The sequence below is a fragment of the Labrus bergylta genome, chromosome 2, assembly GCF_963930695.1.
Source record: "Labrus bergylta chromosome 2, fLabBer1.1, whole genome shotgun sequence".
NCBI classification, from domain to species: domain Eukaryota; kingdom Metazoa; phylum Chordata; class Actinopteri; order Labriformes; family Labridae; genus Labrus; species Labrus bergylta.
This window is the reverse complement of record NC_089196.1, coordinates 2,302,601-2,374,689: the sequence shown is the minus strand read 5'-3', so window position 1 is coordinate 2,374,689 and position 72,089 is coordinate 2,302,601. Positions and strand designations below refer to the sequence as shown.

At 42.6% G+C, this 72,089-nt stretch overlaps 1 protein-coding gene and 1 long non-coding RNA gene across 3 annotated transcripts; both read left to right on the top strand.

Annotated features, from left to right (window-relative positions):
* The first annotated feature begins 42,156 nt into the window (after positions 1 to 42,156).
* Positions 42,157 to 71,711, top strand: npffr1l2 (neuropeptide FF receptor 1 like 2). The gene is made up of 3 exons (XM_020636374.2): positions 42,157 to 42,590; positions 68,424 to 68,523; positions 70,709 to 71,711. Exons 1-3 carry the CDS (start codon positions 42,248 to 42,250, stop codon positions 71,709 to 71,711), a joined length of 1,446 nt encoding a protein of 481 aa, XP_020492030.1. The 5' UTR covers positions 42,157 to 42,247.
* Positions 51,353 to 54,406, top strand: LOC109985946 (uncharacterized). 2 transcript variants are annotated; one of them, XR_002278045.2, is made up of 5 exons: positions 51,353 to 51,487; positions 51,978 to 52,125; positions 52,869 to 52,943; positions 53,172 to 53,247; positions 53,762 to 54,406. It is a non-coding gene; the product is annotated as an uncharacterized lncRNA (long non-coding RNA). The 2 variants fall into 2 exon arrangements; XR_010667620.1 differs by lacking the exon at positions 51,353 to 51,487 and adding an exon at positions 51,820 to 51,841.
* Positions 71,712 to 72,089: the final 378 nt, after the last annotated feature.

Sequence of the window (72,089 nt, the reverse complement as noted above, 5' to 3'; positions counted from 1 at the left end):
GAAAAACTCATTCAGCCGAGTTTATTCAACATAGAGCACGAGTCTTCTGGACTCCACTTCCACCTATTGCGGAGAGTTGTTGGGAGTTGACCAAATGCGAGTGCACCCAGGCATGTACTGGAAGGTGTAAGTGCTTCAGATATGGACTCAGTTTCACATGCCTATGTAGTTGCCCCTGCTAGAACCTATTTGCATGTTTCTTTTGCCAGAGTTATTCCCCGTTGTCCTCTGTGTTTTCAGGTGTAGGACTGTGCCTCAGCTTCCCCTCGCCACATCATGTTTTACTTTGACACCAGGCTATTACTGTGAAATTTTCAGCTGTTACTTTGTAACATTGCTTCCACTGCCTATATCTAACAGGGAAGCACATTTTCAGTTTAGTTCCTTAGTATTGTTTGAGATACTTTCTGTTTGTCATGGTTCCGTGGCTGTGTCAGCCAGAGCTGCTGTTGCCTCTGGATCTGTACTTATTGTCATTCAGTATTAGCCATTGCTCAATTAATATTTTGGAGCACTGTCCGTTCAGCAACACAACTGTGCTAATTGATGAGTAATGCAGACGTACTGGGAGGCAAATGGAAAAGCCTTTCTCAGAAAGTGTGCTTGTATTCCTTTGCATTATTATTTAGCGGTGGCAGTGGCTTGGTCTGTAGTACTGAAGTTTGTCTGGTTGTCCCAGTGCTGCAGAGGAGCCCTTGAGTAGCAGTGTGTAATAGCCCCACTCTGACATGTCTCCATTAATGCATGACCACGGCTCCTGTTTGTGCAGCTGTGTGTAATTCAGGCCGATGTATGGGAAGCATCTCTCTCAATGGCATTCACGCTAAATGTGGCTAGCTGTTAGCTGCTACATCCATTAAGGTTAACATTTTGATTGCCTTCATGGCACGGAGTTCAGCGGTGGACCAGGGGGCTGGACAGGTGAAGGAGACAGTCCGGGTTTTGAGGGGGGCGAGTGAGTCGAGAGTGAGGGACAGAGCAGCGTGGGCTACCCAGCCATTAACTGTGCTGTCAGGGGGATCAGAGGTCAGGTGGGCAGCTACTAGGTCTGTCAGGGCTGGGGCGCTCACTGATTTTGAGTTCCTGAAAGTGATGGTACGTTTTTTAGGCTGTCTGGGAGGGGGATGGGAACAGTGAAGAAGATGGCATGGTGGTCGGAGATAGCCAGGTCAAGACACTGCAGCAGGGAGGGGGTTGTGCCAGTTGAGCAGACCAAGTCCAGTGTGTGACCTTTGGCATGGGTGGGACCTTGAACAAGTTGAGTTATATTGAAGCAGTCCAGTACTGACAAGAAATCGGAGGGAAACGTGCAGCTTGGAGTGTCCACATGAATATTAAAATCTCCAAGGAGGAGCGTAGCAGGAGACATGCAGCAGATGTAGGTCAGAAGTCAGAAGTCAGGAAGTCCTGCTGGTTTTGCCAAGGTTCAGTCAGACACAGAACATCTATTTTCCTGTTAGTGATGATGTCTTGGATGAACAGTGCTTTGTTATTAAGGGAGCGAGCATTCTGCAGCATAAATGAGGTGGTGGTGGATTCCGAAGCAGAAGGGATGAGAGAGGAGTGGTCCTGTCAACACACACAACAACAGGTATCAGGTTTCTGGTGTACACGTGTGATTTCTTGTGATGACGTCGTAGTGGCGCGCCGGACAGACACTACAGTGGGGGTAGCATGGTCAGTGTAAACAGACTTGCATCGGGCAGCCCTATGCACGTAGCGAGGATGGCGCAGGAGTCCGAAGGATTTAATGGTAGCAAGGTCGTCCGGAGAGAAGTGGCAGCCGAGATTCTGGAGTTGCAGAGCAGAGTATGTTAGGAGTAGCATGTCCGCAGCAGGGAGAGCAGCGGCTAGCTGCAGGCTGAAAGCCGCAAGCAACCGGGCGCCAGCCGGTCAAAACAGGATTAGGAAAGGACCAATTTTGTAGCAGACGGGGGACCCGTCTGGACACAATCCAGGCAGGAGAGCAGCAGCTGGCCGTCGGGTTGTCAGGCAGGCCTCTTCGCCGCCAGCAGCCAAGCCAGAGTATGGGGGAAGCGGTAGCCAGCGGCAGCCAGCGGCAGCCAACAGCTGGCAGGTCGCAGGGTGACGGGTCCAGGCCAGGTAGGGAGCCGACGTAGCCGACGTGGTCGACGAAGAAGGATGGTCCATCGAGGCGAGGGTCCAGTGATCACAGATAGCTGAGGATATCCTGAAAGCTGTGCAAGAAGCTAACAGCTGATTGGCGGCTAGCAGCTAACAGCTGATCGTCAGAGATGGTGAGTAGGTGTCAGTTTACACAAACGGAAAGCAGCAGTAAAGTCGATCTGTTTGCAGACTGTTAGTAGAGGATAAGTAGGAGGGAGAAGCATAAATAGCACAAAAGAAACATGATTTTGTCACGGATCGCGAAGCAGCGACATACACGCCAGCGTCCTCGCTCAACTGGATAAGAATAAGAAAGATACAACAAGCAGCTCTCAATTGCCATATTCTTTAATTTAAGATGAGAGATTTTAAGTAAAATAAGGAGACAAAGGTGTCAATTTAGTGGTTATTAAATACATTTAGTCAATACATGAGTAAAGACACAGCTTTAAATATTTTTGTCTTTTAAAGCCTATTTTTTACAATATGAAGTTTGAATATTTCCTGCATTAAGTAATTGGCAAATGGACTTGAGCTTACACCACATGTCACACCCACCCCCACACACTGATGGTAGTGGTCGCTATGTAGTATCATCCATCAGCAGCGTGAGCAATTCAGGGTTAAGTGTCTTGCCCAAGGTCACATCGGACATGTTGCCCAGCTGGGGATTGAACCCTTGACCTTCTGGTTGAGAGGTGACGACTCTACCAACTGAGCCACAGCTGCCCAAAAAGTTAAAAGGGTTTGTGTTTACATTTTCCTGTCCTTCATTTCTGAGTATGCATGGTCTCTCGCAGAGTAGGAACAAACTCACGTTATGCTGGCCATACACCTACCGACTTCTCAGGCGATTTCAGAGTCCCAGACACATTGCTAAAATAAAGAATAAAATCCTGAGAGTTTTGCTGGAGTTGGGGGTCACTCCTGTGATCGTGGTCGTTTGGTGTAAGGCGATCTTTAAACTAGATCTGAACTGTTTTAACGCAGTTCTTTTTCCCGTCTTGGCTTTGTGATAAATGTTTGATATCATCTCATGAACATCTTGATCAGGTGCACTGTTTGTGAACGAGGCTCTCTCAGCGTTCATCACTCTGTCGGGAGCCTGATAAACATCTCCCTCTCTACCTCCAGTCATCTTTGGAGCACACATATGACCCCGACACAAAGACATACATTTTCTTCAGAAGAGAAAGGAAAGACTCAGCTTCAGGGAGGCATCTCGGGCTGCCATCTGATACCAAACAGAAGCAAAGCACAATGCAGTGAACATAAAAAGCTGATTAATTATTTTCCGTGTTTTCTCACCTCATGACGGAGAAGCCATCATATGCTTGCCCCACAGCGTGTTTCTTTGTAGTCGAGGCCATACTTCAGTAAGATCTGTACAATCTCCTGTGAAAGTGCTGCAGCCTCCGGGTCCTGGTATAACAGTATAACATGTGTTCCTTCTTACTGATGTCTTTAGTTTAATGCTGAGAGCCTTACTGATTATTTCATATTGAACCGTTTCAGCGAGACAATCCCTCGTCTTGTGTACTATGTTCCAGGTGTGTTTGCATCTGTCCACAATAGAGAGGACATTTCCTTAATTCTTGCACCGCTGTTTCTCCAGAAGGAAACAGACAATACAATAACGGAACAGCGTGTGCTTTCACTAGTTCCTTTCATTTGACATCCTACGTGGGATGGCTTTTGTTCACCGGCAGACTTAAAATATTTAAATTTGACTCACGCACCAAAGAGAAGTTATGCTGCTTTTGTGGTGCCCAAATTAGATGGTGTAGACTCATACATCTATTTTTACATCCCTGTGACATTAAATGCAGGGTCGGTCATTTTCTAAAACTAGCATGATTTTGAAAGTAGCATTCCCTCAGTGTTACGTCTGCACCCCTCCCCTCTGTGCTCCCTCTAAAGCCACGCCCCCTCACTTACATACACGAGCGCCGACCAGCATCTGGTCAAATATATCTAGTTTGTTTGTTGAGGAATTTCAAAACTGGATGTTGGGTAATAATATGGCCACCATTGTTTGCCTTTATTGGATCAGAGAGCAGATGAGAGACAGGAAATGTTGGGAGGAGAGAGAGGGCGGGCAGCATGCAGCAAAGGGCTGAGGTTGGATTGAACTCACAGCCACAGCGCTGAGGACTATAGCCTCCTTGCATGGGGCGTATGACATAACTGAGAGACAGACAGACAGACAGAGAAAGAGAGAGAGACAGACAGACAGACAGACAGACAGACAATTGCTGCTGTTAGAACTAGAGATGTCGGGGATCACGCTTCCTAGCCTTGGTATACTCACCGGGGAGTTCAAGGGCTGCAGCAATTTCTGACCCCCATTTTTCTTTCTCCTCTGACTAATAACCTGACTAATAATAAGACATCCTATTTTACTCCTGTGAGGGGAAATTCAATCTTACCCTCTGTTGTTGAACATGCTACACACACAAAGGCTGACATACTGCACTGATGGAGAGATGTCAGAGTGAGGGGGGGCTTCCCACAACGAGCAATGCTGATCTGTCATCATGTCATCGTCAGCAACAACGATGACACGGCCTACAGGGAGGAGGTACAGCATCTGGCCGCCTGGTGTGCCGACAACAACCTGCTCCTCAACACCAGCAAGACGAAGGAGATCATCGTGGACTTCAGGAGAGAAAGAGGAAGCACGCACAACCCCATTCACATCAACGGGATGGCTGTTGAACGTGTCTCCAGCTTCAAGTTCCTGGGGACCCACATCACAGAGGACCTCTCCTGGTCCACTAACACCTCCAGTCTGGTTAAGAAGGCTCATCAACACCTCTTTTTCCTGAGGACACTGAAGAGACACCACCTGTCTTCAGCTGTACTGATGAACTTCTACGGCTGTGTGATCGAGAGCATCCTGACCAGCAGTGTCTCAGTCTGGTACGGAAACTGCTCTGTCGCAGACCGTAAGGCGCTACAGCGGATGGTAAAAACCGCCCAGCGCATCACAAGGTGTCCACTTCCTGCCATTGAGGATGTCCAAAGAAAACGCTGTCTGCGGCGAGCTCACGGCATCCTTAAAGACTCCTCCCACCCTGCCCACAGACTGTTTACCCTCCTGCCCTCCGGCAGGCGCTTCAGAAGCAAGGACAAGAACCAGCAGACTGAGGAACAGCTTTTTCCCCAGAGCTGTTTCTCTACTGAACTCTACCCCCCGAACTCTGAACTCTGTCTCTCTCTCTCTCTCTCCGCCCCCTGCTGACACCCCCCTTTCCCCTGCATATCACCTCACACCCATCATCCCCCCACCACTCCTCCTGGTCACACACACACATCTCTCATCCACCTGTATTATTGTATTATAGTATGTTCATATTATGTCCATATTCTTTATATTATCTGTAAACTAGTATAACATGCTCACTGCATCTTAATCTGTATATTATTAGTATAGCATGCTCACTGCACCTTAATCTGTATATTATAATCCTAAAAATACACTTATATTTATAGCATTTATTTATATTTATAGCATCCCATTAATCCAGCCATCCATATATACCTAATAATTCACTTTTTTTAGTCTACATCTGTAAATTTTGTAATTACTGTACATAGCACAGACTCTTGCACTTTCTGCTTATTTGCACTTCTGGTGAGATGCCAAACCTCATTTCGTTACTCTATACTTGTATATGTGTAATGACAATAAAGTTGAATCTCATCTCATCTCATCTGATGGGGGATCGGTGCCTTTCTCAAGCCCACCTGGGCAGTATACTGAGGAAGTGAACTGGCCTCTTCTAGATTCCAGATCGTGGAAGGCTCCGACACCACACACTTGAGGATTATTTAGACAAATGAACGATTAGTGACGAGCCTGAAATCGAGGCCAAGCACAAGAGAAAACAGGTCAAAGTTTCTCTAAACACATTGAAGTAAACCGTACAGAAGATGATGTTTCCTGCCATCACCTGCACCAGGAAATGAGGACTTACAGCGCTGGCGCCCACGCTTGTATGTTCAAATACATGACAACTACCGCTCAACATGACACTATTCAAACGGAGGCTCACTGACTCCTCCCCGTTGACTCACATGTCACTAAACCGTGAGCACGCTATAGGTGAAGCTGCCGAACAGCAAGCAGCTCTTGGCACATCTGCCTCGTTAATAGCGCTCATTATGAAGCCTCAGTTTAACAAGCACCGCGTTGACAGGCCAGTAATCACAGGAACACACTCACTTAACAGCTGCCCCATGTAACTGCTGCAAACAGCCCTCAAACATTCTCGGTGCCAGCAGCAGCATAATGTGTTTCTTTACATTTCCCAGATATGTGACAGCGTGCAGAAGCAGCAGCAGCTTGTAAGTGTTGCAGTGTGTTTGCCTCACATATCGCAAAATGCAGCTCTCCTGGATCAGACTGTTCTATTTTCATATTACGATTAAAAATGATTACAGAGGACAGGTGGTTTGGAGCATATATTAATATGAATGTGCCACCTTTGCCTTTGACTGAGCCCAAAGGACAAGGACGCTGGAGGGTCAGTTTCAGTTGGGTGGATGCAGAGAGAAGTTATCCTATATGCAGAAAGAAAAAAAGAAAAAGTTTGCCATCTCTCTTCCAGAGCCAAACATATTGATCTGGAGAATCTCACCATGACTGCTGAAGGCTGCACCAATATTAGAAAGACATGACCTTATCAGATTTGACAATCAAATTTAATGAGGCCAATGTCAAGGTAAAAATGAAAATGTCTAATTGTAGTTGTAGTGTAGTGCCCACTGTATTACATATTGAAAGGCTACAACCTAACTTTTGATCAATCTAGAGAGAGGCAAAGATGTGGAGCTGAGGCGGTCAGTCGACTGTAAATGTATGCCTTCTGTAAGCATAAGGCCTAACGAGTTTACATCCAAACAGGCGTTTGGATGTGGGCTCTAACAGGGATTTCTTGGCTTTTGCTGCCATCCTCAATTGGACGCTCGAGAAACTGCAGTTTTGTACTGTAGCGCCTGCAGAGGCACACCCCTTTGTACCTACCTCCATTCATGGCTTCCTCCGTCATCCACCCACATAAATCGCACCCGCCAATGAAAAACAGCCACAGTGCCGCGAGGTCTGGATCCGTCCTCCAGGAAGGGCATTTGTATGGGTGCAAGTCACCGGTGATGGGTGGACAGTCATTGGAAAAGTCAGGGAAGGAGAAGGATACCTCGGCAGAGAGCGTTTGTTTAAAGTTTGTGTATAGCCGTTGTTTAAGTCTTCGTTGCTGGAGGTCCGTAGCTGGCAGGCCTGGCTACCTGTGGATTTGTTTATTTCCCGGTTCCTGGTGGGTCAGCTGTTCCCTGGAGTCAGGAGATGCCGGTGGAGCAAAGCCAACTCTGACTCTTGACTACGGACTGACTGACAAACTTCGGTACCGTGAGTGCCTGATGTGTCTTTGGTTTCTTTGTGTTTGATTTTGCACCGCGAAGAGAGACGCTGGTTTTCCTTTCAGTTTTTTTTCCTTATTTGTTTTCGAGGCCGCGGTAAAACCCGGAGCGGAGTTTTTGTTTTATATTTCAACATTGAATTGAAAAGGACTGAACTGTGGGTTGTGGGTTACCAGCGCAGACTTTTTTTTGCCGGAAGGGACTGAACTTTAAGTTACCCACAGAGACTGTGAACCACGCACACACAGTGCTCCCATTCATGTTGTTGCAGGTGGTTGATGCCGGTGCTAATATATATGTGAAATTCCATTGTTGATTTGTTTGACTGTTTTTTTGCTCTTGCTTGGCTCCTATTTTGTGCAGGTTGGCTATTTTTTTGTTTGCATTTAGTTTCTGTTTGTCAGACTTGACTCTGACTGGCACCCCAAAATTAAAACCTTATCCAACCCGCTACAGTACATATGGTATCGGCTTTGTGTTTCATGTTGGACGTAAATAAATTAACTTGTCTTTCTCTGATGCTGTATCTTCTTAATGAGACATGGCTGCAGCCATAACACGTGTTAGGTTGTCTGTCATGGACTTTAATAAAACCTAGAGGATTTTAAAAAGATATTTCTACTTGTTAGTGAATGAGCCACTTGACAATTTAAAGGTCACATATCCTCCTCCTCTTCAGTGTAAATAAGTCTCAGAGCTCCTCAAAACATGTGTGTGACGTTTCTTGTTCTAAATTCACTCTGATCCTGTATTTGATCATGTCTATAAACCCCTCTATTTCAGCCCTGCTCAAACCAGGCTGTTTCTGTGTCTGTACCTTTAAATATGTAAATGAGCTGTGTCTGACCACGCCCCCTCTCTGGAAGGGCTTGGATGGTCTCAGGCTTGGGGGAGGGGCTACTCTTCGTGATGTCATAAAGGGAGAATCTCCAAATGGCCTGTTTGAGCACACATTTTCTGAAAAGTGGAGCAGGGAAAAGACAGAGAGGATGGACTTTTCTCATCATTGGGGGGTTTGTAGACAGACTAGAGACACATATGAGTGTTAGAGGAACATGGTGAAGTGTGTTTTGCGTAACCTTTTTTCAAATAGCTTGTGAATCAAAAGAGTTAAAATTATCAAAGTGTTTGTTGACCCTACTAACAAACAGGTTTGCAAAATGTTGGAATTCTCTCATCCATCCATTATCTACATCGCTTCACCAGTTAACCTAACAAGCATGTCTTTGGACTGTGGGAGGAAGCCGGAGTACCTGGAGAGAACCCACACATGCAAACTCCACACAGAGGAAGATCCTGCAGTGAGAACTACAGACTAATTGCCCTCCAAACTAATTCTCTTGGATCGACTCGAGGAATATATTACAACAACAGACCACCAATTTTTAAAAGAATAAACACAGTACGAGAGATATGTATATATATGCTCTGAGGGAAGTTGTTAACATGTCCAGGCGTGTTGTCTGGATCCTTCCAAAGCCTCTGATAGAATAAATCATGGTAAACTGTTTATGACATTACATAACAGAGGGGTCCCCCCTTATTTGAGAAGAATATTGCATTTCTGGTATTTGCATCAATCCATATGTGCCCGATGGGGCAGGAGTATATCGACACCCTTTACAGAGACCAATGGGGTCCAACAAGGTGGGATTCTGTCCCCTCTTCTTTTTAAATTGTACATCTCTGTGGACAGCTTACGAATTATAAGACTGAATGTATAGTGGTAGGTAGACTTGTTAACTGTCTGATGTATGCTGATGATTTAGTAATCCTGTCAACTTTTAGTGCTGGTCTACAGCAACTTCTAAAGTCTAAAATCCACCAGATGCGTGTTTGGTCCATCTGTCTTTATTCAGTGTGTGCGCCTCCACTGGGTCTCAGCTCCGACAGTGTGGAGTCAATTTAGCACAGAAAAGAACAAGCAGGACGGGAAGTCAGACACCAAGGCAACATGAAGGTTAAAACATTTTCAGAATAAAACACTCTGGCCATATATGTGTATGTGCTGGTCTGTGCAATTCTGTCTGCAATTCGGTCTGTGCAATTTCCAGAGGAATTCAAGCAGCCTGTGGGCTATAATTTAAATAAATCTTTTAAAAAGTCAAATATCTGGGTCATTTTATCAGGAAGGACTTGAGTGATGATGATGATGATGTGCTGCAAACTGTACGCTCAAGCTAACATGTTGGCACACACATTCCTAATGGGTACTGACAATGTTAAAACAGAGCTTATTAGAGCTAACTGTACTCCGCTGTACACTGCTCACTTTTAGTGCAATTACAGTCAAGCTCAAATGAGGAAGGACCCTTTGCTGCGTGCTGTCCCCCGCTCTCTGCTTCCTGTCTCTCCTCCTGTCTCTCCTCTCCAATGATGGCAAAAAATAACTTTAAAAATATCTCTCTGATTTTACTGTAATGAACTTGACGAGAGGAGAGGTCGATCTCTTGTAAATATCTCTTGGATAACAATGCAGTCAGGTTCTGATACATGATTCTTGTAAGCAGCTGCTTACAAGAACTCAAACCGTACCACATTCAAAATGTTTTGCAGACTCTTATTCGTTGTCAGGTGGATCGCTCACGACTCTGAGTGTACTGCTCTGATCAGATCGATGCCCATACCCCTGCTTGTACACAATTATTATTATTATTTGTCTCAACAAAAGGCGCTGTAAGCTCTCCTCAAAAAACGACAGTCCTGAAAGGTTTTTGTTTACTTCCTCTTCATGACACAGAACTGGAAACTGGAGACTGATCGCAGCCGGAGAAACAAGTCCTGATGGAAATTTGATGAGCGGTTCAATGGACCTCTTAGGTTTGTAATTCAAAGACTCAACTGAAAGAAATCCTTGAGGGAGAAAAACAAACTTGAAGGGCTCCCGCCTCTATACATTAGCTGGGTATGAATGGGAGAAACTGCCTTCCTATGCACTCATAATAAACAGAAAAAAACAACAACAACCTTGTCCTGATGTTTTGGAAAAGAGTAGAAGCTCCACCTGTTAAATTATGGCTGGAAGAAATGGTGAAAGTCTCTCATTTGGAGAGAAACCGACTCTCGCTGTCAAACATTGACAATGAGCCTGGGGCTGAGAGGGCCGAGCTAGGTGAAGACCTCAAGCAACCAGTTGTTACCTTCACAGCTTCCACGCTCCAAACCGTAGTTGGGAGCGAGCTGGTCTCATGCTAATAACTTGGCTCGTAGCAGGTAACTTGCATCTAGTGGTCCGGGTTAACAGCGCCGAAGAACTAAACAGCGAGGCGGTGGTTGCAGCAATGAACTCGGGCTTTATTACTTCACAGTGGTACACATTCACGGGCATAAAAGGCACTTTGCTTGCTAGCGTTCGGCTGGAGAATGGACTGCACTACCATCACGTTCACACCGTAGACTCAGACAGATTACCATTGCTACACTTTTGTTTACACTACCCAGAACACACCTGTCCCACTACGTCACACATACGCATTTTCCAATAAGCCGCCAGGGGAGGCTGAGATTGCAACACTACCCCCACTCTGGAGGATGATTAAACCTTTAACATATCTCCAGCATCATTACACCGTACACAGGAAAATATTAATTAGACAGTCATTATGCAAACATCCCCAACCATAACCCATGTTTCCCATAGTCCTTGAAGGGATCCTCCTCCAGTGGAAAATCAAGGTGAAAAGGCAATGCCCATAAAACGTCAATTAAAGCATATTGCATATTCCTTCTTTTGTACGTGTAAGCAAATGTCCCAAACATGACACTTGTACATTCAATGAGAAAAATGTGACTATTACTTTAACCCCTCAACACAACGTTAGCGTAAAAGCACTCCAAGGTACAGGATTTTAAGTGCAAAAATAGGGCAATATATTCTGTTAAACAAATACATTTTTATCTTTTACATTATGCGTTTCACACCAACACTCAATAAAGTTCTTAGCAGTAAACATACCTAGGATGCTATAACAAAACTATGCAGCCCATTAGTATTCAAATTTCTAACTGTTGATAGTAAACAATTATATTGCGCCCATACAGTATAAAACTTCACATTTTAACCTCAACACAGTCAAGTTACATTCGTAATGATACAATACTGGAACTCTATTGTTTTTGACAATACTGGAACTCTTTTTTTTTTTTTTTTTCACAACACTGAAACTCTTTTGTTGTTGTCCTTAATTTCTTTTTACTGGAACTCTTTTCTTCTGAGGAGGGCAGCGATCCGCCTACACCCAACCTCAGGCAAATACGCTCAGTGATCAATCCAGTCACCAAACATGTCAGGAGCTCTGCGGACCCTCCGGGGTCAACGCCGAGGGGTGGAGCTCAAAAGAGGACGAGCAGCTTGTCCCCCGGCCTCATGCTGGGTTCCAGCTTCGTCCAGTGAAGGCTCAGCAGGCTGGCAAGGGAGCTGACTGCCGCTCGGTGAAGCTACCAATGATGGTGGTGGAGAGAAGAGACCTGGGAGGGCCTCCACAGCAGGGTCCTCCGTCTCTGGTGATGTGCCCCAAATGTCGAGGGGGCTGATGTCGATTTCTGATGCGCTGGGGTCTGACGACGGGGGTGGCGCCTCCACCGGTGCCCACATTTCAGCCTCTTTAAAGACCCAGCCGTTGTCAAGTGTTGTCCTGGAATGGTAAGCTTTGAGCTTGTCATGATGAACGACTTTCATCTTCATCCTCGGACCCCTTTTAATCCGGTAGACCAAGTCGTCCAGTACACCCACAACAAAGTACGGACCCTCGCAGGAAGGCAGGAACTTTCGTACTTTATTTTTTACTCTCTTGGTGCCTTTGACCAGGAACCATACAGCATCACCGACTTGGTATTGGACTCTGCAAACATTTTTGTCATACTGTCGTTTGGCACGCTCGACAGATTTTCCCAGCGCCTCCCGGGCCAACTGGTGAGATAGCTCAAGCCGTTCCCTAAGCTGTACGACATAGGATGGAGGGGTAGTAGTGTTGTCTGGGTCAGGTGGCAATCCGGCAACAAGATCCACTGGCTCTGTAATTTCCCGTCCGAACAGCATCATGTTAGGCGTCAGGCCCGTGGAGCTGTGTTTGGTTGTCCGGTAAGCCATGACCGCATATGGGGTCATAATGTCCCAGTCCCAGTGACATCGTTCTGCAGTGGTGGCTATGATTTTCTGCAGGGTGACATTGAAGCGTTCTACTTGGCCGTCTGACTGGGGGCGAAACGGCGTGGTCCGCGTCTTGTCGATTCCCAGCAACTCACACATTCCCTGGAACACAGCTGACTCGAAATTGGTACCCTGGTCGCTGTGTAGGCACTGTGGAGCTCCGTACCTACACACCCACTCTGAAACAATCTTTTCAGCCACTGTTGTTGCTTGCTCATTGGGAACAGGATAGGCTTCCACCCATTTGTTAAAGTAGTCCTGTACCACTATTATGTAGCGGTTGCGCCTTTCGGTTTCATTTAGTGGTCCCATTAAATCGACTGCGATCCGTTCAAAGGGGACGCCAACTCGCACGGTGCCCATGGTGGCTTGATGTGTTTTCTTGGGGCGGGCTTTTTCAGCACAGCTGGTGCAGGTGCGGCACCACAGAGTGACGTCATCTCTCATATTGTACCAGTAGTACCGGGCCTTGAGACGTGCGAGGGTCCTTTCTCCTCCAAAGTGGCCACCGACTGGGCCATCGTGCAATTGTTCTGTCACTGAGGTGTGGTACTCTTGAGGCAGCAGAATCTGTGGATAGAACACCTTTCCATCTGTGCAGTAAAATTTCCTCAGCAAAACTCTGTCTTTCTGGTAGAGCCTTTTCCACTGCAACCAGTAGGCTTTGGTGGCAGGGCTGTAGGGTGCTATGTCAGCCCAGGGTGGCCTGCCACTTCCCTCGTCCATCCACTTCCTCACTGGTGCTATATCTGGGTCAGCTTCTTGGGCACTGATTAACTGCTCTTGGGTCCAGCCACCGAACAGGTTGGTTTGGGCTGGTTCACTCACCCTGTAGATAACTGGACGGAACAGAGAGCCAGCTTGATTGTCACTGTAAACGTCTCCTACCCCCACTGGAAGATACTTGGGCTCGACTGCAGGGCTGCCTCCATAGCTACCTTCGGGCACCACTACCCCCACTGGAGGTTGCTCTGCAGGAGTTTCCCCGGCATCCTCCGCAGCTGGACTCTCGGCCATGTTGCACTGAATCCCTTTGTGCTGAAGCTGGTTACTGAGGCTAGGCTCTGGCATTGTGCAGGGGCACGACGTCTGGCAGGGTCTTCTGGAGAGCGCGTCAGCATTCTGGTGGTGTCTCCCTGGACGATCACCTGGAAATCGTACTCCGCCAGTTTTTCGAGCCAGCGAGCGAGCTGGCCCTGAGGCTCCCTCATCCGAGTCAACCAGCGCAGGCTGCTGTGGTCAGTCCGTATGATGAATGATCTCCCTCGCAGGTACTGTCGGAAATGAGAGGTGAACTCGACAGCTGCCAAAAGTTCTCGTCTGGTGGTGCAGTAGTTTTGCTCGGTGGCTGACAATCTCCTGCTCCCATAGGCAAGCACTCTCTCCTCACCGTCTTGCACTTGGGAGAGGACTGCTCAGATTCCCCAGTCAATGGCGTCTGTGTCGAGGAGCAACTCGCCACTGTCAAGGGGATAGCCCAGCATCGGTGCTGATGTCAGCCGGGTTTTCAGCTGCTCGAACGCCTCCTGGCATTCATCCGTCCAGTTAAAACGTGCAAACTTTTTGGTGAGTTCGTGGAGAGGCTTGGCAACTGTGGCAAAATCTTTGACGAAGTGTCGGTAATACGAAGCCAGGCTGACAAACTGACGCACTTCAGAGACGTTTTGGGGTGCAGGCCACTCAGTCACTTTTTGGATCTTTTTGGGGTCGGTGGCGACACCTTTGGCGGAGATGATGTGCCCCAGGTAAGCCACTTGCTCTTGGAACAGGGAACACTTTGAAGGTTTAAGTTTCAGGTTGGCTGCGCGTAGTCTGTTAAACACTTGACTGAGCCGCTCCACCATTTCAGTGCCGTCTCGCCCCAGGACAATGATGTCATCGAGGTACACCAAACAGGTCTCCCACTGTAGCCCGGCCAGGACACGGTCCATGAGCCTCTGGAATGTGGAATGCGCATTGCATAGTCCGAAAGGCATCACATTCCATTCGAACAGGCCCTTGCGGGTGCAGAAAGCAGCAGCTTTTCGGGCTCTCAGCGTCATCTCCACCTGCCAGTATCCTGATGTTAAGTCCAGCGTGCTGAAGTACCTGGTGGCAGACAGTGTGTCTAAGGTGTCCTGGATGCGGGGCAGTGGATAAGCATCCTTTATAGTTCTCTCATTTAAGGGTCTGTAGTCAACACATAGCCGTGACGTCTGGTCCTTCTTCCTCACCATAATGATTGGTGCAGCCCAGCTGCTGTTGCTGGGTTGGGCCACACCAGTGTCCAGGCTCAGCTGCACCTGCTGGTCTGCTGCAGTTTGTTTGTCTCTAGCCATCCTGCGCGCTTGCTGTTTCACAGGCGGACCAGGGGTGGTGAGGATGTCATGCTGCACGAGGCCAGTACGACCAAGGTCATTGGGCCCAGTGGAGAAGACGTCACCGTATGACCGTAGCAGATGGGCCAACTTCTCGTGGTCAATCTGGGGCAGACTAGCACAGCTCTCGTTATACAGGACCTGCAGGTGGCTGGGTAAAGAAGCAGAGACAGAGTTAATAGGTTCAGGGGCCGGTTGGGCCAAGGGTGGTTGGGGCTCCACCTTCCCCAACACCGTGGCTGGCTGCAGGATCCCTGCGACAGCGCCTCTCTTCAACGTAAGGCACCAGGGTTGAAGACTCTGATGGGGACGTTCGTGGACCACTGCGCCTGTACGATGATGTGAGCCACTAGAACGTGGTGCCTTTCGATGAAACCTTTGGTTGGGGTCAGCATCAGGTCTCTGTCAGCAGCACGGCGGAGGCGGGCGGTGCCGGGGACTACATACTCACACCCTGACTCCAACACTGTTGTGCGGGCCACCCTGACAATATGCACTTGGGGCTGATGGCTTGGGTTAAAGCGAGGTACCTTTTCTCCGAAGAGTGTTATCTCACGGCGTCCATAGTCCAAATGGGCGCTTGTCTGATGTAGGAAAGGGTGCCCCAGGATAACCTCTGTGCTCTCTGCTGTGTTGGCCATAATAAAGTTAACACTGGTAGCTCTGCTCCCTATTTGTACTGGTAGGTTAACCTCCCCTAGCACTGCCAGACCACCAGGGCCGATGCCTTGTAGGACCTGTGCGACAGATGGTTCTATTGGGGGTTTGAACTCTGTGGGAATGGAGTTGAAAAGATGGAGGGGCAACACATTCCTCCGAGCACCAGAGTCGAGCAGAGCACACATTTCCAGTACAAATATCAATATTTTAACACACATATCATCTTCCTGACTTGCCGTACAGGTGACCACTATACCTGTGTCGGGTGCTGTGTACTTATTGACTGTCTGAGCTTGCTGCCTGGGTCGACGGGGGGAAGGGCAGTTTCTCTGCATATGACCTAGACCGGAGCAGTTGTGGCATTGGATATCCCCCATAGGCATTTTGGCATTTGTGTCTTTCTTCTGGCGCCACGGCTGATTTATATCTTGGAGCCCTCTCTGGCGAGTCGATAGACCAAACAGCTACCCCCACTGGCTCCACACAAGCTGGCATGCTGTTATTCTCACGTACCGTGGAGGCCCTGGCTCTCTGATTGACAAGACTGCGTTGGCCAGGCTGCATGAATTGTGTGACTGTTCTGGCGGCCCTCCTGGTGGTCTCGTAGCTGTGTGCGATGTCATATGCTTTCGCCAGGGTGCGCGGCTGTTGCTCCAGTAGTTTTTGCACCACCTCTGTGTCGGCCAGGGCATTGGTGAAGACCTCAACACTAATGGCGTCCTGCTCCAGCTCTGTACGGTCAGCATACACCATGGAAACTTTCTCGTAGATATCATCCCTTAAGAGGTGCAGGGCTTCGTTCTGCCCCCTAACCCTCTGTCTCAGTTCAATGCTGATGGCTGCTGCATGCTCAGAGCACGCCCGTAGGCGGTCTCTATTTCAGCCACAATCCGGCGGTAGCTCCAACGGTCAGATCTGGGGTTTTTATGGACAATAGCTCCGGCCGCGCCAGTCAGGCTAAATCTCAGTTGAACTGCCATTGTCGCCTCTGACCAATGGTTTGCCTTTGCACAGCTTTCAAACCGGTGAATAAAGTCTTTCCAGGAGCCTGTCCCGTCAAAATGGCCTGGCTTTCATATTGGAATTCTCTCTTTATATCCGTAATGTTCATCGTCACTAGTGTCCATTATTTCAACATCTGGTGCCATGTGTGATGACCCGACCTGTGCCGCCGACTTGGCCCTTCTCACAGCTGACTGGCCATATTGGCAGGGGTTACGATGTGGGGCATAGTTATCATCATAGCTTATAACTCCACAACGTTCCACGGGCTGTGGCATGTGGGGTGGAAACGATGTCGACGTGAACTGGGGGGACACTGCGTGGACCGGGGCAAAAGGGTTTTGTGCCGTGCAGTTCGCGGGGGTGAACGGGTTAGTTAGCTGGTTAGCGGGCATGTAGGGCAAACGGTTGAACAGGGCTATTTTCTAACCCGTAAGGTAAAGCTGCAACTGGGCTGGCTGCCATACTTTTTGAACAGTCACATATTTGCTGATGGAAATATGGGGACTCGCCGTCAGCTTTATATTGTTGTTCCATGGGCGTTAGGAACGGGTTAGTCAACCGTGATGGCGGTGGCGTGGGGGGGAGAGCTAGGTTGAACGACGGCGTCTGGCCATGAACTGCCGCTTCGTCCGCGCCTAACGTTAGCTCCATGCTAGCCGCGAAGGGGTTAGTGCTGTCGGCATATCGGCCGTTCATGTGGTTGACCGGGTCCATGTTAGTGTCTCTTATATCCATTAAAAACGGGTTTTTGCTTACGTTTGGGGTTTCCATCTCGACAGGTCTCTTAGTCCAAACGCTAGCATTAGCAGTAGCTTTAGCTCTAGCTCCGAGCGCCGTCATTCTGCTTCCGACCGTCCAACGTAACTTTTCTTTTTCTCTCACTTTTATTCTTGCTTGTTTATCCCGGACGAGCCCCCAGTGTTACCTTCACAGCTTCCACGCTCCAAACCGTAGTTGGGAGCGAGCTGGTCTCATACCATCAGTGTGTGAATGTATAGTTGTGACCTGCAGTGTAAAAAGAGCTTTGGGTAGTCAGAAGACTAGAAAATAAATAAACAAGCTCAAGTCTGTTCATGATTTACCAAGAGGCTACTCACGGAGTGCAGTCTCCTTTATGCCATTTTCACATCTGCACTCCTGAAAAATGTCTAGAGAATTTCAGGAGGACATGCCCTTAAATGAACAACATGGAAGTGGTGGATGAACGAGAGTCCTCTATACGACGCTATAATGATAATATTTGTCTTTCTATCAATGCTACGTGTAGTTGAACAGAATCACAATCTGAACTAAAGAGTGGAGAAGAACATACTGGAGAACAGGAAACATTATGCAGCAGGTTCATTATTGAAATCTCCTGATTATATCCTGCGGCGTTCTAACATCAGCTCACTCTGACCTTCTGCAGGAAAAATGCTAGGGGGGCTCCAGGGTTTACCCTAACCCTTTCACTATAACAGAGGTGAGACTGGTGTTGACATCACATCCTTGTAGTGTAAACAGTGTCACCAGAGAGAAAATACAAGGAACAAACTTTTAAAGTGTAACTTGTTTGCTAACTGCTCCGCTTCCCGCTGTTGTATAGCTAAGCTAGTAGCATCTTAAATTGTTTTTACGTGCGTTTCCCTGCAGTCTGTGTGGCACAAAGAGCTGCAGACGTGAGCAGGGCACCAGGTGATGTTTTGATTGGCAGGTAAATGGTAATGACAGTCTGCCTGTTTGTAAACTGATCACATAAAGCCATGCATGTGTTGTTTAAGGACGTTATGTACCAGAGGTCACCGTGCTTAGGCCCAGTTAGTCCTGGAGCAGTGTGAGACCAGCAGGGGAATGGGGAGGCGGTGGACATGGTGTTCCCTAAAATAGTTCTGCAAATTAAAGGTAACATGTGATTGACTCGTTTCTATAATCAAATAAATAGTTAATAAATAAATAGGCAATGTCTCGTTATCATAAAAATATAAGAAGTGACAATGACTGATCATTATAGATTATGACATACATTTTACGCCCCTGTCCGTCAAAATGACAACAAGAAAGTCTAGCGTAACCTCTGCTTCAGACATGTTGCCGCAGGAGCCGGGGATCGAACCCTCGACCTCCCAGTTAAGAGACGACCGACTCTACCAACTGAGCCTCAGCCGCCCTAGGTAGAGCCGGGGACGTGTCGGTGCTGATGTGAATAGTTGCTCTCAAATCGCAAGCAAATGTTCAGTTGAGGGAATATTGTAATGTCAGAACTATCATACATTCATCCTTCTCTGCAGTTATTGATCGTACATCAAACAGAGGACATAATGATGTACAAACACAATCATTACACCTTTAATCTGGCAACCCTGAGTGAAAGAGCTCTTTGTTCATCGTAACAACTTTCACCTCAGCTGAATCCAGAACACATTAAGTGGTTATGCAGATTTCTATTTTGACACTTCCGTTGAATGTTTTGCATGTAAACTAGAGACGGTGAAAGGGGGGTAAGCAACATTTCAAGCTGCAAACCATTTTCTTAACAAGAGAATCAATCTTTGCATCTCATGAATCTCTGTAATGACTTCCAGTTATGGTTATGCAGTTGTGAGGTGCTGCACGCCCTGTGACAGCATCACAAGCGGCGCTGTGGTCCACTTGAAAGCCTCTGAAGTAAATATACCACCATGCCCTCATCATGACAAAGCCTCTCCATAATGGATCGCTCTCTGCATGATTAGCTTTGTTCCTCTCACAGGTTCCTCTGATTGGTCGATTTGTTATTAGCCCTATTCAGACCAACGTTTCAAGGCTCCTGTGACGTTTGAAACTGAGCGTCTCAGAGGCGTAAACGGAGGAGGAAGTAATCACCCCTCTGTACCGTCTTCACTGGTAGTAACAGAGATGTGAAAGGAAAGACAAATGGACCCGTGTAGGTTCCAGGGGGAGCGCTGCGCTGTGTGGGGGGTGCCTTAAAGCCGCCTACCTTCTCTGGTCCAAACAAATCCAGAGCATTCAGGACCAGAATCGAAAGTTAGAAGGAGGACATACTGGCTGCTGCATTGTTGTCAGAGAAGCCAGCACTTCAACATAGCATGATTTCTTGAAGGAGGGCAGGTTCATGTTGTTGCAGATCTATTGCAGGTGAGCAGAGTGAAGAGGACAGAGTGGAAGGGGGAAACAAAAACACACCAAGCACTCAGCACTCACAAAAAAAAAATACTCCAAAAATAAATAGAACATCTCCCTTCTATGCAAACTGAACTGTGAAGCAGACTTTTAGGTTGGATGTTTTGGAGCCATTCCTGATCGTCTGTGATGTGCAAAAATAAGATCGTCCCTAAGTCCGAGGTGGTAAAACTGTATGTTCTCTTATTTAAGTCAAAGTATTTCACAGAAACTCAATCAAATTGAAAGGCAGAGCGTTTGAACAACTAACTAACAGCCGCCTTGTTTCAAAAGTGCTTACTCTGACTTTCCTTAATCAAAAGAGAAAAGAGCATCAAAGCCAAACCCTTGTTGTCTTGCTTCACAGCGTCATTCATCCTTCCATCACAGTTTTGTGCTCCTTTCATGCTGGCTCTCCTGCACGGCTCTTTAAAGAGGGAGTGAACATATACGGTAGTTGTCTCAGAGGAAGGTATTTTTCTACTCACTCTGCGAGGTACAATATAAATCAATGAACGGACAGGATCCAGATCCTTTCATGGTAGGTTTTTATTTTAGCATTGCCCTCTGATTCATTTGTTAGACCCTATGCCAGCATCCCTTTATGACTGTGAGAAGTAAAAAAAGAGGGACCTCTACTGTTGTTGACCTTAAAAATGTTTCTAAAATTGCTAAGTGACTGAAACAACAGTCGGGGAAGAAAGCTACTTTTTGGATGCTCAGTATTTTTGTATTTTTGTCCATTATTCAGTAGAAAGCTCTGGCCTTTTTTCTTCTGGGGAGGAGGTGACGAGCAGCACAGTAAGAGAGGGTGTGTGATCCTCAGGACACGCCAGGATGTGGGAGAGTTTAAGCGACAACGACACACATTAATGTTGCTGTTTAAACACACCTGGTACGCCCAAGCTGTCGGACATTTAATTTCAAACTAGAGATTTCTCTCCAATGTGCCGGTAGGTCTTTAAACTAGAGCTCAGTAAAGTGGGACACCGTTTGTAGTGATCTGATCTGTCCTCCTATTGGACGCACGTATCTGATGTCACAGAGCGCTGCGCCCAAGTTAACAATGTTTTGACTTCAGTGCAGCGAGCAAAAAAAATGCTCTTGTGCGGAGCAATACGGGCTTGACCTTGTAATATCTCAAAGACCCTTTACAGGTCTTGAAAGACCATCTCCAACAACAACCCAAACAAAGGTATGTTTAAATAATAATTGTATTGCACAAAATAATGTATGCATTGAAGTTCACAACAAAGAAATAAAATGGGAAAGTTTACTTTAAGTCCATTTCTGTCTGTAGCAGGGGCTTGATGTTGGTTGGTTAGCTCGCCATCTTGATCAAGGAATGGTCATTATACAAAAAACCTGACCGCTGAGTGCCAAATCATCCAACGGTTTTTTCGTCTTGGACAAAATGAGTTGGAGGAGATAAGAGGAAGCAACCTCGTGAATCGCATGTTTGTGGGTTGAGCTCTGATTGGATGATAGATTTTAGCGGGGTTCAGGTGAGATTATGGAATGTTATGAGGAGAAAAATAGGGAAATTAATGAATAAATAACAAATAAAATGGCAACAATTTATTATAATTTATGGAGGTTCAAAGAGGTCACTCATGCAGAGAAAAAAGTAAACGGCTAAATCTAGATCCAATTAATTAACCTCTTTGGACCCTTTATAGGTTTGTGTTTGAATAAAATTAACATTTTGGGTCTGGTTCACAAAAGGATTGAGCTGATTGTGTGGCTGCAAAACCTGTGCAAATGAGAGAAAAAGATGCAATCAACATGGCAGTGGGTCTTCTGTGTGTGTGTGTGTGTGTGTGTGTGTGTGTGTGTGTGTGTGTGTGTGTGTGTGTGTGTGTGTGTGTGTGTGTGTGTGTGTGTGTGTGTGTGTGTGTGTGTGCTTTTTAAGATATCATCTGAACAGATTTCTGGCATTCAGATAACTTCAAACTTTAATTATGAAAGGCTGTTTTTTCGGCTTTTAGTCGGGCTCGGGCCCTTAAATACAGTTAATGAGACGACCCGGTCCAAGACGGACTGAACGATAGGGCTCAGGTCGGTATGGCTCTGCAGTCCCATGTCCTTATATCCATAGGTGGATCACCGCAAGTGGGAAAAGTGGGCAAGTGTCCACGGCCCTGGTGAATGGGAATCTTGTCCTAAGATTTATTATTAACATATATTTTTTAATGTAAAGTATTTCTGCTATTAAAATATTGGACTTAATATTCTTAGCCTTTTTGCTTTTTGTGTTTTTTTAGTAAAGGGAAGGGACAGTTAACGAGAGAGCGAGGGAGAGAGAAAGAGAGAGTAAGCCGCAAACAGCTGATTCTACAAGCTAACTAGAAATACAAACTATTTTATGTCTACAAAAAGGAAGGGCGGAAGGGGCAATAATTCATAATATAAGAAAGTTCCACATTTTCCTGAATGTTTTACCTGGTAGTCAATGGTAGTCCGTAGTCTTTTCTAGTTTTCCGACTACTCAAAACGCTTTTACACCGCAGGTCACACCTACACATTCAGAAACTGATGGTTGAGCCGCTATGTATTAACTAATTCCATTCATACACCACCACTGAAGCAGCGGGAGCAGTTCGGGTTAAGTGCCTTGCCCAAGGATACATCGCACATGTTGCCCAGCTGGGGATCGAACAGTCAACCTTCCCGTGGTGAGGTGATGACTCTAGCTAGTAAGACCGTGCAAGGACTATAACTGGCAAAAGAAAGTGAACGCTCCATCGTTTAATTTAACCATGCAGACAGTGTTATTATAATATATTAAACAATGAAGAACTGTTTTAAAAGGAATGCGTGCAGCGTGACTCTCTGCTTAGCGAGGACACACACTTAGGTTTGGTTTCTAGGAGCTCAGGTGTGTGTGTGTGTGTGTGTGTGTGTGTGTATACCAACAAAAACCCAAACAAAGGGCTCAAAACCCTCATTGCCTCTATTCTTTACTTATTTGTATACTTTCTGTGTTGTGGTAATCCAGGGGAGAGAGATGATTCAATCTTTGTTTGCCCCTTTTGTCTGCTGTTTTCCTCCCTTCTTTTGAAATGTATTATACAGAATTATGTAAATGATATACTGTATATGATTCTCCTCTCCTCTATATTTGTGGGCTGTTGTTAAAACCACAACATCTTGTTTTTTTCCTTTATTGTAAGTGACAATATTTAACATAAATAATAAAAAATTGATCATGAAAAAAAACCCAAACAAAGGTATGTTTAAATAATAATTGTATTATTAATATTATAAATTATAAATATAATAAATAATGTATGCATTGAAGTTCACAACAAAAAAATAAATGTCCTCTTTCCAAATGGGATAGTTTACATTAAGTCCATTTCTGTCTGTGAGTATAATATTTGCGTTCTGTAGGTCGGGGTCCAAGGGGACTTTTTATCCAGGGCCTGTGGTCATGATAATCTGTCCCAGCTATGTGCATAAAAGGGGCTTAACATAATTTTATGCTAATTATGAAAAACATGCACAAGCTTTCAGTTGTTTCAAAACACGCCATGAATCTGTTCCTTCTTAAGAACGAGTTTTAGATCTGAAGCAGACTTTGGTGAACGAGGCCCGATGTCTATTTTAAAGTCACTGTAACATCATGAGACGCTAATGAGCTGATTGGCATGATACTGATCACACGGTCATCATATGGATATACTCGTTTATTTATTCAATAACACATTATGGGTTCATACAAAGTGTGTCTGCTTTTTAATCCTTTTCTTTGAAGAGACAATCTCAGTCATTGACACGTCTGCATGATTATCTCATCAATGGCGTGTGAACTCAGTGATGACAGCAGTGTTTGTTTCACATCATTATCTGTATAATAGGCAGCTAATTGAAGGCCTCCTCGTCGAGGTGATTTGAAGATTAGTCCTTTGTCTGCACATCCACTTCCCCCCCGTGCTGTTAGATTACTCATCCTCCCTCTGTGATTTATTTATTGTTCCTCTCCTGTCGAGCAGGACGCAATCATCCAGACCGGTCTCACTGAAGGAGACATCATGTGACTGATTTATAGACACCATAGAACAGAGACCTCAAACCGAGATACTGACAGAACATGAAGGGAATCCGCACCTTGCCCAAGCACGTTTGACCCCCAGAGTCTGGTTTGTTTGACGAGTGCGAGTGCTCCATTCTGGGCTTTTAAGCATGTTCCACTCAGGTTCACTTAGACCTGGCACGCTTTGAAGAGATGTGCTTCGGCACGGTGTTGACACGAGCACATGAAAGGGCACACAACGTGGACAGCCTTCATCATCGAGTAACCCCAGAGTGTCCTAGGGTGTTCTGTCTGTATCTGATTAAAATAACTCAAAGTAGACTTCCGCTTCCGGCCGAATGGAGTGAGCAGCAGGTAGAGGCAGCTCCGTACAACCTTATAACATTTAACTTTCTAGACCAGCCATAAAACATATTTAAGACCATATTCTGACATCGGACGACGAGACAAAACACATTCTGCCATGAAAAAGGACAGCAGTCGAAGATTCACGCAAAAAACTTTGCAAACTTCATCTTCTCCGGCCTCGGCCCCCAACGGTGAAAGTCGCAAGATGGCGGGCGGGGAACAAGAGGACGACTTGCCTATTTCTGTGAGAACTCTTCGGAACGAGCTACAGGCTTATCGAGACGGTATGATGAAAGACATAAAGACACAAATCAAAAACATGCAGCATGAGATATGTAAAGATATGTCATCTCTTCGAGAAGAAGCTAAAGCGGATACCAAAGCGCTGCGAGATGAACTCTCACAGAAAATACAAATGCTATACAACACACACGCTGAGACTGCTAACACGTAAAAAGAAATAGAAACATCACTCAACGACGCCTCTGACAGACTTATAACTCTGGAGGATTCGCATGAATCGCTAACGAAGGAGTTAAAGAGACTACAGGATAAATGCATAGATCTTGAGAACAGAAGCCGCAGACAAAATCTACATATCATCGGTATGGCGGAGGGCGTTGAGGCCAGCAACCCAAGCCGGTTTGCAGAGGAGTTTCTCGCCTAAGTGATCAGTGAGGAAAACTTTGCATCACCTATCATCATAGACCGGGCTCACCGGACCCTCGCACCGAAGCCGCGGAAAGACGAACACCCACAAGCCATGATTATTCGCCTACACTACTACTCCGACAAGGAAAAGATCCTAACGTTATCCCGGAATAAAGGATGTCTTCATTATAAAGGTTCCCCTGTCCACATCTTCCCCGATATGAGCCCTGAGGTCGGCCGGCTGCGAGCATCCTTCAACCAGGTAAAAGCCAAGCTGCGGACCGCTGGAGTCCCATACAGCCTGTATTATCCAGCGAGACTGATAATAACAGTGGACGGCTCCAGACACACATTCAATGACCCACAAGTAGCCGAAAAATTCCTCAAAACCATCTCCACTACACCTGTTGAGGGAACGGAATAAAAACTGCATAATACAATCGGAATAAGAGGAGAGCAACCAATCTGTTAATTGTCAGACTGAATATATGAACATCATACAGGTTGGATTTCCCTGCAGACATGTGAGTTTCAGACAGATGTCCCTATTATTTATCTTTGTGATAAGTCACTAATTATTAGAAATAGTTGTTAGAAATAATACTAAATTTACATACCAGATTTACTTTTTGTCAAGATCAAAATAGGAAACTGGGGAAAAGGAATTTAATTTAATTTTTGTACTCACTAGTTAAGAAGCAGAGAAGGTTCTTAAAAAGTATTGTTTGTAGTCATAAGCTGGTCTAGAAACAAAAGATAAAACACTTAATGGAGCTAAGTGGTAAGTCATATGTCCATGTACCTCTTGAAGTTAAAGTTGGACAACGTTTTCTGTGGTAAGCACTTTCTTTTTGGTTTTGGGTTTGTCTTTCGTTTGGGGAAAGACAGAGTGGGGTCTAAGTTAAGTTTCAAGGGGTGAGGCAATATTCTAGCTCATCTGGAAAAACTTGGAACAGAAATTGGGTTTCTACAAGAAACACATTTGAAAAACCAACATCATAACAGACTCCGTTGCAAATGGGTAGGACAAGTATTCCAAGCACTGGCCATTTAATGTCGTCAATGACAGCACTCGTCCCAAGGTCCAAGTTGAGTACGAGCAGTATTCCATGTTAAGAGTAGAGGCACAGCAATAATAATTAAGAGAGCAATCCCTTTCACGGCATCTACAATCATATCAGACCCTCAAGGAAGATATATCATAGTAACAGGGAACTTGTATAATAATCCAGTAATACTAGCAAACATATATGCTCCCAATGTAGATGATGAGCACTTTATACAATCTTTCTTTTCCAAATTATCCCGGATATGGAATCTCATCAGCTCATTCTTGGGGGTGACTTCAACCTAGTATTAGACCCAAGTTTGGACCGGTCTTCACATAGGCCAATAGCTATATCAAAATCAGCAAAAGTTATTCATAATTTTATGCAAACATATAAAATAACAGATCCATGGAGAGCTTTGTTTTCAAATACACGTAAATACTCTTACTTCTCTCCAGTCCACCATTCCTACTCCAGAATAGATTTTTTCTTGATAGACTCCAAACTGTTATCATCAGTTAAAAGCTGTGAATATGAAACAATAGTACTCTCTGATCATGGTGCCGTAGCTCTCCATTTAGCTCTTGGACACAAACATACATCTAGAGTATGGAGGTTTGATAATTGCTTGTTGTCGGATAAAAAATCTGTAGAGGAAATAAAAAAACAAATGGATCTGTATTTATTTACTAATGATACACCAGAAATATTAAGATCTACACTGTTGGAGGCTCTAAAAGCATATATGAGAGAACAGCTCATTTCATGGAGCAGCTTAATTAATAAACAACGTAGAGACAAGGAAAACAAACTTACAAAGGAAATAGCGGAAATAGATAAAAAATGCTCAATCTCCCCTTCACCAGACTTGCATAAACGAAAATTATATCTTCAAACAGAACTCAACTTACTATATACAACAGAAACAACAAAACTCCTTACCAAAATAAGACATAAACATTATTAATATGGAGAAAAGGCTGGAAAGATATTAGCACATCAAATAAGAGAACAAGCGGCAACAAGATTAATTTCGGAAATAAGAACAGAGTCAGGACAAACTACAATAGATCCTGTAGAGATTAATAATACCTTTAAAGAATTTTATATAAAATTATACTCCTCAGAATCTAAAAAAGACTCAACATTAATTGATGACTTCTTCGATAAATTGAACATCCCAACAATAAGCTCGGAGAACGAACAACAGTTAGAAAAACCCATAACAAAAGAGGAAATAGAAAAAGCAATACAAAACATGCAAAGCTCCAAAGCCCCAAGCCCAGACGGCTACACTACAGAATTTTATAAAGCATTTAAAAACCAACTATCACCGATACTAGAGTTAGAAGTATTTAATGAAGTATTTTACCACCTACTTTCTATCATGCCAGCATCTCCTTAATTTATAAAAAAGATAAAGATCCGCTGGAACCAGGTTTATACAGACCAGTGAGCTTACTGGACGTTGATAATAAGATTCTTGCTAAAATTTTAGCTACACGTTTAGAAGATATCCTTCCAACAATAATTTCTCATGATCAAACTGGATTCATAAAAGATAGACAGTTGTATTTCAATATCAGAAAGTTATTTAATATAATTTACACCCAGGAAACAAACGACCAGCTTCCCGAGATACTAATAGCTTTGGATGCGGAGAAGGCCTTCAACAGGGTCGAGTGGGACTACCTCTTCTTAGCATCAAGGTTCGGATTCGGCACCAGATTTGTTTCCCTAATTACATTATTATATGCAAAACCCCAGACCTCCGTACAGACAAACAATATTAGGTCCAGTTACTTTCCACTGAGCCGCTCTACAAGACAGGGATGTCCCTTATCACCATTATTATTTGCCTTAGCCATCGAACCTCTTGCTGTTTCATTACGCACAGCAAAGGAATATATAGGAATAAAAAGAGAAGGGACTGAATACAAAGTGTTGCTATACGCCGATGATTTATTATTATATATCTCCAAACCTGCAATATCATTACCAATCATAATGTCCATAATATCAGATTTTGGAGCTATCCCAGGATACAAACTCAATTCATCAAAGAGCATACTATTCCCGATAAATGTAAAAGCACACCAAAGTATTAATTCTTTCACATCCTACCCATTTGCAACTTCAGGTAAATTCAAATACTTGGGAATTAATATAACCCAAGAATACTCCAGTCTTTTTAAACATAACTTTTCAAAACTATACGATCAAACAGTACAGGACCTAGATAGATGGGCTAACTTTTCAATTTCATTAGCAGGTCGAATCAATATCATCAAAATGAATATTCTACCCAAGTTTTTATTCCTTTTCCAGTGCATTCCGATTCTCATTACCAAAGTTTTTTTCAAGAAGTTAGATTCTTTAATATCTAACTTTATATGGAATAAAAAGACTCCTAGAATTAAAAAAGCATTTTTACAGAGACCAAAATCTACAGGAGGTATGGGGTTGCCTTGTTTTCGGCTCTATTATTGGTCTTGTAATATACGTTCCCTTTCTTTTTGGTGTCATAAATGGGGGGCTGGCTGGGCATGGATGGAACATCAAAGTTGTTCCCCCACTTCACTAAAGACCCTGATATATTCGGCATTACCTACTCTTAAAATTAAGCTTAAAAATCCAGTTGTTTCCCATTCAGTGAAAATCTGGACCCAGATAAGGAAACACTTTCATTGGAAAGTATGTTCAGTGCACACTCCACTGAGTAACAATCATACATTCAATCATACTCCTTCACTTTTAGATTCTACATTTAACAAATGGCACCTGAAAGGAATACAATCCATACAAGATCTGTTTACTGATAAGATCTTTTCATCATTTCGTCAGTTACAGGTAAAATTCAACATACATAATAGAGACTTTAAATATTTGCAAATCCGAAGTTTTGTTAAGGAAAGGTTCCCGTCCTTCCTGGATCAGCCCCCCAAATGTGTCATGAACTCAGTGCTCCTACCTGATCCATTAAAAAAAGGGTCTATATCTAAGATTTATAACATTCTGTCACAAATGGACTGCACAGCCACACTTGAAAAGAGGCTTGGCAGGAGGACCTTGCTGTGGAAATCTCAGGAAACCAATGGACAAAGGCTCAGGATTGTGTGCACTCTTCATCTGTATGTACCAGACATGGACTGATACAATTCAAAATTTTACACAGGCTTAATCTATGTTCCCTGCGGTAAACCCGCTCTGTGATCGTTGTGGACAGGTACCAACCTCACTGGCACATATGTTCTGACCAAGCATCGCCAACTACTGGATCAAGATATTCCAAAGTTTGTCAGAGATTTTCCAGAAACATATCAATCCAGACCCAGTTTTTGCAATGTTTGGGGTTGGGTCAGCTGCTATGGAGCTCTCTTTATCAAACAACCAGAAGAATGTGATATGCTTTGTAACACTGTTAGCAAGAAGATTAATTCTGCTGAACTGGAAACAAAAAAATCCTCCAGTTTGTCAAGCTTTAATGAATGATGTAATGAAGCATTTGCAGTTAGAAAAAATAAAATTTACCCTGAGAGGAAAGATAAATATGTTTTACTCAATATGGCAGCCATTTATAGACTACTATAACAAAAACAACCCCAGGAAAAAATAATAATTTAGTCAAATCCAGAGCACTAGACATCCTCCAAGTTGTATTATTATTACTATTTAAATATTTTTATCTTATTATTTTGGTATTATATTTGTTTTTTTACTTGTGTTTTTTATATCTTGTGTTTTTATTTATTTATTTAGATTTTTGTGTTGGTTTGAGGTATGAATAATCATGTCTCAGATTGTTTTTTTTTTGTTTTTTATCTGTATTTGAAAAAAAGAAAAAACCCAATAAAGAGAAGTTGAAAAAAATAATCATAATAACTCAAAGTAGCCATCATGTTCTCTGTGTTGAAGCTGGAAAGTGATGTGGTGGAGCAGGTAGTGTGACCACCCTGACACGGAGGGAAGGGGCGGGCAGTACAGTTCCTCACGCACAAGCACGAGTGCAAAACGTGAACAGGAAGTTTAATTGAGCCCCGCTTTGATTATCGAGAAATCCTGGAGTGTTCTGTCTGTGTATCTGACTAACATGACTCAAAATACAAAGTCAGTAAAGTAGCTGTCATGTTCTCTGTGTTAGTCTGCGATGTGCCAACACAGACCTGACGGCGCCTCTTTTTATTTGTGTACAGACATGCACATGTTGATGTCATGACACGTTGTAGAAGAGGTAAAGGACCTGACACACTGAGCAGATGGCATCGCCTCACGTCTTGGCCAAAAAGTTGCACTTGAACACAACACAAAGACTACAGCCGACGGCCAACCACCAAGTACGTTCTGCACGTGAGAGGAAATAACTCTCCATGCCAGCAGGGGGCGGTAGTCCGTTGTTATGATACGAGAAGACCATTTTCACACCGCTGTTGCTCACCACTCGTATTATAGGTAGTCTACTAATGGAGAATAATGTCTGATAAAAAGTTGAAAATGGAGCTGGTGTTGTCAGTTCTTGGTCTTTTAGTGGAAAAAGAAAAGAAGAGACGGAGGAGACAAATAAGGAGAAACCACACTAATGGGTGAAAGCATGGATACTACAGAGACATGCTCAAGGGGCTGAGAGGAGAGCTGGAGAGAAATGAAACCTCCCAACAGCCAATCAGAGAGATCCCTCTCACCGACTGCTGACGCTGATTCAACATGTCGAATCAGCCAAAAAAAGGCCGACGGGTAGTGACGGAGCCGGACACACCGCAAATACTAGGGCGACGACCGCTCACCGACAGTCCAACTAAGACCGACAGCGGACGATCTCCTTGGTGTGCCGGTGCCCTAAGGTTTGGTTAGTCCTGGAGCAGTTTGAGTGCAGGCCAGCAGGGGGGAATGGGGGGATGGGGGCCAATCATGCTTCTGTACGGTACGCGACAATCCAGCCTAGTGTGAGCGCACCCTGACACCTGTCAGGATAGATGCCAGTGGTTATTGCGACTTTCAGTAAAAGAGGGCAAGCCAACTTTATCAAGCAGAATGCAGCCGTGAGTCACGTAGCTATCACCGGTAATAAATCGAAGTGCAGAATGATAAACAGCATCAAAGGGCTTTAGCGTAGTGGTAGATGCATGTCTATAGACCACATCACCGTAATCCATGACTGAAAGAAAAGCTGCTTCGATTATCCTTTTTCCGACAGAACATGGGGAAATTTGATCTCTTTCTATATAGGTAACCAACCTTTTGTCATAATTTGACAGTAAGATTATCAATGTGATATTTGAATGTTAGTTTGTCATCTATCCAAATACCAAGATGTTTATAGTCTTTAACTCTCTCGATAATGGATTCTAGCAGGGTGGTAATTTGAAGGTTATTATCAATTTCACCTCTAGTCCTAGAAAACAACATACATTTAGTTTTCTGAACATTTAAAACCAATTTAATATCATTAAGTGCAACTTGGATAACATTAAAGGAATGTTGCAGGTTCTCCATGGCAAGCTGAGCAGAGTTAGCCATACAGAACAATATTGTATCATCTGCATATAAGTGAGCATGTAAATGATAAACCTAACCCTAGATAAAGATGGAATGATATTATTAATAAAAATTATAAAAAGAACCGGGCCTAAGATTGAACCTTGTGGAACACCCTTAGTGATTGGAAAAAAGAAACTCAGAGTGGATGGTTCCCGGGTTCACTGATTGCCGCTAAGGTAGTTCAAAAACCACACACACACACTTGCACTAAAACCAATAAAACTAAGAATTTGCAAAAGGAATGAATGGTCAATAGTATCAAAAGCATTGGAGAGGTCGACAAAGATGGCAGCAGAATGTTTTTTGCAATCCAAGGCATTGACAATATCATTCAATACTAGTGTGACAGCAGAAACAGTGCTGTGCATAGACCCAAACTGATGTGGGCTCAAAACAGAGTTTATTGAGAGAATTTCCTTGAGTTGGTGATTTACAAGAGACTCTAAACAATTTTCTAAGCAGGGCAATTTGGATATTGGCCTATAATTATTAGGGTCACTCTTATCTCCGCCCTTGTGTAAATGGATAACATAAGCAGTTTTCCACACTTGAATTACACCAGATGAATTGTAAAGATTAACAATGCGAGTTATTTGCTCAGCAATCAGAGAGGCTGACAAACGGAGAAAGAGAGGATCCAGTTTGTCTTCACTGGTAGATTTCTTAAGATCTATGGTTGGAAGAGCCTCTAAAACTACACTGACTGAGACATGAGATAAGTTAAACTGAGAGGAATTATTTAGAATGAATCACAGGTCAATCACAGGGCTCACATACTGTATATGGTGCATTCATGTGGTGTCGGACACATCAGAGTTGTAAAAACACATGAACATCTGCTCAAGTCGCAACAAAGCCGCAGTGTTGCTATTATTGGAGTTTACCACCTTCCAGAATTTTGCAGGATTGGAATAGCAGCTAGAGACCAAATTCAAGTAATAATCCGATTTAGCTCTTCTCACAAGGGAAGTGCAAAAAAAGAGTTTCTGAGTTGTAAAATGCACCTGCTGAAGTCGGAACAAAAACTCAGAAAATAATTAGGTGTTGGACTTCCCGACTTGGCGTCAGAATCATCATCACATGGGGGGAAAAATATGTTTTGTTAAAGTTAACACACTTTTTATTTATTCAATTATTGCACATCAACTTTTCGCTCTTTAATAACTTTTAACAGTTGAAAACAGTACAAACTCTAACAGAGTAAAAATAGAGACACGTTTGCACATCTGATCAGTGACAGATGGTTGATTAGGACGAGGTGTTAAAACCCCTCACATGCACACCGGAGACACTCTGGTTCACTCGGCAGTAAAACTCTGCAGTTTCTGGAGCATGAGTGCATCTGTCATGATTTGGTCTTATTTAGTTTTGTTTTTCAGTGTTTAGTGTTTCTTTATGTTCTAATGTGTTTTGTTCATTCTTGAGTTCTGTGTCTTCAGTGTTTCATGTATTTATTTTGTAGTTGTCCTCAGTGTTTCTTGTCTTCTGTTCATTCCTTCCTCTGTGTGTTTCCCTCCATTGTGATTGCCCTCATTGTCTTCACCTGTGTTATTAGTCTCACCTGTGTTTGATTACCCCATGTCTATTTAGTCTATGTGTTTCTTCCTTTCTGGGTCAGGTCATTGTATGTGTTTGTTGGTGTCATTTGTTGCATGTCAGGTTACCTGTGGCGCCTTCTCTTGTTGGGTTTTTTGGAAGTAAGTTTTTGTTTGCCTTTTGGTTAAAGAATAAATATTTTTGTTAATTCTGCATTTGGGTCCTCCTCTTGGTTTTGACAGCATCGGAGCGCAACCACGATTAGCTGTACACACATCACAGGAGTACAAGATCACACAGGAATAAAAAGAACAACGTGCAAACAACATGTTGCTTTGTCTTTCTGAGGATGATTTGTTGTTCATTCTGTGACAGTTTTGATGTAATGTGAATACCAACTAACAACATGAAACTTGTTTTATTGAAAGTGAAGGCTTCACTCTGTGCAGTCGGGCACAGGTGGCCTCACTCAGCCTTATTACTCTGCTGGCCGCAGTTAGTGTAGAGAAAGTGGCGGCAGCTGAAAAGGTATGGAGTAACCTTTTCACAGACACCTCACTGTCCAGTTCTCCTGAGCTGTTTATCTCATCGACCCAGATTGGTCTGCATCATCATTGTGATGTCTCCGCTCGCTCTGCCCATTGTGTAACTGTTCATTCTACTGCAGAGAGAAGGTCAACTGACGATCACAAGCTGTGCAGAGAAATACCGAGACTTTGTCTGGTATGATGACACCTCTGTAATTGACTTAACGTCTCCTGTTCAATGCAGGCCTAGTTATGCCCAATATTTGGATTTAAGCTTAAAGGTCCAATCAGTAAGATGTGTAGTGAGTGAAATGATAAAGGTAGCTTACTATATGATCATTAAGGAAACATGCTATGTTGAAGTGCTGGCTTCTCTGACAACAATGCAGCAGCCAGTATTTCCTCCTTCTAACTTTAGATTCTGGTCCTGAATGCTCTGGATTTGTTTGGACCAGAGAAGGTAGGTGGTTTTAAGACACGCCCACATGGCCGTTTTGAACGGCCCTCTGTTTGTCAGATATGAGAGCAGTTATCAGGTCAACAGGTGTTGCAGTGATGGAAGTGGTCAAGAGAAGTGGTTCAGATAGAAGTGATTGTACCCGACCTAAAAAGCCTCTGCATGTTTCTAATAAGCTCCACGAGCAGAAACGTGCTCAAACTAGGATCAATATTGGAGATGCTTTTGAAAAATGGAGAGAGGTTAGAACACAGAAAGGTTTACAGACCCATGCAGAGCTGGATAAACACTGAAGCTTCAGTGTCCACCACATGACAACCTGCATGAGCATCGACTCCAGAGAGGTGGGGGGGAGACAGCTCTCTACAATGTTTAGAATTTAGATTGCAGTACCCATTTTAAACACTAGGTGTCAGAGTTACATATTGCTCCTTTGATATACAGAACATAACACTCGTTGACACACTTACATGCTGCTCCAGGTGTGTTCTCTCTAAAGTTACTAAACATGACAGCATCTTCACAGCCTTTTTTTTTTCAGGGTTAAGAGACAAAATGCATGTTAGCATATTACCAGTTCTTTTTTAATCAACTGCTTCTTTTTTTAACATTTAGGCCTACACTTAAAAGCTGCTGAGTCATTGGTGTTGTGATATAGCGCTGCAATTAACACTTAAGGGGATAACTGTGACCTGCTGTCTCTGTTATTTCAAGACATGGAGATGTGTGTTGGGCAGGTGTTGATGTTTGTCATTTTTTCTTTTTGTGCAGTTCTTACATTTTTCTTTCATCCCTTTCTTTCTGTCGACGATACGCCTGATGGTAAAAACACTTCAGTTAGTTTGCAAGGTGGTGTGGTTGAAGTTTGGCCATGTTCCACATCTTGTCGGTGCTTTCACACATGCACAAAACTCCTGAAGTTTTTGTGTTGACCTGCTGCATGTTTTCACTCCGACTTCACCCGGACTTTTTCTTGTAAATTACCATAAAGAGTAGAAGTGTGCTGATGTGAGAAGGAGCAGAAAATAGAGAACACACCAAATTTTCGTAGGCCAACCCGGAAGTAGCATCTCCATGGGGTCTATTGAGAATTCACCTATGGGATTTTTAAATTGGATTTTGGATCATTGCAGAAAATAAGCTCTGTGGCAAACACACGTTTCTGAAGCGTAGGCGTGTTGTTCAGCAGGATAATCTTTACAGATAAACACCATTTTTATGACGCTTGAAGCGTTAATGCAGCCGACAGAAATAAAAAGCTAATGTTATGCTATAGCTAACTACACCACGATCGGATGATTCTGACGTCACTTCTATTATGCTTCAGACGATATCTGATAAACTAATCAGAAATTTTGAGAAAGCTAGCCAAAATTCACAAGCGGGGGTATTACCTAACATGTTTAATATCGTCTTACAAAACGTCAACCTCTCCATAGCTTGTGTCAACCACAGACCTTATTTCAGGTGTCTAACCACAAACCCTTTCAAAATCGCCATTGACTTTTAGACCAGTGGTCCCCAACCTTTTTTGTATCATGAACCAGTTTCATGACAGACAATTTTTCCGTGGACTGGGGGGGGGGGAGACATAATGTGTAATTTAAATTTAAAAGACATGTAATGTAAATATGTAAATGTTACTATTACAATTTATATTATGCACTTTCAATCATATTTACACTTGTATCACATAAATATCAACTCACCATAATGCAGGATCAGTGGGAGCGATAAGCTTCTTTCCCTGCAACTAGAAGAACATCTGGGGGTGATGGGAAACAGTGACACTCAAAGTGTGTTTTTTATGTCCAGTCTAGTCCGTGATCTTGTTTTGGATGCTGTCACTGCAGAAAGTCCTGCTTCACAAAGGTATGATGTTGGACAAGAAAGCAGAGCTTTCAATGCTTTTGTGGCGATGTCAGGAAATTCTGCCTTGACTTTGATCCAGAATGAAAGGAGGTTTGAAGTCGTCTCAAACATACTTTTAAGGCCACCATCATTTGCAATCTGAACCTTTTCAAAGAAGCTCTTTTGACGTTTGTTTTTGGGTCATTTTTGTGAGGGTTAGCTTGCGGACTTACTGATGCATCGGCCAAGTGGTTGGGGACCTCCGTTTTAGACGATAGACCCCATGGCGTTACAATGCTAACTTACTTCTGGGTTTTAGGACTCATCCCTGTGGCGCCCTACTCCTGCAAGAAGGGGGTGACTTTGTTCTCTAGCATCTTGCGACCACCAGTCCGTTGTGGGTACCAGATCTGCTCGGGTGCATGGTCACATCTGCTCGGGGTCCTGCGGCTGCTAGTGACGTCAGTTTGTATGATGATGTCGCACATCGTGATTGGTTCAACACTTAACCCGCTGCTTCGGTGGCGGTGTATGAATGGATTAGTTACTTCTGGTGGATGATACTACACAGCAGTCTCTACCATCAGTGTGTGAATGTGTAGATGTGACATGCGGTGTAAAAGTGCTTTGAGTAGTCGGAACACTAGAAAAAGCACTATATAAGCTATATAAGTCCATTTACCATTTACCAGTAGATGGCTTCATTACAAACATTGAATATTGGCACCATCGACCGTGTAACATTTAACCGTTTGGGCGCTGTGTGTTTGAGTTCTTCCTCTTTCATGTGGAGACATCGATCCCTCTCTCTGACTCGTTGACGTACAACCAATCACAACGTGCTACATCATTGCACAAACCCAGTCGAAGGACCCCGAGCACATCTGGTAGCTACACTGGTCTGATCTCTACACAGGTAATGAAACAGCTTCATTATGTTCCTTACTCTTTTCTTGATAATGTGAATGTGTCAAACAGTGGCTGTGATATATTTGGAGATAAAGGCAGACATTTTCATCATAGCATCTGTTTCCTCTGCTGCATTCAGGTGCTCCTCTGATGGTCTTCCTCTGACTTCAGTGTGTTCACATGCTTTCAGTTTGGACAACAACAAACAGGATGCTACAAAGACAATGTGGATGTCTCTGTTAAGAGTTATATTTTAGCAAAAAGTTGATGTGCAAAACGTGAATTAATCAAAAGTATCCTAACATTAACAAAACATCTTTAGCCCCCCGTGTGATGACAAATATGACGTCAAGTCGGCACCTAACTCTTTCCCAAGTTTTTAGATGTTGTTCAACTTGAGCAGCTGTTCATGCGTATTTTCCTACTTGGAAACTAGTTTTTCTTGATTTTTCCAACATCCCATGAACTCAGGGTTCATCTACCATGTCTGCAGTGTTCTCTTTACATATGTATGCCTGCTGAGAACATCTGAAGATTTCAGCACCAGCCAGCCTGAAATATATATTTTTTAGCTTTGAACCTTCAAATGGAATAAAATCTCTTCTGCTGTCTCTTGCAAAAAAACAATTCACTTTGTCTCAATGTGTCTCTATCAAAGAGCTCTACAGTTTTCCCTCTGAGGTAGACACTAAAGGCTACCTCAGAGCTGGACATTCTAATTAAGGTAAGCAGGAAATCTATGCCGCCAGCTCAAATATTAAAACCCAGCACCACCTCAAGATAAGATCCCCAAATCCTCATAATAGGATGTCTGACCCCTCAGGGATAAACGATCCGTGTTCAAGTTGCCGTCAGATACTAAAAACATGAACCACTTTTTTAAAATTGAAGCCTGAGGTCGCAGAAGGCCTTCAGTCTTAAGGATTTGATCTCTGTAACTCTTACAGGCTGATCAGTTTCCACTTTCCCTCACTCAAAGCGCTTTGACACCACCCGTCACACCTCTACGGAAGCGTATTGCATTGATGTGGGGAATTATTTTTTGCCTGGTTTCTTGTTATTATGAGATAAAGATCTTGTTATAACGAGAAAAGATCTTGTTATTACGAGAAAAGATCTCGTAATAACGAGAAAAGCATGAGGGTGGTGGCGATGAGGAGGCGCGGGTTTGTTTATGGGTGTGTACAATACACCAGTGGCAGCTCATTACAACATTTCAGTATAAATACCGTAGCAGGCGATTCCGGCGCCGCAGTTGTTTTTCATAGGGTTAAAGTATATTCAGTAAATGCCTAAGCGTATCTTGAAACACCACGTAGCCAGCTTGAATGCAATTCAGATGCATGACTTTAGAGATAAAGATCTTGTAATAACAGGAAACCAGGAAAACCAGGAAACCGCTATAGTCAGGTGCCGCTCACAGGACATTAACATCACCCCCTTTTTTATAAGGAGTTCTGTGCATGTGTGAAAGCACTAGCAGTGAAATATCTGTTGATTTTCTCACATCGGAAATGTGAGGTTATTCTAAGAACAGAGACGAGGACCTTGACATTGAATCCTGTGGTGATTGACAGAATCTTAACCAGCCAGGGGGATCAGAAACAGTATTAATCCACCACACAAGCAACACGTATAGATTAAATCGCTATGTTGCAGCTTGCCATCAGGACACAAATCGCCTACAGGCAGCGTGTAAGCTCCCTGTGTTTGTATTGCCAGGGTCTTGGCTAAGTCTCCTGGCTTTGCTTGCAGGATTTGCTCTCCACATGGGTTGACATTTCCTCACATGAGCACCATGAGAGTGTTGTCAACAGTTTCTCTGATCCTCTCGATGCTGCAGCTTTGTTAACCAGTCACAGAAAACACAAGGGCTTGTACTGTTTCCAATCTTTCACGTACTTTCATGTGCTATCTTTTATAAGAAGCTGTATCAGACTGCTTTCTTAGGGCTCTACCATGAAAGCTGGCCGCCATAGCCCTGCTGTTCATTATTGCTGTGGAGCCTCCCTCCACTCCAGCTCCACTCTCTCTCTCTCTCTGTCTCAGGGTGCACTCACACTAGCAAAGTTGTCCCGTACCGTCCTGAAGCATGAAGTCGTTCTCCTGACTTCAGTGTGTTCACGTGCTTTCAGGTCGGAAAGTCTGAATGTTGTAACAACAGCACAAAAAAGTGTTGATGCTACGAAGAAGGTCTGTGGAATGTAAATGTTAAAAGTTATATTTGAGCAAAAAGTTGATGTGCAATACGTGAATTAATAAAAAATATGTTAACATTAACTAAATGTATTTTGCCCCTCATGATGACGATTCTGACGTCAAGTCAAGAAGTTGGACACCTGATTCTTTTCTGACTCTACGAGTTGTTGCTCCGACTTGAGCAGGCGTTCATGAGCATTTTACAACTCTGACACTCGTTTTTCCGATGTGTCTGACAACACATGAATGCAGCATGAGACTCAGACAACAGAAACATTAAATACATAAACACTAGAGTTTATCAGGTAACAACAGGAAACTGACAAATATAAATGTATAAAAATGAACATAAAACCATCATCAAAAGCAGAATAAAAGGGGCGCTGGTGACGCAGTGGTCAGTGCGCGCCCCATGTATGGAGGCTGTGGTCCTCCAAGCGGGCGGCCCGGGTTCGAATCCGACCTGTGGCTCCTTTCTCACATGTCATTCTCTACTCTTTCTTTCCCTGATTTCTCTCTCCACTGTCCTGTCTCTACAATAAGGGCACGTAAAGCCCAAAAACAAAAATCTTTAAAAGCAGAAAAAACTCATCAGGATCATCATTGGAGTTCAGAAGCTTGATGGCCTTAATCACAAAATAACTTTCAGCCTGTTGGACTTTACTAATCTGTATCTCCTGCCTGAGGGCAGAAGCTAAATGTCTGTCCTGAATCCAAATGCATTCAAGGTAGCTTTTTTTCCTTTTACTAAGTTGACACCAATGAATGTGAGAGTAGCTGCAGCAGCTCGAGCTTCACCTGACTGCATCAACATGGTGTGAAAGTACAGAGTGTACCGCGGCCTCCAACCGACAGGAAATGTTCTCACACTTAGTGAGAAAGTGCGGCTTGTTAACGACCACTATTTCCTCCTTATATTAATCAGACTTTCACTGTGTTTATTGAGAACTTGATAATAACTTAGAAACTGCACTAAGTTTTGCAGCCGTGGTCACTTGTAGTACGTTCAGTCCTTTGGTGTCCCCTCAGCGTGATGAATTGGCACCAGGTGAGGATAATCAAGTCCATGACAGCTGCCTACATGAGTGTGCGAGTGTGTGAATGCTGGAGAGCGATGTGAAGCCCATGAGTCACAGGAAGACTATTGCTGGGTTAAATAAATGGACTCTATGTCTTTTATCATTTGTTCACTAGAAAACATTGAAATGAAAAAAAAAAAGGGCTAAAAAGGTTCCTGTATTGCAGTGTCGCTCTGGTTTAAGGTTGAGGTGAATTTTACTATCCCCGAGGGGGGATTTGCTTAATGGGGTCGTATCTCACAGTGAGCACAAAGTAGAGGTCAGTACTCACACGTTGTGTATGTAGTAAATGTGCCTGAGCATTATCTGTGTGCCCTTCCTTGGATGTGCTGCTCTTAAAATGGGTTCAGGCACAGCCCCGTATTCTTCCTGCTACTGGGCGAGAGAAAGGGGGCACAGCTGATTCATGTTCATAGCTTTCAGTCACATGACCAGCATGTAGGAGTGCTCAGGAAACTAGTGTCCACCTTTGAAAACATTGTAGAACTGCGGAAAAAGGCTTTTTAAGTTTCCCCTCTCCTGTAAACGACGCATGTTGACTTGAAGTGAAACTGAGACATTAAGACAAACTCCCTCATACAGCACGAGACACAAAGAACAACCTGGGCTCGTCTCCTCGCCGGTTAGAGCTGTGGTACTCAGCCTGGTTGGACTAAAGAGCCACAGTGCAAAAAATTTCCTAAAAACAATTAGCATTTGAGAAGAGGTATAGTTATAGTTTATGAAGCAATGAAAGGCATTATCTACAGTACAGTGTACTAGCTATAATTTATTATTATTATCTTCCAAACACGAGTATAAATAAAGTCCATAACAGCAACAGACAGCAGATTTCTGGGCGGGGGTTATTGTACCTTATTTATACTTATTACTTTAATTTGCTCATCCTACTTCCTTTTAAGTCTCACACATACATACACCCCGTGTCCACCTGGCGTTCTTTCTGATGAGAAAAGCGCTGGCTGTGCGTTCGGTAGTGTAAAGCATGAAGCGTTTGTGGTCTGAGAAGAAAAGCGCTGCACGTCTGTCCTGTCTCCATGACAACAATCTGTTCACAACGGCCGACACTGCTCCGTTACTTTTTACTGCATGTTTTATATTTGAGATCGTTTTTTACCGGATCAGACACGGAGCGAGGAGGATGTGTTAAAATAAATATTTTATCAGACATTTTGAAAAGAGCGCCGGTGACGTCAACAGCACCTTTCTGAAAAGCTGAAAGATTTTCAACTTGAGCACAAAAAAAGGCGGAGCGCTTATAAAAAAAGACACAGAGCGCTGTGTTTTTCATCCAGGCGGCCGCCTGAGAACACTCTCCCTCCTCATTGAAAACAACTGAAGAAAGACGCTGGCCTACAGCTTGCGGAGTGGTGGACTGAGGGACGTGGGTCTGTACTTCGCAACATTCACCGCAGGCTGAGAACTCGACTACCGTACTGTAGCGAGCAGGAGTGCGAACTCCACGAAAAGAGTCCGTCATTTGGACACATTTAGTCTTTGGGGAAGACGACAATGAACAAAAAGGAGTCAAATGTAAACACTGCAGAAAAACTGTTTAGTTATTTTTTTATTTTTTTATTTATTTTTCTGCTGTTTGAGAGAAGTTCATTTCTACTTTAAAACTAAAATGTGTCGTTTTCATTTCAAGTGATGCTTTGATCTCAGTTTGAAATATTCAATAAATAACCACAAAATAGTTAATCAGATATGCAATTCTTTCATTACAAACATATCTCAGCTTTAATAGATGAACATATTTACAGTAGAGAACATGTCACTATGAGGGCAAAAAAACAAAAACAAAATAATCGTTCATTAATCGTAATCGAGGTAAAATGTTCAATTAATCGTGATATTGATTTATGTCATATGACAGCATCAGCAGCAATGAAGGCAAGAGACATCACACCTTCATCTGTCCATTAACAGAAGGGACTTACCAGCTGATCCCTCTCTTTCTCTTGCTCTCTCTCTCTCTCTCTCTCTCTCTCTTGCTCGCACGCGATTAGCAATAATATACAGATTTTAAAAAAGGATTATGTATTGTTTATGTGTCTCTAAAGAGATTGATCTTGACATCGTTGTCAAGGTTGAAATGCCATTTTGTAAATAAAATGTGTCAACCATTGTTCAAATGTCAAAGCATTCATGTGATCAATGTGAGGTCTAAACACTTCCTGTCTCGTTCCCTCTGCAGAGTCTGTGTATCAAGGATGGAGCTACCGGACAGCGTGGGGGACGAGGGGATGGAGATCGAGGGATCGGCCACTACAGCTGCCTTCATAAACACCAGCTCAGGTGTTGCCCCAAATGTCACCAACATGACATTTTTCCCCTACTACGCGCACTCTTTGTACGTCGCCACCGGCTACATCGTGGCCTACTTTTTCATCTTCCTGCTGTGCATGGTGGGCAACATCCTGGTGTGTCTGATCGTGCTGGAAAACCGGCATATGCGCACGGTCACCAACCTCTTCATCCTCAACCTGGCAATCAGCGACCTTCTGGTGGGCATCTTCTGCATCCCGACAACGCTGGTGGACAACCTGATCACAGGTAGGCGCCACAATGACGATCACCTCTGTGTGGCAAACTCACCATGAGATGTGATGAAAAGCAAATATCCTTAAAATAGTGCACTACAGTCACTGATTTACATCCCCCCCCCCCCGTCAACAATGGCTTTGTGGTCTAAGGTGATTAGCGACGGCAATGTGTTACAAGCTAGCACCGGCTACACATATACATACAACAAAACTAGCCTGAACTAACCTGAAGTGTGACAGAGAAGTCAAGAGATGACAGGTATGGAAAGGACTGATTCTCACACAGGGAAAACATAAGGTTAGGTCAGCTCACTTACACGCGGGTCTCCCGGGGCACCGGCGGCCTGATCGCACCGGACAGCTTTTAGAGTGACGAGCCCAAGCTTCCTGTATGAGTTCAGGTTTGTTTGTTGTAGTTGGATCACACAAGATACGGCTGGTTTCTAAACAAGTTCATGGGTCATCTGTTAGGTCCGACAGCTTCCAAGTTGGCGTCCATACGGGTCCTCCGTCAGCTGCCACTTCACCTGTCGTATTACGTCATTTAAAGCGACAGAGCCCCACTCTGAGTGCACCTCAGGAATGGTGCGTTCAAGACTATCGGACAAACCAGTAACCACAGCTTAAACCCATTCTCTATTCTCCCCATGAAAACCAGTCCAAAGTAATTAACAAAACAGACAGATAAGGATGAAGAAGAAGAACCTTACTGATTCCTAACAAATGTTTGTTTGTCATCAGTAGATAGCTGGCTACTTCTGTGCAGTCACCTCGTTAACATGAAATGATTTGCTGCATATCGGGGGAAGTGATTGAGGGGAGCAGATGGTTGGTGTTAATTGAGCCGTTGCTAGGTGTTCATGATACTGTGCAGACGATAAGGAAGCCTCGCCTCGTCCCTCATGGTCTTGTCGTTAATGGAATTGTTTTGGCTCCTTGCAGCTTAATTATTCATGCGCAGGATGTTTCTGTCAAAGCTTTCGTTTTGGACGTGTGGCTTGTACTGGTTTGCCGACAGCCTTGCAGACAAAACTCTTAAGTCTCAGGTGTCAGATTACATGGCTCTCACTACTTTTAACACAGCAGCGGGACTTTTATTTTGCTCATTCAACAGCTCATGCACATGTAACATGTAGCCTTCCAACTCGGGAGTGGGTATGTTTTGCTTGTTGATGTCTGTCACACTGCCAGTTCCTTGTCCACTATGTCAGCCTCTGTTTCTTGCTGTCTTTCTCCTTCAAATGCAGGATGATTATACTTCTCGGTTGGGTATGACTCACTTTGACTTCTTGACTGTAGAGGCCTCGGAAAGACTGTGAAGAGAGCTTTAGTATTTACTCATTTAAAAGTTACAGAGTCTCAGAGCTCCTCAAAACATGTGTGTGAAGTTTATTGTTCTAAATCCACTCTGATCCTGTATTTGATCATGTCTATAAACCCCTCTATTTCAGCCCTGCTCAGAACAGACTGTTTCTGTGTCTGTACCTTTAAATATGTAAATGAGCTGTGTTTGACCACGCCCCCTCTCTGGAAGGACTTGGGTGTACTCTGGCTTTCTCGCTCCATGTTCTATTGTTTACAGTGAGGCAAAGTAAGGCAGACTCAGAGGGCAGAACAAACACCTAGCTGTGGGAGTGTCACCCACCTGGGGGAGGGGCTACTGCCCTTTGTGATGTCATGAAGGGAAAATCTCCAAACGGCCTGTTTGAGCACATTTTCTGTAAAGTGGAGCAGGCAGAAGATGGAGAAGATGGACTTTTCTCATCATTTTGTAGACAGACTAGAGACACATATTAGAGTTAGAGAAAAAAGGAGAAGAGGATTTTGCATCACATGTACTCTAGTCTATGGTGGGAGATGTGTTTTTGTTTACCCGTACAGTAAATGCTCTTCCATTAGCTCCCCTAAATATTTATGAAGCTAAACAAGCCCACACAAACACAATATTGTCTTTCACCATTCATCAAGTATGAGCGAGTCAGGCAGAGGCGTTTATCCAACATCAAGGCTGAACTATCTGCATTAGAGAGCATTCATTTACATTTAAAATCTGTAGATGTATGCGCCATCTGCTCAAACAAAAGCCCTTTGAGTTAGGCGATAAGGCCGTCAGCTGCTTGTCAGACAGTTAAAAGGCGAGCAGGCAGACAGGGAAATACATAACATGTATTTTTCTACTGGGGAAATAATGACAGCTGATCAATGGTGGATGTGTCAGCCAGCTATATGCCTCTGAGTCTAAAGCCACTGAAGTTGACTTTGCAGACTTTCTTGACGTTCCAGTTCCTTGTGAAGCTGCCAGGCAGGAAATGGTCTACCAACTTTCCACTGGAAGAAATCAAAGCCGCCATATGCCATATGCCGGGACGTCTTTGATGTAGAGTTTTTTAAACCCCGTCATAGACATGTTACCCCTCTTTTACTCTCTCTTTTTTGTACAATAAATTGCTCTCTTGATGACAGAACCTTTCCAGAAACAATGTACAATGCTCACATCTGTCCACATCTGAAAAAAGATAGGGATAAAAACCTCAATTCCTATCGCCCTCGTACTGCTGGAAATCTCTATAAGATCGAGTCCACCAATTGCCTAGAATATTGTGTAGCACATTAGACTACATTGTCGGCCTGTACGCAGAAGACGTTGTACTCTTCTTGATTTGATAAAGAACTTTGGAAATCTCTCTGGGTTCATTATCAATTTGTTTGCCTCTCTCTGATGGCCTCGACTCTAACATTCATGACAATCTAACCTTTAGGAAGGCTAATTTTACATATCTTGCAATTCAAATTGATAGAAGCCCAAAGCTTATTTTTTAAACTTAAAGGAACAATATGTAACTCTGACACCTAGTGTTTAAAATGGGTACTGCAGTCTAAATTCTAAACATTGTAGAGAGCTTTCTCTCTCCCCCCACCCCTCCTTTCTAGAGTGTTAATGCAGGTTACCATGTGGTGGACACTGAAGCTTCAGTGTTTATCCAGCTCTGCATGGGTCTGTAAACCTTTGTGTTCTAACCTCTCTCCATTTTTCAAAAGCATCTCCAATATTGATCCTAGTTTGAGCACGTTTCTGCTCGTGGAGCTTATTAGAAACATGCAGAGGCTTTTTAGGTCGGGTACAATCACTTCTATCTGAACCACTTCTCTTGCCCGCTTCCATCGCTGCAACACCTGTTGGTTTGATCTGATAACTGCTCTCATATCTGGCAAACCGAGGGGCGTCCAAAACGGCCGTGTGGGGTTGTCTTAAAACCACATACCTTCTCTGGTCCAAACAAATCCAGATCATTCAAGACCAGTTTCCTTAATGTCTGATCATATAGTAAGATCACTTTATCATTTCACTCACTACACATCTCTCTGATTGGGCCTTTCATTATTTACATTTAGTTATCTAAACCCTATGATAGAAAAATAGAAACTCCTCCCTCTTTCTCTTATAGGTCGTGGTAATATAATAAAGACGACTGTACTCCTTAAATTAATCTTTGCTTTTTTAAAATATATTCCATTTCCTTCATGTCTTCCTTCTTCCATTACAATAACCTTTAACCCAACCAACAGAAGATGGACTGTGCTTTTCTGTTTTCCTACATTAATATTGGTCCTGCATTGCCAGAGCATCGATTTTCTGGAACCAGGTTCCAGCGTTGGCAGAACAGAAGAACACCATCTTTGCCAGCTGGCCATCACTGCACACTAAGAAATAAGGGTATCACTTTTGTACCTATAGGTACATTTTTCAGAAAAGTACCCTGTAAGGTACAGAAATGGTCCTTCAAGTGATAATTGTGGACCTTTGTTTCGTTTTAAAGGTACAAAGTCATTGCTGACAGCAAAGGGTACATAATTGTACTTCTATCAAGCATAAGGTACAGAAAAACCCGAAGGTTTCACTCTCATATCATTACTTCAAAAGGCCAGCAGGGGCACTGTTCCAGCCTTGGTTCCCCGTAGGTTTCCCGGGCTTTACTCAACAGTAACATTTGATGTAGCCTACATTTTGTACACTACAAGTGGTGATTAGTTTTCCTACTTTGTCAACCTTGTCTACAAATACCTCGTTCAAAAAATAATTGAAGCTGGACTAAAAAATAATGAAGAAGACGCAAGAAACTTCAGAGGTAAGTAACTAGACCTTTAACTTTTTAAAATTTTACTGTTAACATAAAATAGCTTGATGTCTTTGACAAGGCTAACTCAGGCTATTTTAAATGAATTAACTTGAACTAAACATCTAAACTAAAAAACTAAACATAATGTGCTGGTACATCAAGCACATTATGGCTTGTTGCTAGAATAGCTATTTCAGACTGATGTTGTCCTTTTAGTTAAATAACTTTTTTGACATGTGTTTTATACATACACTGTAAATATTACTGGACAAACCCTGAACCGTCTGTTACATAGGCAGAAAATGAGTCCAATCGACAGCCGCATCCATATTGGATTTGCAGTCTCAACCTAACTTCGGATCAACCTAGCAACAGCAGTAAGGCGGGACCGGCGGGACTTAACTCCGCCCATTCAGCTCGACGTTAGCAGTCCACTTGACAGCATAGCTGACGGCTAGGCTGCTATCATCCCCTATTCCTGCTCGTCCTGAGAAAACTCTACAAACAGTAAGTTAACATTTAACTTTTCTACAACACAGTTAAAACGAATTATATTCCACCCAAATATTTAATTAAAGTCTTAAAACTACACTTTTTTAAATATACAATTATGGTTATTAGTTATTTGTCAGAGCAGTTAGACTTTGTCAGTGTTAGCAGAGAAATACATTAACAAAGTTTTATCCATAAACTGTAAATAAATATGAGACATCCAGAAGAAATCAATATTACAAAGCATACAGTTCATGTTACTGTTCTGACAAAAAGAGGAATGTCTGTGTCTTATATTTACTGATGTCAACAGCGATGACGGTGATGACAATTGAAAAATAATTATTTAGTATTTATTATAAGACATTTGTTTTCTATAGAACCTGTGAAGTCATGGAGTCTGTGGACAGTGTCAGCTTCACACCAAAAACTAAGCATTAGAAAAAATAGTGTTTAAGACTGGCACCTATTAAGATGAGTTGCAGCTACCTTGTTCAATATTATTCCTGCAGATGTGGCTCATAACAAAAAAACAGCCTGAGCTGTCACATGTAGTTAACTGTACATTTTGTCTTGTCTGAGGCATTAATTGAACACCTTTGTATTTCTCCTATAGACACAGTGTGGATTATTGGTGACTTGTCCGTCGAGGTGCCCAGAGAGCTGCAGAGACAGAGGAAGAAACCTGAGCTTCAACAACATCTGTATTTGTTGGTTCTTCTGGGGTGGACTTCGGTTGCTTCTCTTCAACAACTCGCTGTGAGGGAGGTCTCCCCCGGATGGCCTGAGTGATGACACCCACAGGCTGAGAGCTGGAGCTGAGGCGTGTTTTAAGCCTCTTGACAAACCGTTACACCGCGCCCACCTGTCAAGCTGGTCAGCTACACGCCTTATTGTGAATAACTCTTATCCTTCATCAAATCAAAACTGATGAGTCATCAAAACATTCACCCCCCATACAGTGTGTGACATGAGCTAATCACACCTATTTGTTTGTTTTGTACCAAGCTGTAAACATGTTCATCTCTGCTGTAAAAACAGATTTTTTTTAATGTGGTTTTTCAGATTAAATAAATATTTCTATATAAATGCACTCCTTTATGTCTACTTATGAGTATACATTTCAGATTTTAAAAGGACAAGACTAAAATGTGCATTAATGCTCAACTCAATAGCTAAGGGAAGGAAGTCTACTTTTACACAACTTCTTATTTCGACATTTTTTTTTACCAAATACTAATGTAGTTCATTTCTGAAAGTGGGATGGAACAGAGTCATTGCAAAAATATGCCCTTAAACACAGCCCCATTCTTAAATCAAGATACATGGAGAGTAAATAAGATCAATAACTTGTGAATAAAAACACAGTTAAAAATGATTTAGAAATGTAGTCTTCCCAGATCAATATCACATAATATCAACTTCTCCCATCTAAACTGGACAAAGGGGTTTAAAATGGGAAGAAAATGGTTTGATTGCAAGTTGTTTGGAGGAGATCTAGTTTTATTTGAACAGCATGAATAAAGTCTTCCAAGGTGCAAACCCTCCTCCTCCTGCTGAAGCTTGTGGAGCTCCTTGATGTACTGCTGTCTTATCTGCTGGCCATCTTTTCTCACCAGAACTTCGACTGTTGAAATGTCATTCTGAAGAAGCTCGAGCATGTGATATGGATCCAGGAGAACATGGACTTTTAGTGAGAGGTCTTCAGGGTGACAAAGAAAGAGAGAAAATATCAGTTATTCATTAAATCATTTTTTTGTTCTCATCTATTTTTCTGTATTCATCTGTGTGTAAGATTACATTTATAAATTCAACAGTGTACTACCCAGACAACAAAGGTACAGTATTCAGGTAATCAACATCTATTCAAAGTTAAGAAGATAAACCTTATTGTAATCATGCTATTTTCAGCTCTCTCACTCACACAATGATATTCCACATCAAATTGTCTCAGATTTTGTGAGGAAAAATTAAGCAGTTTATTGTGGATAGTACTTCATCTTAACATGAAACAAATACAACCTGAATTATTTAAATCATTAACAGGTCCCAACTCTCTGTGCTTTAGTACAGAACATACAGTAACTCATTTATTATTAACATGAGCTCAGTACATGGCTGTATTCTTCAAACTATTTCTTATACTTTATATCTATGTGCTTTAAATCTTATTTTCATTCCATATGTTATTTATATTTTATATTTCTACTGCTATATTCTGTGTATGAGTTCAGTGAAAATTAATATGGTTATTAATATAGTTCTTAATGGTTACAGATGCTCTTACAAAGTGCATTTTTTTAAATTTGGTAACAGTTTGTACAAATCTTAAGACACTACATCAACCATGTAACTTTAATGTCATCCTCTATAACCTACACAGCACATTAGGTTCAGTTGAGTTTATGTTACTGACGGATAATTACTACACAAAGTTTGTTTTTTAATGTCCACATTTAGGTGGAGTATAACATTCATCATAACGTCAGATAAACATATTTACAGTCTGTGGTTAACCACCGAGATGAACCTTTAGCTTCTAACATCACACAAACTCATTTTCAACATCTTAACAACAAACATTTCTAAACCATTGACCATAAATAATGAGCTACACAGATAGCCGACTGGTTTACAAGGTAACGCTAAACAAGCTAGGTCCGTAAATATAAATACCGACACTGAGTAAGCAGTAACTATAACACTACTATATCACTTACCGAAGAAAACTGAAGCATCAACTTCTTGGATGGTCTGTTAACCGCACAGCAAGCCATGTATGTTGTCAGATATGTGTTAAACTAACTCTCCAAACGAAGTAAAAAAGAGAAGAAATCAGACGGATCAAACTGTTAGCCTCCTGACCTGCTGACCGCGCAGAGCTGTCAATCAAATCTGACACAACCAAATATGGGCATAGCCGTTTTCCTTAATAGAATAAAATCCGATGAGTTATAAAAAAAATCCCCCCCCCCCCCCCACAGTGTGAGGAGAAGGGGCCGTCAACTTATCAGATATATCTCGTTTTTTGAACCAGGTTGTAAACATGTTGATTCCTGTGGTAAAAACAGGTTTTTTTGGCTGTGGGCTTATGGCACTTCCGGCGCTTCTGCAGCCAGCCTCAAGCAGAACCTCGAGGAACTGCAGTTTTTTGTACTTCCGCATAGGCTTCATTTTTCGAGACCGGAGGTTGCCCCTTGGCAATACTATACCTCCCACAGCCGTTATTTTTTCTAAACATACAAGTCAAGCAGAAGCAGTTAGCAGAATAGAATATGTACACAGTTTTCATCGTTAGTCTCTATTTTATGTGATTTATTTTAATGATTCATAGATTTTTCTCTAAATGCCCTCTTTCTTCTTCGAGGTCCTTTTTTTCCTGACGGCTTTTTTTATGCACTCGCGGATAGTGATGGGAAAAGCAGTTCTTTTCAGTGTACTGAATCAGTAGAATCACTTCAGTAAAGTGATTTGTTCAAAAGATTCGTTCACTGAATCGTTCAGTAATTCTCACCAGCTCTGTCTGTGAATCAGAATTTAATAAGCTGAAACACGGCCGAACGTTTAGTTCTGCTCGCGATCGTACTGAGAACAGCCGGTGGTGAATAATAAACCAATGAGCTGAGAATTTAGTTGTATAAAGCTACAGTTTGCAAACTGAAAGCTGCTAAAACAATCACATTTATTTTCCCCGACCGTTCTGTTCAGTACACAAATCACTCACTGACTGACTGACTGACTGAGAGGAAGAGAGTGACTCGGAGGCGGAGCTCTCCGAGCAGAGAACTCTAGTAGATGTTAAAACAGTCAGCTGAGTGAAATTAAGTTGGATATAAAAGCCGTTTGTAAACTGACGGCAGCTATAAAAAGCACAAACATTTTCGTGACACCTAAATGTTAAATAATATATTTTCTACTTCCTCAATTTTGGAGACATGAGAGGGAGAAGTAGGGGCGGGCTTTAGCAACACAGAGCTCCCGACCGACTCCGTCCTGTTGGTTCAGTCAGTAGTATCACTGACATGAAAGGAGAGGGAGGGCGGGTTTTGAGCGACTCTTACGGTCTAGAGAAAGAGACACGAGACGGGAGAGAGGAGAGCGCAACTGAAGTTGAGAAATGAACGACTCTTTTCAGTAAGTGATTCAGTTCAGTTCGTTCACCCAGATGATTCGTTCGTTTTGAACGAATCGATCACGAACTATACATCACTACTCGCGGAGCCCCTGCGGACTCGCGAGGGGCGACCCCTTTTATTTCTTCCTCCACAGCCCGACTCCGCTGTGAAACGTCCTTGTGGTAAGTTGTGTTTTAGTCATTGCTAAGTCGCTTTTAAAACATTATTAACTCAATTAAAGACGTTCAAGCAGTTATATTACTTTAGCGGTTAATTCGTTTTGTAGTCTGATGAGTATGGACGGAGTCTGCTCTCCGTTTCTATGGTTACCGCCATTTCTGTTAGTTTAAAATCAAATTTTGGCTCCGTAGTCTTTATGTTCACACATGTTATGTAACGCTGATTTTCGATGAAAGGTCCGTGACTTGTTGACATGTGAGCGGACAAATGCGGTGTATTTTGGCATCGCTTGGGGATTATAGTATCATGGCAGACACTAATAATGGTTTAGCTAGCTAGCTAGAGTTACAGATAAGGTACACTCTGCAATTCCCAATTTGCCCCCTCACTTTTGGCCACAAGTACCTATGTGTGATGCATTTATTGACCTATATTTGGATTGAAATTTTGCTGAGCTCACCCGCGCATTTGTGTGTCTTTTATGTATCTCAGAAAATGAAGTGGACTGAAAAACAGGACTCCCTGAAGCCATGGTCGGAAACCTGTTTAAGATTCTTCTTAAAGCCAGTGAAATACAGTTTACCAATACATGGAGGATGAGACCATGGGAGCTTCAATTTCAGCCTGTCACTGATCCAAGGCAAGTGCATCATTTTGAGGCATTAAAAGTGCTAAATATCAGCTTTCCAAGTTTATTGTTTGCATATAAGTTTATATTGTGGCTGCCCGCTGTTTAAAGGGATACTTCACCCGTTGAAACATGAGTCTGATTTGAAATTGGGTCATATATGTAGCAGAAATGTGAAATAGTTGGTGCCTTCTTGACCGAGAAAAGGCAGAAAGTGTCTTTTTGGCTCATGTGGAAATTAATTTCACAGACAAATTCTAGTGACTACGAGTTAGGCCCGTGTCCACCCATAGCATTTCTTCTGGGCAGAAAAGCGCTGGCTGTGCGCTCGGGAGTGTCTGCATGAGGCGTTTGTGCAGAGAAGAAAAGCGCTGCACGTCCGTCCGCTCAAGTTGAAAATCTTTCAACTTTTCTCAAAGGTGCTGTTGACATAATCGGAGCTCTTTTCAAAATGTATGATATTCCCTGTAATATAGCGACCTACGGATCGGATCTTGTACTCCCACCTTCCTCGCTCCATGTCTGCTGGGGTAAAAAACGATCTCAAATATGAAACGTGCATTAAAAAGTAACGGAGCAGTGTCGGTCATACAGCGGCTGTTGACAGGTTTCTAATTATACAAAGTTTAATGCAATTGGGTGAAGTATCTCTTTAACAACCCATTATATAAAAAACTGATTTAATCATGTTTTATTACAGTGGTGTGCCGACTTGTAACCTGTGTTGTGACATTTAATTTCATCCTCTCCCATAGATGTCCAGATGAGGCCTGATGTCACAAAGTTAATGAATGTGATCAACAAATCCCCATTCTTAAAGACACATGATAGTGAGTATCATTGAAACATATGCATGTTACTACAGGGGAGTGTTATCAAATCTATGATTTTAATGAAATACAAGGCGCCTCAAGTTTTGTCAATAAAAGCGAGCAAAATAACCATTTCTTAAATTTGAGGTTATATAATCTTTACAGATAACTGTATTGAGGTTTAAAAGCATTGTATCAGCTAAATTTCTTAATGAATATATTCTTGTTTTGTTTTCTGTATTGCAGGAATACTTTTGGACTGGGTTTTTCCTCGTCATCCCTCTTCAGAGAAACAATTGAACACCACATAATTGTGCAAGAGGTAGGCATCCAGATTGTTTTATAGTACTGACTGATAGACGTCAAATAAATACATGCACAGAAAAAGGTTGCTTGCTAGATATTTTCTGCTTGTTCTTTCATTAAGTTATGAATAAAGAATACACAGTGTTCCTGTTATGCCCCACCTATCTGTGTGGGTTGAATTTTCAGTATACAAATTCTGTTGTATACAGATAACAAAAACTGAAATATTAATTTGTAATTTAAAGTTTTGTTTCATGTATAAATTAAACAAAAAAATAATGTTAAATATTTTAAAAAATATATATTTAAATAAATATATATATTTTAATAAATCACTGAAAATACATACTTTGTTGCTGCAAAAAAAAAAAATCCAACTTCAGGACTAATCACTAGCAATTGCAAGTACATTAGCAGCTGTAACATACAATTTGCATTTTTAGTGCCAGCAAATTTAGGTTTGACAAAGTAATTTAGTGATTGGTTACAAGTCATGTGTTCTTATTTTTTCATGTTTTTCTTTTATAAAGGGCGAACCGTCTACACTCTATCCAACCCTACAGCTGATGGACATGAGGAACAACAAGAGGGTTCCGTGTGGTCAAAAAAGACGGAGTAGGCATGTGTTGGTACACACTTCTTGATGAGGCCTTCATGACAGCCTTCAGTATGTTTTAACATTAGGTTTGGTGTTTAAGTTCTAAAGGAATTCCAAATGCATTCCACCTGTTAATATATTATTTAAATATCTATACAGGATTCATATCTGATATATAGGTTATGAAGTTGCATTTTTTCAATGTTTTTTACTGTATACCTAAAATTTGTCATGCTTATTGTTTAAATGTACGAAGTATACACTGGTCGCGTATTTAGCATTTAAAACAGTTTAATGAACGGCTCAATAACTGAGAGAATTGTATCTTACCTTGGATTTGAGTTGTACATTTGTATTTTTTTAGGTAAGGTTTTACTCAGAAAGTTATGGTGTGTTTGTTGGATTAGTGAATGGCTACTTAGACTGCTTTTTGTCGTGTGCTGGAACTTTATATAATTTCTATCAGAACAACACATGAATTAAAATGCACTGTAAAGGGGTTGGTTAACATGTAAAAGATGGATTTTTCCAAGATGTTAACTAATTATTTCAATAAATGTTGCTGAATAACTGTAAATGTCTTGTATTAATTTAAGGGTATGTTTTTGCCACATAAAGGTACAAAATAGCTTGTCGTTCCAGCTGTACCTCAGTAGGTACCAATTATGTACCTTTTCAAATGGTACATTTTTGTACCATTTGAAAAGGTACATTTTAGTCACTAGGGGTCCAGAAATGTTATTTTAGAGGTACAGACAGGAAAGTACAAAAATGTACCATGTTCAGAGGTACAGTGTTGTACCCTACTAAGGTACTGCTGGAGCGACAAAGCATTTGTACCTTTTTAGGACCATTCCTGTTCCTTGATTTCTTAGTGTGTGGAGTGCAATAACTCTCCAACGTCCACTTTATTTATTTTAATTACTATTCAAGACACACAAACGGAAACATCAAAAAAACAGAGAGAAATCCACAGCTGGACTGAAAAACAGGCTCTTCAATCATACTGAGCCTGTGTGCATTGAATAAATAAAGTGCTGTGCAGTTAAAAAAATAGTTACAACAACAAAAATATTTAGAAATACAATCTAAAATTGTAATCTGAAAACCAGTATAACCCCCCCCCCACACACACAAGAAAATACACAGCACAGTGAGGCAGCAAGCTGTTTCAATGGCTGCAGGGATAAAAGAAGCACATCATGTTTTGATTTCCTGCAGCTGAGCTTGCTGCACACTGATCACCTCGCTTGCTTCTTTGCTCGCCTCTTTACTGGAAACCAAACTACATGGTGGCAGTATGTGAGGACAGGATCTATAAAACACAGATACAACAAAGTCTTTAGGACACCATGAACATCTTTTAGAAAATACAGTCAGTGCTGCACCGATGTAGTTCAAACTGAGACAGATATTGACAACGTTTCCCAAGTTTTAACATTCAGGAAAACTCTTCAATGGCGGTGAACTAACACCGGGCTGTGACCTATGAAAATCAATGATCATGTCTGTAGTTTTAGGTTTAAGGATGTACTTTTAATAGCAATGCACAGTCGTGAAGAAGTGGAGTCAAGAGAGCATTTTCACAGTCTTTAAGGGTAACTCCCAATTTCTACATAACTCAGTCAGCGCCATGCACTACGCTGTAGTTTGCTGCCACTCTAGTCAATCATTGTGTTTCCACAGCTGGCGCATTGGTTTGTCTCAGTATCGTGACACCAGAAACGCGCCGATTGGGGGTAAGACATACAGTAGGTGTTATGCTAATTTTTTTTTTTTCAATGATATAAAGTTTTTAAAAAGTTAGATAAAAAAAAAAATTCTATGGTTTTAAATGGGGGAGGAATGTAATCAATGATAGGAATAAGAAGGGTTCCTCTTAGTCTGCTTTATCTTTTCTGTTTTGTAACTTACTTTTGGTTTTCATTGGGGTAAATAAAGAATAGGTTTAAGCTGTGTTGAATGGGGAAGTACAATGGTTTTCCTGAGTAGCACACAGAGTGTGGGCTGTGCCTCCTTTAAATGACAAAACATGTGAAATGTTGGCACCAGAAATAGATGTGGGGGCCAAGAGGGGCCATGTGGTAGGGTAGGTAGTATCGGCAATGTCAATACCTGGAGCTCGTCTGTTGAAGATAGCGATACTGTTTGGGCTGTGATGGCCATGTGGTAAAGTTGGTAAGATATAGAAGCTCTGAGTGTGGGTATGGGACGCCAGAGTTAACTGTCCAGCCTCCCAGAGGTGTTTGGGACTAATTGGGCAATACACCTGTGGAGGGAGGCTCACACTTGACGTCCTCAATGCTTTGTCACTATCTGGAGCCCACTTCAACAGAGCCTGAGTCTGTTGAAGTAGACAGTGCTGTTTGGGCTGTGATGACACTCCCACTTGACAACCCCGGTGATGTCCTGTCTCTGGCTGCCTATCGGTCTTCATAGTTGAGTTGTGGGTGGCCAAGAGGGGCCATGTGGTAGGGTAGCTAGTATCGGCTTCGTCACTACCTGGAGCTTGCATGTACAAGGCCTGGGTCTGTTTAAGGTACTGTAGCAATGCTGTTTTGGTTGCCATGGCAACTAATGGCCATAGAGTAGGTTATATGTAACATATCAGTAGGATATAGGTGCATGACTGGAGTAAGGGGTGTCTTCACTTATACTTTCATTAGGGCTCAAGTATCTGGTGTTTGTATCAAACAAGACTTAGGTGAAGCCAGCAGCTGAGAGAGGACCCGTATGGAAGAGGTTACCGGACTCGACAGATCCAATATACTTATTTGGTTGTTGTTACATTTTGTCTTTTTCTGTCTGTACTGAATAGATTTACATATATTGTATTGTATGTTCGTTTGGTAGTTTGTATACACCAGTGGTTCCCAAACCTTTTTACTTGGAGCCCCCCCCCCCCCCACTCCCACTCGTATCCAAGTACAGCTGAGCCTCTCTTGGAACCACACAAAAGAGGGATACAGTATGTTGTTGTCATTGACAAATGCCTCTTTCTGGTATAAGCTTGACATTTTTTATTTTAACATCCCAACACACACACTATTTCCTACCATATACCTATGGATCATTTTCCAGTAATCATAATAAATCATGATGAGTGATTATGTAGCTCCCAATCATCCCCAAAGGGATTACACCAATGGAACCAATGATATGTACGATTGGTTTGCACCAGTGAAAACAATGGTTTATACCAGTGGTTTACACCATAGACGAAGGGAAATCCACTTCACTACTTCTGTGTGACCAGTTGAGCTGAACTGTGAGTGACGGAGCTGATTAATGAACAGTGCAGTGTTTCTGATCTACCTTGTCGCACCCTTTGATGAGCTCACAATTCTACTTTTCTTTGTGAATGTGACGCTGTGATTGAATGAGATGATTGCTCACACCTGAACTGGGTCAAATTAGCTTTGAAATCATTAGCTCATCATCGTCTCATGTAATGCCACGGTGTTCAAGTGCAGCTAACAATTCGTTCTTGATCCAAAGTATCAGCTTGAGCCGCAAATGTGAGGGACAATGTGCCATGAAAGCCTATACATTTTAGATTTCCTGACTGGAATTCATCAGACAAGATCAATCAGACTTCATTCAACAAACGAGTTGGAAGTTGTTTTCTTCCCCAACTGAGGACAGAACTGACAACGTTGGCATGGTTATTTCTGCAAATAGGAAGAAGACAAATACTTTCATTTACCATCACAGCCCTAAATAATGTCCAGCAGAGACATACAGACGCTCACTGTCCACACTGCATCTGTTAAATATTTATTTCTCTGCTCTGTGAATTTCAGTTTCCCCTTCTAAACATGCGGTACTTTTATTTTGAAGGTGGTGCTGCTGACTCAAATCACAACACAATAAAGTTTTTCTCCGGTGTTGACACAAGTCAAAGCTCAACATTACAGTCACTGATGGGGATATTATTCATGCATCGTTGACTCGACTTACTAAAACACGCTAACGAGCTCTGTTGTAAAACCAAATAATCCTAGATTACGAAAGAGCAGTTGTTGGAGCCAAACTGTTGGTTATTTCTTGCCATTATATTTTCCATTGTGTGTGTGTGTGTGTGTGTGTGTGTGTGTGTGTGTGTGTGTGTGTGTGTGTGTGTGTGTGGGGGGGGGAGTGTCTGAGAGTTCTTGGAAAAGGCTTCAATACGTCCGCTGATACATCAAAAGATTTTAAAAAATAGCTCCAATCAGTGTACCTTAGCAACCGGCAACATCAACAACATTGCTCAGAATGAAGTGTGTCTGGGATGTATTGAAATTACTATTATTTTCAGTGATGAATCAGTGATGTACTGTTATTTAAGAACTTACTTCTTGATCTGCAAAACAAGTTCACCGTTAGAACATGGTCAGATAAGTCGTAACATTGTCAGTTAATCTATACAGACCAATCGTTTAAAGGTCACATACTACCCTCTATTAACCTCTATCAGGAACAAAACCTCACGCCACAAGAACAGTTTCTTCCCCTCTGCTGTCTGCCTTATCAGTAATGTCCCTCTCCCTCCCCCTCCCCCACATAACAGAGACTCTCATCCAGCCCGACGGTCTGAGAAAATTTTGTGGGAATTGTCAGTAAGGCCATCCAAATCCTGTCCCTTTACTTGTTAAAACTGATGTATCATGTGTTGCAGAGCAATTCAAATAACTCCTTCTTAACCTGTGTGGCAGCTGAGATTGTAGGATGGGACCTGCCTGACAAAATGTGTTAAAGGTCACTTATTATGCACTTATTATGTTTCTCTAATACTAGTAGCCAGCTATGTGTGAATAGGATTACTACATACTGATGGGCACTGTGCACAGCGTCCTCTGCCATCAGAGGATACATAATGGATGTATGTAACATGTCGTGTAAAAGTGCTTTGAATGGTGTTAGGACTAAAAAAAATCCCCATATAAGAATGATCCATTTAACATTCACCATTTATAGAGATACATTAAAGATAACAGCTGTCATTACAGACACAGCCAATACAGTATTATTGGAGTTGGCATTCATGTTAAACAAAATAATAATAGAAGAAATTACTTAGCTGCACTTAAATACAACTCAGAAAATAAACGATGAACTGCCAGTAAATGGACACAGGAACATGCATAAGCCTCTTCTTCTTCTGTGGTTTTAGAAGCTGCATGCTTCCAAAGTTTTGTATTACCACCAGGGTTTAATTTGCTTAATTTGCACCAAATCCAAAACTGTTCCTGCTCGACCAGCAAGATGTCGTCTTCTCTAAAATGTTTTGTTGGCATCCGGAGTATGGTCAATGAACATCGACAACACGGCGCACGTCGGGCGCAGCGCTTTTTAAAAAGGTGTCATCCTTTTTTCCTTTCTCCATAAGGTTGTATGTAAAAAAAAGGAGCTGGCAGTTGAAAAAATAAGTCAAGTGTGAACACGGCCTTAGTCTCTCGATAACTCACTGAATGGACGTCTTCTGATAAGTGGGAAACATGACACTTGGTAAATGTCTAATCGATGTTTGTTTATTTTTGCTGTCATTTTATGTCAAGTACACTGACGTCCCTTAGTTTGTTCTTAGTTGAAGTGGCTGCCTGCTGGCTTCCTCTCTTACTATCCTCACTATATGGATCGGGCACTTTACATAGCAGCGTCTGCCATCAGTGTGTGAAAGTGGTGTAAAAATGTAGATATGACATTTTGAGTAGACGGAAGACTAGACGTTACACAAGTCCATCGTCACACATTCAGCTGCTTCCTTAAGAGAAATAAAAAAAGCCCTAGAAAAACACATCCACATGTAAAAAGAAAGGAACACACTAATGCAAGACAACACAACGTATACTGCTCAAGATCTTCAAAAAACACAGCATGAGCGATAAGATAAGAAAGGAAAGTCAACATAAAAACATAAAGGAACAACATGACAAAAAAAAGCCTACCAATTAGTCTGCACAAAAGAAACAGATTTTAAAGGAAGAATATACAACTTTTTTATCCAGCAGATATCAAAACAACTCGCGCTGCATTGTTGTGTTAGCATGCTAATGCTAGCGATCTTTATTATGCTCGTATCTTCACACTGCATGTAAATTTACCTGAAATGAGCGTGATCTAGAAACACAGTTAAGCAGTGAGTACAGTATGTTATTCTTCTTTTCTCTAGTCCTTCAATTAAACAACTTTTATACGTGAGGGGAGGAGTCAGCCGGCCGTCCAGACGATGTAAACAAAGTGAAGATAGGACTCTGAAAACTCTGAAAACATCACAGACAGTGAGACTCGGGTGTTACACCCATTGTAGACAGTCATGACTCACAGAGTTATTTTCAGAGGATATACTTGATTTCTATTACATTTAAGTGTGAAAAATGGCATATTCAGCCTTTAACAAACAAGCAGATGAACTCAAACAAAGATTTAAAGAACGGGGCTACAATGATGTCTGGGTTGAAGCAGCCAGAGATAGGTACGACAGGTTATCTCAAGATGAGTGCCTTAATAAAAAAAGTAAAGAACCCTAAAGGTAACAGCCCCAAGTGTTTTTTTTAAAAGTACTCTCCTATGGGAAAACACAATTATAAACACTGGCAAATATAAATTGCGACCCTGTGCTAAAAGGTGTTTTCAAGGACGCACCAAAAGTGTTGTACAAATGTCCCCCCAGTCTGAGACAGATGCTGTCATGATTTGGTGTTATTTAGTTTTGTGTTTAGTGTTTCTTTATGTTCTAGTGTGTTTTGTTCATTCTTGAGTTCTGTGTGTCTTCAGTGTTTCATGTATTTATTTTGTAGTTGTCCTCAGTGTTTCTTGTGTCCATTCCTTCCTCTGTGTGTTTCCCTCCATTGTGATTGCCCTCATTGTCTTCACCTGTGTTATTAGTCTCACCTGTGTTTGATTACCCCATGTCTATTTAGTCTCTGTGTTTCTTCCCTTCTGTGTCAGTTCATTGTATGTGTTTGTTGGTGTCATTTGTTGCCTGTCAGTTTACCCGTGGCGCCTTCTCTTGATGGATTTTTTTGGAAGTAAGTTTTTGTTTAAAGAATAAATACTTTTAGCGGATCCTGCATCTGGGTCCTCCTCTTTGTTTTTGCGTTCCGTGACAGATGCTGGTGAAGTCAGATCTCACCCCAATAAGAAGACCACTTTCCTGGACCCTCCACAAGAATAGAATAGACTTTATTGTCATTGCACAAGAGTACAATGAAATTTACTGTGCCATGCCTGAAATATAAAAATATATACATATACACACATGTATATGTATATACAGATAGCTGCACTTCTTCTTGTGCACCCCCCACCCCCGCCCTGTGATCAAATCCAAAACATGGAAAGGTGTTTTCAGGATATTTTTTTCCTTCTTTCAGAAATAAACTTTAAAGGAGCAATATGTGCTGCGTTTCAAAAAGCAAGATCACTTGAACCCCGGGAGAGAGAGGGGTGACTCGAGCCAGTTTCAGAAAGAGAGGTAACATAAGCTCTCACGCTGTTACTATGGCAACCAAGTCTATTAACTTAACCTGGTCGGGGGGAACAGGTTTTCTTTAATGATCCCAGAGGTTTCTGTTCTTTGAGGATGTTGATTGAGGATTTAATACAATTTGCACAAATGATGTTATGCAGTGATTGCTCGCTGTGGAACGTGGCACGCACAGAGTATGTGGAAATTGGCTGTTGCTCCCGCTGCTTGGTTATGTCATCACTGTTATCTGTACATTAATATCTTTACATGTAAACTAATACTTTGTTTAATGATGTTAATAATAATACATAGATTTTTTTTTTCCATCAGCCTTCTGTGCAGATTATCCTCCCAACATGAATCTTTGTGACGCTGAACATGAATGCATGCAGCGTTAGCAAAACATATTTCCGTCGCTGCTGTTTTTTTCACACACAATGGCTCATACCATTTGATAAGATTGTGTTATGAGCCATTGTGGGGGCGAAACATTTTTTTTCTTTCATTAAACAATGTAGCTATTTTCTAAAGGAGAATGAGGGTATGGTTAAAGGACACAACGCGTTACTACGGCAACCATATTGCTGTTCTTTACGTTGTTGCATTTATTATTAGCAGTTGAAGTGGCCTCTCTCTCTTTCTCTCTCACTCTCTCTCTCCTCCCCCCCTCTCTCGCTCTCTCCTTCTGCCTGCTGAACACTTGATTGCAATAAGCACTCGGGTAGGAGAAGGGGATTCAGAGAGACAGGGTGTGCAGAGTGCTTTCTGTCTCACACACACACATACAGGCTCTGTGCAGGAAGGTGATGAGCTCTTTGCTCTCCTGTGTTTTTCTTTAACCCCCCCCCGACCACTCCCCCATCAGATATATTTTCCCTACTCATGCATGTTGTGTTATTTTATATAAAGTTTGGTGGAGGGGTTGAAACAGTGTTGTATTTTTCATTTGGTTCAGTTTGCTTTCACTTTGTCGGGGGTAAAAAAAAAAGTCAAATGTTGTGTACCGTAGCCACCCGTCACTAGTTGGGGCTGTAGCTGCGTTTCATGTGGTGTCTCACAAATCGGAAAAACAAGTTTACGAGTTTGAAAATGCATACGAACATATGCTAAAGTCAGAACAAGTCGGAACCTCTGGAAATAATTAGGGGCCCAAATTGCCGATATACTCGTCATCAAAATGGGGGTCAAAAGATGTTATGTTATAGCAATGAGTATATATGGTCTTTTACCTGCTCTTTTGTAAAGTGTCTCGAGATAACACTTGTTATGAGTTGACGCTATACAAATAAAAATTGATTGATTGATTGATTGATTAACCTATTGCACATATAACTTGTAACAGAAACATTACAAACATCTGCTTCGTAGCATCCACGCTATTCTGAACTAGAAAATCGTAAACACACTGAAGGTTGAAGAATGACTTCCCAACTCGTAAACTGTGAACATCTGAGGAGCACCTGAATGCAGCATGTAGCTCCGGTCAGTAGCTGCTGCCACCTGGCCTAATGCTGCACCATGAACTGAAAGTAAACAACAGGTCAGTGGAAGAATGGCATCCTGCAGTGCGGCGCAGTTTGGCAGAATATTAATCTATAAAATGGAGATAAAGTTATATGTAGACTGTGTCAGGTTATACTGGCATGTCAACCGGAGCGATGTGTAACTACACTTAGCACAGGCAAAACGTTAACCTGTAAGAAGGACTAAAGGCTGGTGCTGTTAGCAATGCTAACGTTAGCCACACTCTGCAAACATATTGACATTGTTAACAGACGGCTCAATTCAACCTACAATTCACTGTATTTTGGTTCGCTTCAAACGGACCAAACAGCTCAGGTGTGAATGCACCCCTTAGTTTGGGCTATTTTTGGCCTTCTTTTTTTCTGTAGGTTGGGTTTTTTCTTCTTTAAGGGCGAGGAGCCGAGAGTGACGGCCCATAGCCAGGTTAGCTTGCCACAGTTCTAAAACTAACCGGAAGCCAATGGAAAGAAGCTAAGATTGGGGTATGGGATCTCTTCTGTAAAAAGCAGTAAGAAGCCGAGCTGTTGCATTCTGAACCAGTTGGAGGTGGGAGAGTGATTTGTAGTTAATTCAGGAAAGGAGGGAGTTGCAGTAATTCAGTCTGGTGAAGATGAATTGTGGAGGATTTTTTAAAGGTCTGATTGTGAAATCAATTGGTTTGATTTTGGAGATGATGCAGAGATGGAAGAAGCATGCCTGTTAGATTTTTCTCTTAGATTTCTAGCAGATGGTTTCACGTTTGTGGATAAGGCACCAAGGCTTCCATCTGAACGACCAGCTTATCCTGTGGATATTGGACTTTCTGACCAACAGATCACAGAGAGTTCTTCACCTGGTGAAGTACGCGGACGACACAGTTCTCCTGTCTCTGCTGTCAGGCCCCTCTCAGCACCATGGACCAGTTCTTAAGGAGTTTGTGGAGTGGTGTGACAGCTCCTGCCTCGAACTGAACGTGAGAAAGACCAAAGACATGGTGGTGACCTTCTCCAACAAGCAGAGGGAACTGGCTGCATCAGCAATCACCACAATCCATGGGAATCCTGTCGAACTAGTAGAGGAGTATAAGTACCTGGGTACCATCTTCGACAGCCTGCTGAAATTCTCCTCCAACACCGAGGAGATTCTCAGGAAATGTCAGCAGCGAAAATACCTCCTAAGGAAGCTCAATTCCTTTGGAGTCAGTAAGAACATTCTTCTGACCTTCTACTACTCCTTCATTGAGAGCATTATTACTTTTTCTATAACCTGCTGGTTCCACACCACCACCCTCCAGAACAGAAACCGCCTGCAGAGCACGGACACAGTCTGCTCTAAGATCATTGGACTACCTGTAAGGACTTTGACATCGATCTATGAGCAACAGACAATCAGGCTAGCAGGTCGGATCATGCAGGACCCATCACATGCTCTCTTCCCAGCGTTTGAGTGGCTCCCCTCAGGACGCCGGCTTCGCTGTCCCTGCTGCAGGACACAGAGGAGAAGAGCAACCTTTGTTCCCAGGGCTGTCCAGCTCCTCAACTCCTAACTCCTCCTTTATTTATCTAATTCTTACCTTTACAGCTACGGTCACTTTATTTATCTAATTTTTACCTTACAGTTATATTGTATATATTAGTTCTGTTGTTCCATTATTCACCATGCACCTTAATAACTTATCATTTAGTATTTGCCTACTTGCACACTACAGCTCTGTATATATATATATGTATTTATTTCTCGTTTACTGCACATAGTTCTGTTTACATCTGGTCACTACTGCACAGTTATGGTTACATCTGTTTACATCTGTTAGTCCGATCACTGTCCACTTATATCTACTCTTTTATATTTTGTATTTTTAAGTTAAGTTTAAGCCTTAAGTTGTATTTAAATTGACACTTTATATTTAGGTTAAAATGTTTTGTTTACTTACACTGTTGTTCATTTACTGCTCTGTGTGCCTTTGAATAGCCCCGTGGGGACAAATAAAGTTTTTTGAATTGAATTGAATTGACTTGAAGGATTTGAACAGGATTTTGACTTATGTAGATAAAGAAAGTTTCATGGCATCCAACAGTACACGTCATTGAGACAGTCTCTGACAGCAGCTTGGCTTCTAGGATTCCCTGCATGTCATCTACATATCAATAAAAGGAGACCAAAGGGCGCTAAATTATTTGGCTGTTGCAGCATGTCAATTTAAAACAAAATTGGACCTAGAACAGAACCTTGCGGTACACCGAATGTATCCCCACCCAATATTTAAGAAGGTCAATAAAAATAGAACGATCAACTATATTAAAATCTGCACTAAAGTCTAAAAGAATCAAAATTGCGCCCTCCCCCCATCTGCTGCCCAAAGTAGGTCATTAGTTACCTTGAGGAGCACCGTCTCTGCTGTGCAAAGCTCTGAAACTAGACTGACATGTCTCAAAGAGCTTATTGTGAGACATTCAAGTTGTGTAGCAACACCTTTTCTGAAGATTTGGATAAAAATTGAAGTTTTGATATCGGCCTGAAATGATTAAAATAAGATGGATTGAGGTTAGGTTTCATTAAAGGAGGTTGGACCACCAAATCCCTCTCGTGGAGTAGTGACCGCACATCACCAGTCCCTCCGGGTAATAAGGGACGAGGCCGAGTCGAGTGGCGGTCAGCCAGGGAAGAGTGGCGGTGGAGGCAGACGATGGTGATCGGGGGACCAGGATTGCAAGAAGGATATATGTTTTGACTGTGCAGCGGCCATGGAAACAAAACCCTCTAACACTCGATCCAATTTTATTTTATTTTTTCCCCCTTTGTTTGTCTTCTGTCTTTATCTCTCTTTTGTTTTTTTTCGATTATGGATGAACGTGATCCCTCTCTCCGGGATATTTGTTGGTTGTTGATGTAACCACAACAATGGTGAACAATAAAAAATGGATCACAAAAAAGTCGATTGAAACCGTAAATGAAGAGTGTAGTTGTCTCACAAATAATGTTCCACAAAAATGAAAAACCACCAGACAGAATATTTTATTATCCAGTCAGACGCCTCACGTTTGAATTGTTTAAATATTTATTACAGCAGCAGAACACAATTTGTCAGCCTCCAGACTCCAATCTCAGGTGTGATGGGATTATATTTCTGAGCCCTCAGTCGGAGCCTGCAGGTGGAAAGAAAAGGGAGCTTAAAGGCAAAACATTTAACTCAAAATTAATGAATGTTTTCAATCTGCCCAGGAAAAGTTTGTTCATTCAGTTTTTTTTATCATGTTTATTTTGTACTCCTCAAAGCGACACCTTTAGCCTGGTTCATATTCTCCTGGTAGTTTTTATTTTGTCAGGGTCTAAAGTACGGTGAAGGGAACATGACGTTATTAGGGCATCTCAGCAGTCCTCAGGAAGTGTACTAGCATCTCTCCTGCTACCAGAGCATTTTCAGGGACTTAAACCGACGACCCTCTGGTTTCCATCCCAAGTCCCTACAGACTGAGCTACTGCCGCTGAATAACACAGAAGGTTCATCCTGGGCTGGTTGGTATTTGTTTAGAGATGACTCATCAGACCGTCTGCAGGAGGGGGCTCCGTTTCCCATTAAGTTCGCTCACATGGAAGAAAGAGTCTGATTATGAGTCAACAATGAGTCCATCACAGATGTGTTCAGACTTTATTATGGTGCAGAGTAACCCAGTGAGATGTATTAGAATACCCTGCATGACGTCTCTCTTTCATCCCTATTGCATTTTGTTCATCACAACATATTCATATTTGGTGAGGCTGTCGTGTTAAAGGTCCATGTTAGTCAAACAAACTCAAAATACATTCCAAGAGGCGTAAATTGTAAAAACAGCAAAACAACACATTCATGTCTGTGACTGAATTCTTCAACAAATTGTAGTTTAATTAGGGAGAAAGTCTTCAGACTCAAAGTCACAGGCAGATGGTGCGGGTCCGTAAATGGTGAATTGACTAGACCAAGACTTACCTGAGACCAGGTAAGTGCTCCAAGACAGAGAGAAGACCAAGACATTTAGGGATCGAGACCGAGTCAAGACCAATACCAAGGCGGGGCAAGATGGAGACCAGTCTGGAGACCAAGACCGATTTTGAGTACTATAAGACTAGTCTTATCTAATCCATTCATACGTATACATAACTTGTCAAAGAAGCAGCAGGGTTAAGGGTCTTCCCCAAGGACACATCGGACATGTAGCTGCAGGAGCTGGGGAACAAACCCTCAACCTTCCAGTTTAGAGACGACGACTACAAACTGAGCCACAGCTCAGGGAAGGCCTTCCAAAACAGCCGTGTGGGGGGGTGTCTTAAAAACGCCTACTTTCTCTGGTCCAAACAAATCCAGAGCATTCAGGAGCAGAATCTAAAGTTAGAAGGAGGACATACTGGCTGCTGCATTGTTGTCAGAGAAGCCAACACTTCATATAGTAAGATACCTTCATTATTTCACTCACTACACATCTTACTGGTTGGTTCTATGGAATGTCTCTTTATTCTGAAATCCTGCTCGTGTGCTCTTCTTTCTGTATTCTGTAATGCATATATTACCTAATAATTCACTTTTTTGTCTACATCTGTAAATTTTGTAATTACTGTACATAGCACAGAATCACTGTACATAGCACAGACTCTTGCACTCAATTACTGTACATAGCACAGACTCTTGCACTTTCTGCTTATTTGCACTTCTGGTGAGATGCCAAACCTCATTTCGTTACTCTATACTTGTATATGTGTAATGACAATAAAGTTGAATCTCAATCTCAATCTCAATCAGCATGTCGACTGTGTTCTGTGGTTTCAGTCAGGCAATCACGGTCATGCTGAGGTAATGAGTACCCCAGGGCTCTCTCTCTCTTTATAGCCCACATTGGAACAAGGAAGGTTTCATTTCATGAGATTAGATATAAAGAGAGGTCTCACTAATGCTCTGCCCTTTCAGGGTCAGTGTTCATTGATTTCAGTTGTTCTCACTGTGCTATTCGATTTCCCCATCATGTTGTGCTGTAGCTATTTGTCGTTGCCAGTGGGAAATGAATGGGTGTGGAGCTTTAGTATGTTTGAAGCCTCCATCGTCGTTCTCCCATATGTAACTCCTGAAAATGAAAATATATATTTTCAGGAGGACCGCATAGCGAAAAAGTGCAACATCCGGTGTCTTTTTTTCTGAGCTCTCTGGCTTTTTTGCGCGGTCACTCCGAGCACTCAAGTTGAAAATCTTTCAACTTTTCAAAAAGGCTCTTTTCCAAATGTACGATATTCCCCGTAGTTTTAGACGCCTACCACATCCTCCTCACTCCGTGTCTGATTGGGAAATAAACAATCTAAAATATGAAACATGCAGTAAAAAGTAACGGAGCAGTGTCAGCAGTTGTCAACAGACTGTTGTCATAGAGACAGGACAGACTTGCAGCGCTTTTCTTCTCAGAGCACAAACGCTTCATGCAAACACTCCTGAGTGCACAGCCAGTGCTTTTCTCATCGGAAAGAACGTCAGGCGGACACGGGGCCTAAGACAATCCTTCTCATATTATCGATATATGCGAATAATTAATTAAAATCTCCTTCAATTAATGCGACCACGTCACAGGAGTCACTCTGTCATGACCTTGAGTGACTCTGTGTTGTCTCTCTTCTTCAACAGGTTGGCCCTTTTCCAACATGGTGTGCAAAATGAGCGGCTTCGTGCAGGGAGTGTCCGTCTCCGCTTCGGTCTTCACTCTGGTGGCGATCGCTGTCGAAAGGTGAGTTACTCTGTGGTGTGATCGTTAGTCGTCTTTATCAGCTAAGACTGGTGCTCGGAAACATTCAGAACAATCATTCAGCCCTCAGAAAACCAACGATGGAAGAGTTCGATCTGTGACCCGATGACCCTGATGAACGCCACAAGCCGAACCACGTCGGTTTAATTTGTTAATAAAGTTGATCCTCATACTACAAAGTGTTGCTGGAGCTTTTTGACCTCTTAAAGTCTTTCACTCTTCATGCACCTTGGTAGTTGGTGAAGCTGAAAAACAATAACAGGGCGCTCCTTAACACCTGCTGCTCACACCCATCCCCCAGAAGCTCAGCTGTGTTATTAGCTGGCAAATAGTCTTATAATGTCGCCAAACACGTGCACATAACGGCGCTGCAAACACTTAAAAACGGCCTCTCATGCAGAGAAATCCCTCCTCCTCCTGTAGTCATACTCGCACCTGCACAAGGTTTTCATGTGGCGTGAACTATCAGCTGCTATCTCTTTTTATCTGTAGACATTATTTTGAAATTTCTGGAAAAAACAAGAATTTCATGAAAAGGCTTCCATACTCGACCCTTTCAAAATAAAGGCTTGAAGATGGGGCACAAAAGGGCAGGTGCCCATTTGTTTACCGTAAGACCCAGTGTATAAGACGCACTTTACATACCTATTTTTCATCTTAAAGGGGACACATCCACAAATCCACTTCTTCAGTGTTTTTGAACATATATTTGGGTAACCTGAGTGTCTACTGACCCACAACATGTGAAATAAACCCATCCAGTCCTTTGTTTTTGGTCTGCATAAGTCTTACAACACAGAGAAAAATGCTCCGTTTCAAATGTGCTCTCCTTGTGATGTCACAGTGGGATTCTGGTAAAAACAAAATCCCCTCCAAGGCCCTAGTATCTCCACCCATGGACTCCACCCCCAGCCTAGAACAAAAGTTTTGCACAGGTCCTCCATTTTTATTCTCTCTACAGAGGAGTGATGTCTACTGGGAAAACTCAGGCGGGGTCATTGCATTTAAAGAGACACACACACACCAAAAAGGAGCGTTCTGAGAGAGCTGGTTTATACAGAGTCACAAACCTCCTCTGGTGCTTGATTCATGTTATATTTTGACCAAAGCACAGATGTTTTATTTAGACCACAGGGCACTGTTTGGAAAGGTGGAGAAGGGGGATAATATGTCCTCTTTAAAAATTGACAGCATCTTAGCATCCTCAGTGCCTTCCTCACAGGACAAGGCTATCATCATTGTCTTTTATTGTTTGTTCATGTTTTGTCTTGTTTTGTTTATTTCTTGTTGCATATGGTTGTCTGTGTGTGTTTTATCCTGTCCTGTCAGAATTTCTTTGTTCTATCATTTTGAAAAACTAACTAAAAAGTATATATATAAGAATAGAATTAAAAAATCGAGTTGAAAACTTTTGCTTATCGGCCGCTCAGAGGAGGAGAGAATACCATAATAATTTTAATGAATCTATTTTTTAAACATCTGGAGGGAAAATTAACACATGCTCGGCTTTTATTTATTGATTTTTCATCTGCTTTTAATTTAATTCAACCTCACATTTTAACTACAGTAAGAGGCTTTTAGAACAGTTTGATTTAGGTAATGACCTTGTGGGCTAGAGTCTGAACTTTTAAACTAAAAGGACACAAAGAGTGAGAGTGAATGGAATCCTGTCTGACCAGGTTTGCTCCTCCACCGACTGCTTTACTTCTCTACACTAACATGTGTCGCACCATTCTATCATTGTCAACCACAATTTCCACATCCTCCGTGCACGCCGCGGCCCATCATTGTTCACTGCCACTCTGGAGTTGGAGTGGAGAAGCAGAGATAATCACTCCCATGATTCCCCGTCAGCCTCTATGTCATCCTTATTGTTTTTATTTAGAGCCCCCTGGTGGTGGAATTTACAAACTGTGCGTTTATGTCCTGTAATAGTAGATATTTGATCCTGACATCGAACTTCCCTGAGCTACACCAGCAGACTGGTTGAAAACACTAACAACTGGAGATTACAGCTACTATCACATTAATTTTTAGCAAGCTTTACTGTTTATCTACAAGAAATGTCAAATCTTTCCTGGTTCAAAGCGCTAAATGATACCATCCAGTTAATCATAAAATGTATTCAAAGTCATGACAATGCTGTACTTGTCTTTATCTCTTCCAGGTTTCGCTGCATCGTGTACCCTCTTAAACCCAAGCCAACTGTGCTTGTTGCCAAGGCAGTCATCGTGTTGATCTGGGTGCTGGCGGTGGCGATCATGTGTCCTGCTGCGGTGGCGCTGACCGTGGAGAAAGTCCCTTTTCACTTCTTGGTGCACGACAACGACTTCAACCACACGTATCCCCTGTACACCTGCTACGAGAACTTCTCCTACCCTCAGATGACAAAGATCTACACGGCCGTCCTGTTCGCTCACATCTACTTGGTGCCCCTCAGCCTCATTAGTCTGATGTACGGCAGCATCGGAGTCAAGCTGTGGTCGTCCGTGGTGGCCAACAGAGAGCCGCAGGTGGCCAACGCCACCGTCCAGGTGGTGGGGAGGAGAAGAGGTCAGCAAATAATATCCAAGAAAAAGATCAAGGTGATAAAGATGCTCATCCTGGTGGCTTTGCTGTTCATGCTCTCCTGGTTGCCACTCTGGACCCTCATGATGATGACGGACTACGCAGGTTTGGGCAGGGACCAGCTGGAACTTCTGACCAGCTACATCTTCCCTTTTGCCCACTGGCTGGCTTTTGCCAACTCCAGCGTCAACCCCATCATCTACGGGTACTACAACGAGAACTTCAAGAGGGGCTTCCAGGCTATGTGCCAGTCCAGGCCCATCTGCTGCCTCCTGCAGTGCCACCTGTGGAGGAAGATGGCAAGGTGGGGCAGGAAGGACCGGTCTGTCGACGCACAGTGTGGAGCCACCGACTTCAGAGACGCCATTGGCAATCACAACCACCTTGGGTTGGGGCTGAGAAATCGAGTCCACAACGACAACAAGTTGTGCGACGTGACAGAGCAGAACCGGGGGGGCAGGGTGCGCTGTGTGGTGGTCCATTCGGAGAGAAGTGTTTCGGATCGAGGTTTAGAAATGGCAAATATTCACAAGAAAAGCACTACAGGAGAGGAGATGGCCAGCACAAGATCAGGAGGGGGGTTTGAGGCGTGGGATAACTGAGGGATCACAGTGTGACCCAGAATTAGCCCAAACCAAGCCATAGTTTGTTGCGTTTAATTCCCCAAAAAGAAAAGACCGATCATCTCATGTTGGATGTCGGTACTTTTTGGAATGTGTACAAGTTATGACTCTCGTTCTAGGCAACGCCTTTAACTTTAATGTACAAACTATATCACTGATACTCAGACAGCAGGGACAGCAGAGTGCTGGAGGTGCTACATGTATCCCAGGGTCATTGCATGTGCAGAATACTCCCTTGCTGTAAACTAACATCGCATCACACTGCAATGAGAGCACTCATTCAGTAAGTACTCATATCAGTACCATCATCATGGAACACAAATCAAGCCCAACAGGACTTTTGAAATGGGGTTATTT

Bases quoted from the DNA above. Each gene is read 5' to 3' on its own strand.
- npffr1l2 (XM_020636374.2), top strand. From the start codon at position 42,248: ATGGAGCTACCGGACAGCGTGGGGGACGAGGGGATGGAGATCGAGGGA. The intron at 42,591-68,423 runs GTAGGCGCCACA...CTTCTTCAACAG, and splicing joins GGTGGACAACCTGATCACAG to GTTGGCCCTTTTCCAACATG. The intron at 68,524-70,708 runs GTGAGTTACTCT...TATCTCTTCCAG, and splicing joins GTGGCGATCGCTGTCGAAAG to GTTTCGCTGCATCGTGTACC.